Raw genomic sequence first — 71874 nt, 5'->3', positions numbered from 1 at the left:
GGAATCAGATATGGGGAATCATAGGTGGGGAATCAGAGGCAGGGAATCAGATGTGCGGAATCAGAGATGGGGAATCAGAGGCAGGGAATCAGAATCAGAAGCGGGGAATTAGAGGCCGGGAATCAGAGGCCGGGAATCAGATGCTGGGAATAAGAGGCCGGGAATCAGAGGTGGGGAATCAGAGTCCCGGAATCAGAGATGGGGATTCAGAGGCGGGGAATGAGATATGGAGAATCAGAGGCGGGGAATCAGAGGCGGGGAAACAGAGGTGGGGAATCAGATATGGGGAATCAGATATGGGGAATCAGAGGTGGTGAATCAAAGGCGGTGAATCAGAGATGGAGAAACAGAGGCGGGGAATCAGAGGCGTGGAAACAGAGGTGGGGAATCACATATGGGGAGTCAGAGGCGGGGAAACAGAGGCAGGGAATCAGATATGGGGAATCAGAGGCGGGGAATCAGAGGTGGGGAATCACAGGCAGGGAATCGGATGTGCGGAATCAGAGATGGGGAATCAGAGGCCGGGAATCAGAGGTGGTGAATCAGAGATGGGGAATCAGAGGCGGTGAATAAGAGGCAGGGAATCAGATGCGAGGAATCAGAGGTGGGCAATCAGAGGCGGGGATCAGATATGGGGAATCAGAGGCGGGGAATCAGAGGCGGGGAACAGAGGCGGGGAATCAGATATGGGGAATCAGAGGTGGGGCATCAGAGGTTGTGAATCACAGATGGGGAATCAGAGGCGGGGAATCAGAGGCAGGGAATCAGACGTGGGGAATCAGAGGCGGGGATTCAGAGCTGGGGAATCAGAGGCGGGGAATCAGAGTTGGGGAATCAGAGGCGGGGAATCAGATATGGGGAATCAGAGGCAGGGAATCAGAGGCGGGAAAACAGAGGCGGGGAATCAGATATGGGGAATCAGAGGTGGGGAATCAGGGGCAGGGAATCAGTGGCAGGGAATCAGACGCGGGGAATCAGAGGCGGGGAATCAGAGGCAGGGAATCAGACACGGGGAATCAGAGGCGGGGAATCAGAGATGGGGAATCAGAGGCGGGGAATCAGAGGCAGGGAATCGGATGCCGGGAATCAGAGGCGGGAAATCAGAGCTGGGGAATCAGAGGCGGGGAATCATAGTTGGGGAATCAGAGGCGGCGAAGCAGATATGGGGAAATAGAGGCGGGGAATCAGATATGGGGAATCAGAGGCAGGGAATCAGATATGGGGAATCAGAGGCTGGGAATCAGAGGGGGGGAAACAGAGGCGGGGAATAAGATATGGGGAATCAGAGGTGGGGAATCAGGGGCGGGGAATCAGTGGCAGGGAATCAGAGGCGGGGAATCAGAGGCGGGGAATCAGAGGCAGGGAATCAGACACGGGGAATCAGAGGTGGGGAATCAGAGATGGGGAATCAGAGGCGGGGAATCAGAGGCAGGGAATCAGACGCGGGGAATCAGAGGCGGGGAATCAGAGCTGGGGAATCAGAGGTGGGGAATCAGAGTCGGGGAATCAGAGGCAGGGAATCGGATGTGCAGAATCAGAAATTGGGAATCAGAGGTGGGGAATCAGAGGCGGTGAATCAGAGATGGGGAATCAGAGGCGGGGAATCTGAGGCAGGAAATCAGACACAGGGATTCAGAGGCTGGGAATCAGACGGGGGGAATCAAAGGCGGGGAATCAGAGCTGGTGAATCAGAGGCAGGGAATCAGAGTTGGGGATTCAGAGGCGGGGAATCAGATATGGGGAAACAGAGGCGGGGAATCAGAGGCGGGCAAACAGAGGCGGGGAATTAAATATGGGGAATCAGAGGTGGTGAATCAGAGATTGGGAATCACAGGCGGGGAATCAGAGGCAGGGAATAGAACGCGGGGAATCAGAGGCAGGGATTCAGAGCTGGGGAATCAGAAGCGGGGAATCAGAGTTGGGGAATCAGAGGCGGCGAATCAGATATGGGGAATCAGAGGCAGGGAATCAGAGGCGGGGAATCAGAGGCAGGGAATCAGACGCGGGGAATCTGAGGTGGGGAATCAGAGCTGGGGAATCAGAGGTGGGGAATCAGAGTCGGGGAATCAGAGGCAGGGAATCGGATGTGCGGAATCAGAAATGGGGAATCAGAGGTGGGGAATCAGAGGCGGTGAATCAGAGATGGGGAATCAGAGGCGGGGAATCTGAGGCAGGAAATCAGACACGGGGATTCAGAGGATGGGAATCAGACGGGGGGAATCAAAGGCGGGGAATCAGAGCTGGTGAATCAGAGGCAGGGAATCAGAGTTGGGGATTCAGAGGCGGGGAATCAGATATGGGGAAACAGAGGCGGGGAACCAGAGGCGGGCAAACAGAGGCGGGGAATTAAATATGGGGAATCAGAGGTGGGGAATCAGAGGTGGTGAATCAGAGATTGGGAATCACAGGCGGGGAATCAGAGGCAGGGAATAGAACGCGGGGAATCAGAGGCAGGGAATCAGAGCTGGGGAATCAGAAGCGGGGAATCAGAGTTGGGGAATCAGAGGCGGCGAATCAGATATGGGGAATCAGAGGCAGGGAATAAGAGGCGGGGAATCAGAGGCAGGGAATCAGACGCGGGGAATCTGAGGCGGGGAATCAGAGCTGGGGAATCAGAGGTGGGGAATCAGAGTTGGGGAATCAGAGGCTGGGAATTGGATGTGCGGAATCAGAGATGGGGAATCAGAGGTGGGGAATCAGAGGCGGTGAATCAGAAATGGGGAATCAGAGGCGGGGAATCAGAGGCAGGAAATCAGACACGGGGATTCAGAGGCTGGGAATCAGACGGTGGGAATCAAAGGCGGGGAATCAGAGCTGGGGAATTTGAGTCAGGGAATCAGAGTTGGGGATTCAGAGGCGGGGAATCAGATATGGGGAAACAGAGGCGGGGAATCAGAGGCGGGAAAACAGAGGCGTGGTATTAGATATGGGGAATCAGAGGTCGGGAATCAGAGGTGGTGAATCAGTGATGGGGAATCACAGGCGGGGAATCAGAGGCAGGGAATAGAACGCGGGGAATCAGAGGCAGGGAATCAGAGCTGGGGAATCAGAGGCGGGGAATCATTGTTGGGAATCAGAGGCGGGGAATCAGATATGGGGAAACAGAGGCGGGGAATCAGAGGCGGGGAAACAGAGGCGGGGAATCAGATATGGGGAATCGGATGCAGGGAATCAGAGGCGGGGAATCAGAGCTGGGGAATCAGAGGCGGGGAATCAGAGTTGGGGCATCAGAGGTGGGGAATTAGATATGGGGAAACAGAGGCGGGGAATCAGAGGCGGGGAAACAGAGGCGGGGAATCAGATATGGGGAATCATAGGTGGGGAATCAGAGGCAGGGAATCAGATGTGCGGAATCAGAGATGGGGAATCAGAGGCAGGGAATCAGATATGGGGAATCAGTGGCAGGGAATCAGAGGCGGGAAAACAGAGGCGGGGAATCAGATATGGGGAATCAGAGGTGGGGAATCAGGGGCAGGGAATCAGTGGCAGGGAATCAGACGTGGGGAATCAGAGGCGGGGAATCAGAGGCAGGGAATCAGACACGGGGAATCAGAGGCGGGGAATCAGAGATGGGGAATCAGATGCGGGGAATCAGAGGCAGGGAATCGGATGCCGGGAATCAGAGGCGGGAAATCAGAGCTGGGGAATCAGAGGCGGGGAATCATAGTTGGGGAATCAGAGGCGGCGAAGGAGATATGGGGAAATAGAGGCGGGGAATCAGATATGGGGAATCAGAGGCAGGGAATCAGATATGGGGAATCAGAGGCTGGGAATCAGAGGGGGGGAAACAGAGGCTGGGAATAAGATATGGGGAATCAGAGGTGGGGAATCAGGGGCGGGGAATCAGTGGCAGGGAATCAGAGGCGGGGAATCAGAGGCGGGGAATCAGAGGCAGGGAATCAGACACGGGGAATCAGAGGTGGGGAATCAGAGATGGGGAATCAGAGGTGGGGAATTAGAGGCAGGGAATCAGACGCGGGGAATCAGAGGCGGGGAATCAGAGCTGGGGAATCAGAGGTGGGGAATCAGAGTCGGGGAATCGGAGGCAGGGTATCGGATGTGCGGAATCAGAAACGGGGAATCAGAGGTGGGGAATCAGAGGCGGTGAATCAGAGATGGGGAATCAGAGGCGGGGAATCTGAGGCAGGAAATCAGACACGGGGATTCAGAGGCTGGGAATCAGACGGGGGGAATCAAAGGCGGGGAATCAGAGCTGGTGAATCAGAGGCAGGGAATCAGAGTTGGGGATTCAGAGGCGGGGAATCAGATATGGGGAAACAGAGGCGGGGAATCAGAGGCGGGCAAACAGAGGCGGGGAATTAAATATGGGGAATCAGAGGTGGGGAATCAGAAGTGGTGAATCAGAGATTGGGAATCACAGGCGGGGAATCAGAGGCAGGGAATAGAACGCGGGAAATCAGAGGCAGGGAATCAGAGCTGGGGAATCAGAAGCGGGGAATCAGAGTTGGGGAATCAGAGGCGGCGAATCAGATATGGGGAATCAGAGGCAGGGAATCAGAGGCGGGGAATCAGAGGCAGGGAATCAGACACGGGGAATCTGAAGCGGGGAATAAGAGCTGGGGAATCAGAGGTGGGGAATCAGAGTTGGGGAATCAGAGGCAGGGAATTGGATGTGCGGAATCAGAGATGGGGAATCAGAGGTGGGGAATCAAAGGCGGTGAATCAGAAATGGGGAATCAGAGGCGGGGAATCAGAGGCAGGAAATCAGACACGGGGATTCAGAGGCTGGGAATCAGACGGTGGGAATCAAAGGCGGGGAATCAGAGCTGGGGAATCTGAGGCAGGGAATCAGAGTTGGGGATTCAGAGGCGGGGAATCAGATATGGGGAAACAGAGGCGGGGAATCAGAGGCGGGAAAACAGAGGCGTGGAATTAGATATGGGGAATCAGAGGTGGGGAATCAGAGGTGGTGAATCAGTGATGGGGAATCACAGGCGGGGAATCAGAGGCAGGGAATAGAACGCGGGGAATCAGAGGCAGGGAATCAGAGCTGGGGAATCAAAGGCGGGGAATCATTGTTGGGAATCAGAGGCGGGGAATCAGATATGGGGAAACAGAGGCGGGGAATCAGAGGCGGGGAAACAGAGGCGGGGAATCAGATATGGGGAATCGGATGCAGGGAATCAGAGGCGGGGAATCAGAGCTGGGGAATCAGAGGCGGGGAATCAGAGTTGGGGCATCAGAGGTGGGGAATTTGATATGGGGAAACAGAGGCGGGGAATCAGAGGCGGGGAAACAGAGGCGGGGAATCAGATATGGGGAATCATAGGTGGGGAATCAGAGGCAGGGAATCAGATGTGCGGAATCAGAGATGGGGAATCAGAGGCAGGGAATCAGAATCAGAAGCGGGGAATTAGAGGCCGGGAATCAGAGGCCGGGAATCAGATGCTGGGAATAAGAGGCCGGGAATCAGAGGTGGGGAATCAGAGTCCCGGAATCAGAGATGGGGATTCAGAGGCGGGGAATGAGATATGGAGAATCAGAGGCGGGGAATCAGAGGCGGGGAAACAGAGGTGGGGAATCAGATATGGGGAATCAGATATGGGGAATCAGAGGTGGTGAATCAAAGGCGGTGAATCAGAGATGGAGAAACAGAGGCGGGGAATCAGAGGCGTGGAAACAGAGGTGGGGAATCACATATGGGGAATCAGAGGCGGGGAAACAGAGGCAGGGAATCAGATATGGGGAATCAGAGGCGGGGAATCAGAGGTGGGGAATCATAGGCAGGGAATCGGATGTGCGGAATCAGAGATGGGGAATCAGAGGCCGGGAATCAGAGGTGGTGAATCAGAGATGGGGAATCAGAGGCGGTGAATAAGAGGCAGGGAATCAGATGCGAGGAATCAGAGGTGGGCAATCAGAGGCGGGGAATCAGATATGGGGAATCAGAGGCGGGGAATCAGAGGCGGGGAACAGAGGCGGGGAATCAGATATGGGGAATCAGAGGTGGGGCATCAGAGGTTGTGAATCACAGATGGGGAATCAGAGGCGGGGAATCAGAGGCAGGGAATCAGACGTGGGGAATCAGAGGCGGGGATTCAGAGCTGGGGAATCAGAGGCGGGGAATCAGAGTTGGGGAATCAGAGGCAGGGAATCAGATATGGGGAATCAGAGGCAGGGAATCAGAGGCGGGAAAACAGAGGCGGGGAATCAGATATGGGGAATCAGAGGTGGGGAATCAGGGGCAGGGAATCAGTGGCAGGGAATCAGACGCGGAGAATCAGAGGCGGGGAATCAGAGGCAGGGAATCAGACACGGGGAATCAGAGGCGGGGAATCAGAGATGGGGAATCAGAGGCGGGGAATCAGAGGCAGGGAATCGGATGCCGGGAATCAGAGGCGGGAAATCAGAGCTGGGGAATCAGAGGCGGGGAATCATAGTTGGGGAATCAGAGGCGGCGAAGCAGATATGGGGAAATAGAGGCGGGGAATCAGATATGGGGAATCAGAGGCAGGGAATCAGATATGGGGAATCAGAGGCTGGGAATCAGAGGGGGGGAAACAGAGGCGGGGAATAAGATATGGGGAATCAGAGGTGGGGAATCAGGGGCGGGGAATCAGTGGCAGGGAATCAGAGGCGGGGAATCAGAGGCGGGGAATCAGAGGCAGGGAATCAGACACGGGGAATCAGAGGTGGGGAATCAGAGATGGGGAATCAGAGGCGGAGAATCAGAGGCAGGGAATCAGACGCGGGGAATCAGAGGCGGGGAATCAGAGCTGGGGAATCAGAGGTGGGGAATCAGAGTCGGGGAATCAGAGGCAGGGAATCGGATGTGCAGAATCAGAAATTGGGAATCAGAGGTGGGGAATCAGAGGCGGTGAATCAGAGATGGGGAATCAGAGGCGGGGAATCTGAGGCAGGAAATCAGACACGGGGATTCAGAGGCTGGGAATCAGACGGGGGGAATCAAAGGCGGGGAATCAGAGCTGGTGAATCAGAGGCAGGGAATCAGAGTTGGGGATTCATAGGCGGGGAATCAGATATGGGGAAACAGAGGCGGGGAATCAGAGGCGGGCAAACAGAGGCGGGGAATTAAATATGGGGAATCAGAGGTGGTGAATCAGAGATTGGGAATCACAGGCGGGGAATCAGAGGCAGGGAATAGAACGCGGGGAATCAGAGGCAGGGAATCAGAGCTGGGGAATCAGAAGCGGGGAATCAGAGTTGGGGAATCAGAGGCGGCGAATCAGATATGGGGAATCAGAGGCAGGGAATCAGAGGCGGGGAATCAGAGGCAGGGAATCAGACGCGGGGAATCTGAGGCGGGGAATCAGAGCTGGGGAATCAGAGGTGGGGAATCAGAGTTGGGGAATCAGAGGCAGGGAATTGGATGTGCGGAATCAGAGATGGGGAATCAGAGGTGGGGAATCAGAGGCGGTGAATCAGAAATGGGGAATCAGAGGCGGGGAATCAGAGGCAGGAAATCAGACACGGGGATTCACAGGCTGGGAATCAGACGGTGGGAATCAAAGGCGGGTAATCAGAGCTGGGGAATCTGAGGCAGGGAATCAGAGTTGGGGTTTCAGAGGCGGGGAATCAGATATGGGGAAACAGAGGCGGGGAATCAGAGGCAGGAAAACAGAGGCGGGGAATTAGATATGGGGAATCAGAGGTGGGGAATCAGAGGTTGTGAATCAGTGATGGGGAATCACAGGCGGGGAATCAGAGGCAGGGAATAGAACGCGGGGAATCAGAGGCAGGGAATCAGAGCTGGGGAATCAGAGGCGGGGAATCATTGTTGGGAATCAGAGGCGGGGAATCAGATATGGGGAAACAGAGGCGGGGAATCAGAGGCGGGGAAACATAGGCGGGGAATCAGATATGGGGAATCGGATGCAGGGAATCAGAGGCGGGGAATCAGAGCTGGGGAATCAGAGGCGGGGAATCAGAGTTGGGGCATCAGAGGTGGGCAATTAGATATAGGCAAACAGAGGCGGGGAATCAGAGGCGGGTAAACAGAGGCGGGGAATCAGATATGGGGAATCAGAGGTGGGGAATCAGAGGCAGGGAATCAGATGTGCGGAATCAGAGATGGGGAATCAGAGGCAGGGAATCAGAATCAGAAGCGGGGAATCAGAGGCCGGGAATCAGAGGCCGGGAATCAGATGCTGGGAATAAGAGGCCGGGAATCAGAGGTGGGGAATCAGAGTCCGGTAATCAGAAATGGGGATTCAGAGGCGGGGAATGAGATATGGAGAATCAGAGGCGGGGAATCAGAGGCGGGGAAACAGAGGTGGGGAATCAGATATGGGGAATCAGAGGTGGCGAATCAAAGGCGGTGAATCAGAGATGGGGAATCAGAGGCGGGGAATCAGAGGCAGGGAATCAGATGCGGGGAATCAGAGGCGGGGAATCAGAGCTGGCGAATCAGAGGCGGGGAATCAGAGGTGGGCAATCAGAGGCGGGGAATCAGATATGGGGAATCATAGGCGGGGAATCAGAGGCGGGGAAACAGAGGCGGGGAATCAAATATAGGGAATCAGAGGTGGGGAATCAGAGGTTGTGAATTAGAGATGGGGAATCAAGGCGGGGAATCAGAGGCAGGGAATCAGACGCGGGGAATCAGAGGCGGGGATTCAGAGCTGGGGAATCAGAGGCGGGGAATCAGAGTTGGGGAATCAGAGGCAGGGAATCAGATATGGGGAATCAGAGGCGGGGAATCAGAGGTGGGGAAACAGAGGCGGGGAATCAGATATGGGGAATCAGAGGTGGGGAATCAGGGGCAGGGAATCAGTGGCAGGGAATCAGAGGCGGGGAATCAGAGGCGGGGAATCAGAGGCAGGGAATCAGACACGGGGAATCAGAGGCGGGGAATCAGAGATGGGGAATCAGAGGCGGGGAATCAGAGGCAGGGAATCGGATGCCGGGAATCAGAGTCGGGGAATCAGAGCTGGGGAATCAGAGGCGGGGAATCAGATATGGGGAAATAGAGGCGGGGAATCGGATATGGGGAATCAGAGGTGTGGAATCAGAGGTTGGGAATCAGAGGCAGGGAATCAGAGGCGGGGAATCAGAGGCGGGGAATCAGAGGCAGGGAATCAGATTGCTGAATCGGAGATGGGGAATCAGAGGCAGGGAATCAGAGGCGGGGAATCAGAGGCGGGGAATCAGAGGCCGGGAATCAGATATGGGGAAACAGAGGCGGGGAATCCGAGGCGGCGAAACAGAGGCGGGGAATCAGATATGGGGAATCAGAGGTGGGGAATCAGAGGTTGGGAATCAGAGGCAGGGAATCAGAGGCTTGGAATCAGATGCAGGGAATCAGATGCGGGGAATCAGAGGCGGGGAATCAGAGCTGGGGAATCAGAGGTGGGGAATCAGATTTGGGGAATCAGAGGCGGGGACTTAGATATTGGGAAACAGAGGCGGGGAATCAGAGGCAAGGAAACAGAGGCGGGGAATCAGATATGGGGAATCAGAGGTGGGGAATCAGAGGCAGGGAATCAGATGTGCGGAATCAGAGATGGGGAATCAGAGGCAGGGAATCAGAATCAGAAGCATGGAATCAGAGGCCAGGAATCAGAGGCCGGAATCAGATGCTGGGAATCAGAGGCCTGGAATCAGAGGCGGGGAATCAGAGGCATGGAATCAGATGCGGGGAATCAGAGGCGGGGAATCAGAGCTGGGGAATCAGAGGCGGGGTATTAGAGTTGGGGAATCAGAGGCGGGGAATCAGATATGGGGAAACAGAGGTGGGGAATCAGAGGCGGGGAAACAGAGGCAGGGAATCAAATATAGGGAATCAGAGGTTGTGAATCAGAGATGGGGAATCAAGGCGGGGAATCAGAGGCAGGGAATCAGACGCGGGGAATCAGAGGCGGGGATTCAGAGCTGGGGAATCAGAGGCGGGGAATCAGAGTTGGGGAATCAGAGGCAGGGAATCAGATATGGGGAATCAGAGGCGGGGAATCAGAGGCGGGGAAACAGAGGCGGGGAATCAGATATGGGGAATCAGAGGTGGGGAATCAGGGGCAGGGAATCAGTGGCAGGGAATCAGAGGCGGGGAATCAGAGGCGGGGAATCAGAGGCAGGGAATCAGACACGGGGAATCAGAGGCGGGGAATCAGAGATGGGGAATCAGAGGCGGGGAATCAGAGGCAGGGAATCGGATGCCGGGAATCAGAGTCGGGGAATCAGAGCTGGGGAATCAGAGGCGGGGAATCAGATATGGGGAAATAGAGGCGGGGAATCGGATATGGGGAATCAGAGGTGTGGAATCAGAGGTTGGGATTCAGAGGCAGGGAATCAGAGGCGGGGAATCAGAGGCGGGGAATCAGAGGCAGGGAATCAGATTGCTGAATCGGAGATGGGGAATCAGAGGCAGGGAATCAGAGGCGGGGAATCAGAGGCGGGGAATCAGAGGCCGGGAATCAGATATGGGGAAACAGAGAAGGGGAATCCGAGGCGGGGAAACAGAGGCGGGGAATCAGATATGGGTAATCAGAGGTGGGGAATCAGAGGTTGGGAATCAGAGGCAGGGAATCAGAGGCTTGGAATCAGATGCAGGGAATCAGATGCGGGGAATCAGAGGCGGGGAATCAGAGCTGGGGAATCAGAGGTGGGGAATCAGATTTGGGGAATCAGAGGCGGGGACTTAGATATTGGGAAACAGAGGCGGGGAATCAGAGGCGGGGAAACAGAGGCGGGGAATCAGATATTGTGAATCAGAGGTGGGGAATCAGAGGCAGGGAATCAGATGTGCGGAATCAGAGATGGGGAATCAGAGGCAGGGAATCAGAATCAGAAGCATGGAATCAGAGGCCGGGAATCAGAGGCCGGAATCAGATGCTGGGAATCAGAGGCCTGGAATCAGAGGCGGGGAATCAGAGGCATGGAATCAGATGCGGGGAATCAGAGGCGGGGATTCAGAGCTGGGGAATCAGAGGCGGGGTATTAGAGTTGGGGAATCAGAGGCGGGGAATCAGATATGGGGAAACAGAGGTGGGGAATCAGAGGCGGGGAAACAGAGGCAGGGAATCAGATATGGTGAATCAGAGGCGGGGATTCAGAGGTGGGGAATCATAGGCAGGGAATCGGATGTGCGGAATCAGAGATGGGGAATCAGAGGCCGGGAAACAGAGGTGGTGAATCAGAGATGGGGAATCAGAGGCGGGGAATCAGAGGCAGGGAATCAGACGTGTGGAATCAGAGGTGGGCAATCAGAGGCGGGGAATCAGATATGGGGAATCAGAGGCGGGGAATCAGAGGCGGGGAAACAGAGGCCGGGAATCAGATATGGGGAATCAGAGGTGGGGCATCAGAGGTTGTGAATCACAGATGGGGAATCAGAGGCGGGGAATGAGAGGCAGGGAATCAGACGCGGGGAATCAGAGGCGGGGATTCAGAGCTGGGGAATCAGAGGTGGGGAATCAGAGTTGGGGAATCAGAGGCGGGGAATCAGATATGGGGAATCAGAGGCAGGGAATCAGAGGCGGGAAAATAGAGGCGGGGAATCAGATATGGGGAATCAGAGGCAGGGAATCAGATATGGGGAATCAGAGGCTGGGAATCAGAGGGGGGGGAAACAGAGGCGGGGAATAAGATATGGGGAATCAGAGGTGGGGAATCAGGGGCGGGGAATCAGTGGCAGGGAATCAGAGGCGGGGAATCAGAGGCGGGGAATCAGAGGCAGGGAATCAGACACGGGGAATCAGAGGTGGGGAATCAGAGATGGGGAATCAGAGGCGGGGAATCAGAGGCAGGGAATCAGACGCGGGGAATCAGAGGCGGGGAATCAGAGCTGGGGAATCAGAGGTGGGGAATCAGATTCGGGGAATCAGAGGCAGGGAATCGGATGTGCGGAATCAGAAATGGGGAATCAGAGGTGGGGAATCAGAGGCGGTGAATCAGAGATGGGGTATCAGAGGCGGGGAATCTGAGGCAGGAAATCAGACACGGGGATTCAGAGGCTGGGAATCAGACGGGGGGAATCAAAGGCGGGGAATCAGAGCTGGTGAATCAGAGGCAGGGAATCAGAGCTGGGGATTCAGAGGCGGGGAATCAGATATGGGGAAACAGAGGCGGGGAATCAGAGGCGGGCAAACAGAGGCGGGGAATTAAATATGGGGAATCAGAGGTGGGGAATCAGAGGTGGTGAATCAGAGATTGGGAATCACAGGCGGGGAATCAGAGGCAGGGAATAGAACGCGGGGAATCAGAGGCAGGGAATCAGAGCTGGGGAATCAGAGGCGGGGAATCAGATATGGGGAAACAGAGGCGGGGAATCAGAGGCGGGGAAACAGAGGCGGGGAATCAGACATGGGGAATCGGATGCGGGGAATCAGAGGCGGGGAATCAGAGATGGGGAATCAGAGGCGGGGAATCAGAGTTGGGGCATCAGAGGTGGGGAATTAGATATGGGGAAACAGAGGCGGGGAATCAGAGGTGGGGAAACAGAGGCGGGGAATCAGATATGGGGAATCAGAGGTGGGGAATCAGAGGCAGGGAATCAGATGTGCGGAATCAGAGATGGGGAATCAGAGGCAGGGTATCAGAATCAGAAGCGGGGAATCAGAGGCCGGGAATCAGAGGCCGGGAATCAGATGCTGGGAATAAGAGGCCAGGAATCAGAGGTGGGGAATCAGAGTCCGGGAATCAGAGATGGGGATTCGGAGGCGGGGAATGAGATATGGAGAATCAGAGGCGGGGAATCAGAGGCGGGGAAACAGAGGTGGGGAATCAGATATGGGGAATCAGAGGTGGCGAATCAAAGGCGGTGAATCAGAGATGGGGAATCAGAGGCGGGGAATCAGAGGCAGGGAATCAGATGCGGGGATTCAGAGGCGGGGAATCAGAGCTGGCGAATCAGAGGCGGGGAATCAGAGGTGGGCAATTAGAGCTGGGGAATCAGATATGGGGAATCAGAGGCGGGGAATCAGAGGCGGGGAAACAGAGGCGGTGAATCAGATATGGGGAATCAGAGGTGGGGAATCAGAGGTTGTGAATCAGAGATGGGGAATCAAGGCGGGGAATCAGAGGCAGGGAATCAGACGCGGGGAATCAGAGGCGGGGATTCAGAGCTGGGGAATCAGAGTCGGGAAATCAGAGTTGGGGTATCAGAGGCAGGGAATCAGATATGGGGAATCAGAGGCGGGGAAACAGAGGAGGGGAATCAGATATGGGGAATCAGAGGTGGGGAATCAGGGGCAGGGAATCAGTGGCAGGGAATCAGAGGCGGGGAATCACAGGCGGGGAATCAGAGGCAGGGAATCAGACACGGGGAATCAGAGGTGGGGAATCAGAGATGGGGAATCAGAGGCGGGGAATTAGAGGCAGTGAATCGGACGCCGGGAATCAGAGGCGGGGAATCAGAGCTGGGGAATCAGAGGCGGGGAATCAGATATGGGGAAATAGAGGCGGGGAATCAGATATGGGGAATCCGAGGTGTGGAATCAGAGGTTGGGAATCAGAGGACGGGAATCAGAGGCGGGGAAACAGAGGCGGGGAATCAGATATGGGGAATCAGAGGTGGCGAATCAAAGGCGGTGAAACAGAGATGGGGAATCAGGGCAGGGAATCAGAGGCAGGGAATCAGAGCTAAGGGAAACAGAGGTGGGGAATCAGAGGCGGGGAAACAGAGGCGGGGAATCAGATATGGGGAATCAGAGGTGGGGAATCAGGGGCAGGGAATCAGTGGCAGGGAATCAGAGGCGGGGAATCACAGGCGGGGAATCAGAGGCAGGGAATCAGACACGGGGAATCAGAGGTGGGGAATCAGAGATGGGGAATCAGAGGCGGGGAATCAGAGGCAGGGAATCAGACGCGGGGAATCAGAGGCGGGGATTCAGAGCTGGGGAATCAGAGTCGGGGAATCAGAGTTGGGGAATCAGAGGCAGGGAATCAGTTTTGGGGAATCAGAGGCGGGGAATTAGAGGCGGGGAAACAGAGGCGGGGAATCAGATATGGGGAATCCGAGGTGGGGAATCAGGGGCAGGGAATCAGTGGCAGGGAATCAGAGGCGGGGAATCACAGGCGGGGAATCAGAGGCAGGGAATCAGACACGGGGAATCAGAGGCGGGGAATCAGAGATGGGGAATCAGAGGCGGGGAATCAGAGGCAGTGAATCGGACGCCGGGAATCAGAGGCGGGGTATCAGAGCTGGGGAATCAGAGGCGGGGAATCAGAGTTGGGGAATCAGAGGCGGGGAATCAGATATGGGGAAATAGAGGCGGGGAATCAGATATGGGGAATCAGAGGTGTGGAGTCAGAGGTTGGGAATCAGAGGCAGGGAATCAGAGGCGGGGAAACAGAGGCGGGGAATCAGATATGGGGAATCAGAGGTGGCGAATCAAAGGCGGTGAAACAGAGATGGGGAATCAGGGTAGGGAATCAGAGGCAGGGAATCAGAGCTAAGGGAAACAGAGGCGGGGAATCAAATATGGGGAATCAGAGGTGGGGAATCAGGGGTGGGGAATCAGTGGCAGGGAATCAGAGCTGGGGAATCAGAGGTGGGGAATCAGAGCTGGGGAAACAGAGGCGGGGAATCAGATATGGGGAATCAGAGGTGGGGAATCAGGGGCGGGGAATCAGTGGCAGGGAATCAGAGGCCGGGAATAAAAGGCGGGGAATCAGAGCTGGGGAATCAGAGGCGGGGAATCAGAGTTGGGGAATCAGAGGAGGGGAATCAGATATGGGGAAACAGAGGCCGGGAATCAGATGCAGGGAAACTGAGGCGGGGAATCAGATATGGGGAATCAGAGGTGGGGAATTAGAGGTTGCGAATCAGAGGCGGGGAATCAGAGGCGGGGAATCAGAGGCAGGGAATCGGATGTGCGGAATCAGAGATGGGTAATCAGAGGTGGGGATTCAGAGGTGGTGAATCAGAGAAGGGGAATCAGAGGCTGGGAATCAGAGGCAGGGAATCAGACGCAGGGAATAAGAGGCGGGGAATCATAGCTGGCGAATTAGAGGAGGGGAATCAGAGTTGGGGAATCAGAGACGGGGAATCAGATATGGGGAAACAGAGGCGGGGAATCAGAGGTGGGGAAACAGAGGCGGGGAATCAGATATGGGGAATCAGAGGTGGGGAATCAGGGGCAGGGAATCAGTGGCAGGGAATCAGAGTTGGGGATTCAGAGGCGGGGAATCAGATATGGGGAAACAGAGTTGGGGAATCAGAGGCGGGCAAACAGAGGCGGGGAATTAGATATGGGGAATCAGAGGTGGGGAATCAGAGGTGGTGAATCAGAGATGGGGAATCAGAGGCGGTGAATCAGAGATGGGGAATCAGAGGCGGGGAATCTGAGGCAGGAAATCAGACACGGGGATTCAGAGGCTGGGAATCAGACGGGGGGAATCAAAGGCGGGGAATCAGAGCTGGGGAATCAGAGGCGGGGAATCAGATATGGGGAAACAGAGGCGGGGAATCAGAGGCGGGGAAACAGAGGCGGGGAATCAGAACTGGGGAATCGGATGCGGGGAATCAGAGGTGGGGAATCAGAGCTGGGGAATCAGAGGCGGGGAATCAGAGTTGGGGCATCAGAGGTGGGGAATTACATATGGGGAAACAGAGGCGGGGAATCAGAGGCGGGGAAACAGATGCGGGGAATCAGATATGGGGAATCATAGGTGGGGAATCAGAGGCAGGGAATCAGATGTGCGGAATCAGAGATGGGGAATCAGAGGCAGGGAATCAGAATCAGAAGCGGGGAATTAGAGGCCGGGAATCAGAGGCCGGGAATCAGATGCTGGGAATAAGAGGCCGGGAATCAGAGGTGGGGAATCAGAGTCCGGGAATCAGAGATGGGGATTCAGAGGCGGGGAATGAGATATGGAGAATCAGAGGCGGGGAATCAGAGGCGGGGAAACAGAGGTGGGGAATCAGATATGGGGAATCAGATATGGGGAATCAGAGGTGGTGAATCAAAGGCGGTGAATCAGAGATGGAGAAACAGAGGCGGGGAATCAGAGGCGTGGAAACAGAGGTGGGGAATCACATATGGGGAATCAGAGGCGGGGAAACAGAGGCAGGGAATCAGATATGGGGAATCAGAGGCGGGGAATCAGAGGTGGGGAATCATAGGCAGGGAATCGGATGTGCGGAATCAGAGATGGGGAATCAGAGGCCGGGAATCAGAGGTGGTGAATCAGAGATGGGGAATCAGAGGCGGTGAATCAGAGGCAGGGAATCAGATGCGAGGAATCAGAGGTGGGCAATCAGAGGCGGGGAATCAGATATGGGGAATCAGAGGCGGGGAACAGAGGCGGGGAATCAGATCTGGGGAATCAGAGGTGGGGCATCAGAGGTTGTGAATCACAGATGGGGAATCGGAGGCGGGGAATCAGAGGCAGGGAATCAGACTTGGGGAATCAGAGGCGGGGATTCAGAGCTGGGGAATCAGAGGCGGGGAATCAGAGTTGGGGAATCAGAGGCGGGGAATCAGATATGGGGAATCAGAGGTGGGGAATCAGGGGCAGGGAATCAGTGGCAGGGAATCAGACGCGGGGAATCAGAGGCGGGGAATCAGAGGCAGGGAATCAGACACGGGGAATCAGAGGCGGGGAATCAGAGATGGGGAATCAGAGGCGGGGAATCAGAGGCAGGGAATCGGATGCCGGGAATCAGAGGCGGGAAATCAGAGCTGGGGAATCAGAGGCGGGGAATCATAGTTGGGGAATCAGAGGCGGCGAAGCAGATATGGGGAAATAGAGGCGGGGAATCAGATATGGGGAATCAGAGGCAGGGAATCAGATATGGGGAATCAGAGGCTGGGAATCAGAGGGGGGGAAACAGAGGCGGGGAATAAGATATGGGGAATCAGAGGTGGGGAATCAGGGGCGGGGAATCAGTGGCAGGGAATCAGAGGCGGGGAATCAGAGGCGGGGAATCAGAGGCAGGGAATCAGACACGGGGAATCAGAGGTGGGGAATCAGAGATGGGGAATCAGAGGCGGGGAATCAGAGGCAGGGAATCAGACGCGGGGAATCAGAGGCGGGGAATCAGAGCTGGGGAATCAGAGGTGGGGAATCAGAGTCGGGGAATCAGAGGCAGGGAATCGGATGTGCGGAATCAGAAATGGGGAATCAGAGGTGGGGAATCAGAGGCGGTGAATCAGAGATGGGGAATCAGAGGCGGGGAATCTGAGGCAGGAAATCAGACACGGGGATTCAGAGGCTGGGAATCAGACGGGGGGAATCAAAGGCGGGGAATCAGAGCTGGTGAATCAGAGGCAGGGAATCAGAGTTGGGGATTCAGAGGCGGGGAATCAGATATGGGGAAACAGAGGCGGGGAACCAGAGGCGGGCAAACAGAGGCGGGGAATTAAATATGGGGAATCAGAGGTGGGGAATCAGAGGTGGTGAATCAGAGATTGGGAATCACAGGCGGGGAATCAGAGGCAGGGAATAGAACGCGGGGAATCAGAGGCAGGGAATCAGAGCTGGGGAATCAGAAGCGGGGAATCAGAGTTGGGGAATCAGAGGCGGCGAATCAGATATGGGGAATCAGAGGCAGGGAATCAGAGGCGGGGAATCAGAGGCAGGGAATCAGACGCGGGGAATCTGAGGCGGGGAATCAGAGCTGGGGAATCAGAGGTGGGGAATCAGAGTTGGGGAATCAGAGGCTGGGAATTGGATGTGTGGAATCAGAGATGGGGAATCAGAGGTGGGGAATCAGAGGCGGTGAATCAGAAATGGGGAATCAGAGGCGGGGAATCAGAGGCAGGAAATCAGACACGGGGATTCAGAGGCTGGGAATCAGACGGTGGGAATCAAAGGCGGGGAATCAGAGCTGGGGAATCTGAGTCAGGGAATCAGAGTTGGGGAATCAGAGGCGGGGAAACAGAGGCGGGGAATCAAATATAGGGAATCAGAGGTGGGGAATCAGAGGTTGTGAATTAGAGATGGGGAATCAAGGCGGGGAATCAGAGGCAGGGAATCAGACGCGGGGAATCAGAGGCGGGGATTCAGAGCTGGGGAATCAGAGGCGGGGAATCAGAGTTGGGGAATCAGAGGCAGGGAATCAGATATGGGGAATCAGAGGCGGGGAATCAGAGGTGGGGAAACAGAGGCGGGGAATCAGATATGGGGAATCAGAGGTGGGGAATCAGGGGCAGGGAATCAGTGGCAGGGAATCAGAGGCGGGGAATCAGAGGCGGGGAATCAGAGGCAGGGAATCAGACACGGGGAATCAGAGGCGGGGAATCAGAGATGGGGAATCAGAGGCGGGGAATCAGAGGCAGGGAATCGGATGCCGGGAATCAGAGTCGGGGAATCAGAGCTGGGGAATCAGAGGCGGGGAATCAGATATGGGGAAATAGAGGCGGGGAATCGGATATGGGGAATCAGAGGTGTGGAATCAGAGGTTGGGAATCAGAGGCAGGGAATCAGAGGCGGGGAATCAGAGGCGGGGAATCAGAGGCAGGGAATCAGATTGCTGAATCGGAGATGGGGAATCAGAGGCAGGGAATCAGAGGCGGGGAATCAGAGGCGGGGAATCAGAGGCCGGGAATCAGATATGGGGAAACAGAGGCGGGGAATCCGAGGCGGCGAAACAGAGGCGGGGAATCAGATATGGGGAATCAGAGGTGGGGAATCAGAGGTTGGGAATCAGAGGCAGGGAATCAGAGGCTTGGAATCAGATGCAGGGAATCAGATGCGGGGAATCAGAGGCGGGGAATCAGAGCTGGGGAATCAGAGGTGGGGAATCAGATTTGGGGAATCAGAGGCGGGGACTTAGATATTGGGAAACAGAGGCGGGGAATCAGAGGCAAGGAAACAGAGGCGGGGAATCAGATATGGGGAATCAGAGGTGGGGAATCAGAGGCAGGGAATCAGATGTGCGGAATCAGAGATGGGGAATCAGAGGCAGGGAATCAGAATCAGAAGCATGGAATCAGAGGCCAGGAATCAGAGGCCGGAATCAGATGCTGGGAATCAGAGGCCTGGAATCAGAGGCGGGGAATCAGAGGCATGGAATCAGATGCGGGGAATCAGAGGCGGGGAATCAGAGCTGGGGAATCAGAGGCGGGGTATTAGAGTTGGGGAATCAGAGGCGGGGAATCAGATATGGGGAAACAGAGGTGGGGAATCAGAGGCGGGGAAACAGAGGCAGGGAATCAAATATAGGGAATCAGAGGTTGTGAATCAGAGATGGGGAATCAAGGCGGGGAATCAGAGGCAGGGAATCAGACGCGGGGAATCAGAGGCGGGGATTCAGAGCTGGGGAATCAGAGGCGGGGAATCAGAGTTGGGGAATCAGAGGCAGGGAATCAGATATGGGGAATCAGAGGCGGGGAATCAGAGGCGGGGAAACAGAGGCGGGGAATCAGATATGGGGAATCAGAGGTGGGGAATCAGGGGCAGGGAATCAGTGGCAGGGAATCAGAGGCGGGGAATCAGAGGCGGGGAATCAGAGGCAGGGAATCAGACACGGGGAATCAGAGGCGGGGAATCAGAGATGGGGAATCAGAGGCGGGGAATCAGAGGCAGGGAATCGGATGCCGGGAATCAGAGTCGGGGAATCAGAGCTGGGGAATCAGAGGCGGGGAATCAGATATGGGGAAATAGAGGCGGGGAATCGGATATGGGGAATCAGAGGTGTGGAATCAGAGGTTGGGATTCAGAGGCAGGGAATCAGAGGCGGGGAATCAGAGGCGGGGAATCAGAGGCAGGGAATCAGATTGCTGAATCGGAGATGGGGAATCAGAGGCAGGGAATCAGAGGCGGGGAATCAGAGGCGGGGAATCAGAGGCCGGGAATCAGATATGGGGAAACAGAGGCGGGGAATCCGAGGCGGGGAAACAGAGGCGGGGAATCAGATATGGGTAATCAGAGGTGGGGAATCAGAGGTTGGGAATCAGAGGCAGGGAATCAGAGGCTTGGAATCAGATGCAGGGAATCAGATGCGGGGAATCAGAGGCGGGGAATCAGAGCTGGGGAATCAGAGGTGGGGAATCAGATTTGGGGAATCAGAGGCGGGGACTTAGATATTGGGAAACAGAGGCGGGGAATCAGAGGCGGGGAAACAGAGGCGGGGAATCAGATATTGTGAATCAGAGGTGGGGAATCAGAGGCAGGGAATCAGATGTGCGGAATCAGAGATGGGGAATCAGAGGCAGGGAATCAGAATCAGAAGCATGGAATCAGAGGCCGGGAATCAGAGGCCGGAATCAGATGCTGGGAATCAGAGGCCTGGAATCAGAGGCGGGGAATCAGAGGCATGGAATCAGATGCGGGGAATCAGAGGCGGGGATTCAGAGCTGGGGAATCAGAGGCGGGGTATTAGAGTTGGGGAATCAGAGGCGGGGAATCAGATATGGGGAAACAGAGGTGGGGAATCAGAGGCGGGGAAACAGAGGCAGGGAATCAGATATGGTGAATCAGAGGCGGGGATTCAGAGGTGGGGAATCATAGGCAGGGAATCGGATGTGCGGAATCAGAGATGGGGAATCAGAGGCCGGGAAACAGAGGTGGTGAATCAGAGATGGGGAATCAGAGGCGGGGAATCAGAGGCAGGGAATCAGACGTGTGGAATCAGAGGTGGGCAATCAGAGGCGGGGAATCAGATATGGGGAATCAGAGGCGGGGAATCAGAGGCGGGGAAACAGAGGCCGGGAATCAGATATGGGGAATCAGAGGTGGGGCATCAGAGGTTGTGAATCACAGATGGGGAATCAGAGGCGGGGAATGAGAGGCAGGGAATCAGACGCGTGGAATCAGAGGCGGGGATTCAGAGCTGGGGAATCAGAGGTGGGGAATCAGAGTTGGGGAATCAGAGGCGGGGAATCAGATATGGGGAATCAGAGGCAGGGAATCAGAGGCGGGAAAATAGAGGCGGGGAATCAGATATGGGGAATCAGAGGCAGGGAATCAGATATGGGGAATCAGAGGCTGGGAATCAGAGGGGGGGGAAACAGAGGCGGGGAATAAGATATGGGGAATCAGAGGTGGGGAATCAGGGGCGGGGAATCAGTGGCAGGGAATCAGAGGCGGGGAATCAGAGGCGGGGAATCAGAGGCAGGGAATCAGACACGGGGAATCAGAGGTGGGGAATCAGAGATGGGGAATCAGAGGCGGGGAATCAGAGGCAGGGAATCAGACGCGGGGAATCAGAGGCGGGGAATCAGAGCTGGGGAATCAGAGGTGGGGAATCAGATTCGGGGAATCAGAGGCAGGGAATCGGATGTGCGGAATCAGAAATGGGGAATCAGAGGTGGGGAATCAGAGGCGGTGAATCAGAGATGGGGTATCAGAGGCGTGGAATCTGAGGCAGGAAATCAGACACGGGGATTCAGAGGCTGGGAATCAGACGGGGGGAATCAAAGGCGGGGAATCAGAGCTGGTGAATCAGAGGCAGGGAATCAGAGCTGGGGATTCAGAGGCGGGGAATCAGATATGGGGAAACAGAGGCGGGGAATCAGAGGCGGGCAAACAGAGGCGGGGAATTAAATATGGGGAATCAGAGGTGGGGAATCAGAGGTGGTGAATCAGAGATTGGGAATCACAGGCGGGGAATCAGAGGCAGGGAATAGAACGCGGGGAATCAGAGGCAGGGAATCAGAGCTGGGGAATCAGAGGCGGGGAATCAGATATGGGGAAACAGAGGCGGGGAATCAGAGGCGGGGAAACAGAGGCGGGGAATCAGACATGGGGAATCGGATGCGGGGAATCAGAGGCGGGGAATCAGAGATGGGGAATCAGAGGCGGGGAATCAGAGTTGGGGCATCAGAGGTGGGGAATTAGATATGGGGAAACAGAGGCGGGGAATCAGAGGTGGGGAAACAGAGGCGGGGAATCAGATATGGGGAATCAGAGGTGGGGAATCAGAGGCAGGGAATCAGATGTGCGGAATCAGAGATGGGGAATCAGAGGCAGGGTATCAGAATCAGAAGCGGGGAATCAGAGGCCGGGAATCAGAGGCCGGGAATCAGATGCTGGGAATAAGAGGCCAGGAATCAGAGGTGGGGAATCAGAGTCCGGGAATCAGAGATGGGGATTCGGAGGCGGGGAATGAGATATGGAGAATCAGAGGCGGGGAATCAGAGGCGGGGAAACAGAGGTGGGGAATCAGATATGGGGAATCAGAGGTGGCGAATCAAAGGCGGTGAATCAGAGATGGGGAATCAGAGGCGGGGAATCAGAGGCAGGGAATCAGATGCGGGGATTCAGAGGCGGGGAATCAGAGCTGGCGAATCAGAGGTGGGGAATCAGAGGTGGGCAATTAGAGCTGGGGAATCAGATATGGGGAATCAGAGGCGGGGAATCAGAGGCGGGGAAACAGAGGCGGTGAATCAGATATGGGGAATCAGAGGTGGGGAATCAGAGGTTGTGAATCAGAGATGGGGAATCAAGGCGGGGAATCAGAGGCAGGGAATCAGACGCGGGGAATCAGAGGCGGGGATTCAGAGCTGGGGAATCAGAGTCGGGAAATCAGAGTTGGGGAATCAGAGGCAGGGAATCAGATATGGGGAATCAGAGGCGGGGAAACAGAGGAGGGGAATCAGATATGGGGAATCAGAGGTGGGGAATCAGGGGCAGGGAATCAGTGGCAGGGAATCAGAGGCGGGGAATCACAGGCGGGGAATCAGAGGCAGGGAATCAGACACGGGGAATCAGAGGTGGGGAATCAGAGATGGGGAATCAGAGGCGGGGAATTAGAGGCAGTGAATCGGACGCCGGGAATCAGAGGCGGGGAATCAGAGCTGGGGAATCAGAGGCGGGGAATCAGAGTTGGGGAATCAGAGGCGGGGAATCAGATATGGGGAAATAGAGGCGGGGAATCAGATATGGGGAATCCGAGGTGTGGAATCAGAGGTTGGGAATCAGAGGACGGGAATCAGAGGCGGGGAAACAGAGGCGGGGAATCAGATATGGGGAATCAGAGGTGGCGAATCAAAGGCGGTGAAACAGAGATGGGGAATCAGGGCAGGGAATCAGAGGCAGGGAATCAGAGCTAAGGGAAACAGAGGTGGGGAATCAGAGGCGGGGAAACAGAGGCGGGGAATCAGATATGGGGAATCAGAGGTGGGGAATCAGGGGCAGGGAATCAGTGGCAGGGAATCAGAGGCGGGGAATCACAGGCGGGGAATCAGAGGCAGGGAATCAGACACGGGGAATCAGAGGCGGGGAATCAGAGATGGGGAATCAGAGGCGGGGAATCAGAGGCAGGGAATCAGACGCGGGGAATCAGAGGCGGGGATTCAGAGCTGGGGAATCAGAGTCGGGGAATCAGAGTTGGGGAATCAGAGGCAGGGAATCAGTTTTGGGGAATCAGAGGCGGGGAATTAGAGGCGGGGAAACAGAGGCGGGGAATCAGATATGGGGAATCTGAGGTGGGGAATCAGGGGCAGGGAATCAGTGGCAGGGAATCAGAGGCGGGGAATCACAGGCGGGGAATCAGAGGCAGGGAATCAGACACGGGGAATCAGAGGCGGGGAATCAGAGATGGGGAATCAGAGGCGGGGAATCAGAGGCAGTGAATCGGACGCCGGGAATCAGAGGCGGGGTATCAGAGCTGGGGAATCAGAGGCGGGGAATCAGAGTTGGGGAATCAGAGGCGGGGAATCAGATATGGGGAAATAGAGGCGGGGAATCAGATATGGGGAATCAGAGGTGTGGAGTCAGAGGTTGGGAATCAGAGGCAGGGAATCAGAGGCGGGGAAACAGAGGCGGGGAATCAGATATGGGGAATCAGAGGTGGCGAATCAAAGGCGGTGAAACAGAGATGGGGAATCAGGGTAGGGAATCAGAGGCAGGGAATCAGAGCTAAGGGAAACAGAGGCGGGGAATCAGATATGGGGAATCAGAGGTGGGGAATCAGGGGTGGGGAATCAGTGGCAGGGAATCAGAGCTGGGGAATCAGAGGTGGGGAATCAGAGCTGGGGAAACAGAGGCGGGGAATCAGATATGGGGAATCAGAGGTGGGGAATCAGGGGCGGGGAATCAGTGGCAGGGAATCAGAGGCCGGGAATAAAAGGCGGGGAATCAGAGCTGGGGAATCAGAGGCGGGGAATCAGAGTTGGGGAATCAGAGGAGGGGAATCAGATATGGGGAAACAGAGGCCGGGAATCAGATGCAGGGAAACTGAGGCGGGGAATCAGATATGGGGAATCAGAGGTGGGGAATTAGAGGTTGCGAATCAGAGGCGGGGAATCAGAGGCGGGGAATCAGAGGCAGGGAATCGGATGTGCGGAATCAGAGATGGGTAATCAGAGGTGGGGATTCAGAGGTGGTGAATCAGAGAAGGGGAATCAGAGGCTGGGAATCAGAGGCAGGGAATCAGACGCAGGGAATAAGAGGCGGGGAATCATAGCTGGCGAATTAGAGGAGGGGAATCAGAGTTGGGGAATCAGAGACGGGGAATCAGATATGGGGAAACAGAGGCGGGGAATCAGAGGTGGGGAAACAGAGGCGGGGAATCAGATATGGGGAATCAGAGGTGGGGAATCAGGGGCAGGGAATCAGTGGCAGGGAATCAGAGTTGGGGATTCAGAGGCGGGGAATCAGATATGGGGAAACAGAGTTGGGGAATCAGAGGCGGGCAAACAGAGGCGGGGAATTAGATATGGGGAATCAGAGGTGGGGAATCAGAGGTGGTGAATCAGAGATGGGGAATCAGAGGCGGTGAATCAGAGATGGGGAATCAGAGGCGGGGAATCTGAGGCAGGAAATCAGACACGGGGATTCAGAGGCTGGGAATCAGACGGGGGGAATCAAAGGCGGGGAATCAGAGCTGGGGAATCAGAGGCGGGGAATCAGATATGGGGAAACAGAGGCGGGGAATCAGAGGCGGGGAAACAGAGGCGGGGAATCAGAACTGGGGAATCGGATGCGGGGAATCAGAGGTGGGGAATCAGAGCTGGGGAATCAGAGGCGGGGAATCAGAGTTGGGGCATCAGAGGTGGGGAATTACATATGGGGAAACAGAGGCGGGGAATCAGAGGCGGGGAAACAGATGCGGGGAATCAGATATGGGGAATCATAGGTGGGGAATCAGAGGCAGGGAATCAGATGTGCGGAATCAGAGATGGGGAATCAGAGGCAGGGAATCAGAATCAGAAGCGGGGAATTAGAGGCCGGGAATCAGAGGCCGGGAATCAGATGCTGGGAATAAGAGGCCGGGAATCAGAGGTGGGGAATCAGAGTCCGGGAATCAGAGATGGGGATTCAGAGGCGGGGAATGAGATATGGAGAATCAGAGGCGGGGAATCAGAGGCGGGGAAACAGAGGTGGGGAATCAGATATGGGGAATCAGATATGGGGAATCAGAGGTGGTGAATCAAAGGCGGTGAATCAGAGATGGAGAAACAGAGGCGGGGAATCAGAGGCGTGGAAACAGAGGTGGGGAATCACATATGGGGAATCAGAGGCGGGGAAACAGAGGCAGGGAATCAGATATGGGGAATCAGAGGCGGGGAATCAGAGGTGGGGAATCATAGGCAGGGAATCGGATGTGCGGAATCAGAGATGGGGAATCAGAGGCCGGGAATCAGAGGTGGTGAATCAGAGATGGGGAATCAGAGGCGGTGAATCAGAGGCAGGGAATCAGATGCGAGGAATCAGAGGTGGGCAATCAGAGGCGGGGAATCAGATATGGGGAATCAGAGGCGGGGAACAGAGGCGGGGAATCAGATCTGGGGAATCAGAGGTGGGGCATCAGAGGTTGTGAATCACAGATGGGGAATCGGAGGCGGGGAATCAGAGGCAGGGAATCAGACTTGGGGAATCAGAGGCGGGGATTCAGAGCTGGGGAATCAGAGGCGGGGAATCAGAGTTGGGGAATCAGAGGCGGGGAATCAGATATGGGGAATCAGAGGTGGGGAATCAGGGGCAGGGAATCAGTGGCAGGGAATCAGACGCGGGGAATCAGAGGCGGGGAATCAGAGGCAGGGAATCAGACACGGGGAATCAGAGGCGGGGAATCAGAGATGGGGAATCAGAGGCGGGGAATCAGAGGCAGGGAATCGGATGCCGGGAATCAGAGGCGGGAAATCAGAGCTGGGGAATCAGAGGCGGGGAATCATAGTTGGGGAATCAGAGGCGGCGAAGCAGATATGGGGAAATAGAGGCGGGGAATCAGATATGGGGAATCAGAGGCAGGGAATCAGATATGGGGAATCAGAGGCTGGGAATCAGAGGGGGGGAAACAGAGGCGGGGAATAAGATATGGGGAATCAGAGGTGGGGAATCAGGGGCGGGGAATCAGTGGCAGGGAATCAGAGGCGGGGAATCAGAGGCGGGGAATCAGAGGCAGGGAATCAGACACGGGGAATCAGAGGTGGGGAATCAGAGATGGGGAATCAGAGGCGGGGAATCAGAGGCAGGGAATCAGACGCGGGGAATCAGAGGCGGGGAATCAGAGCTGGGGAATCAGAGGTGGGGAATCAGAGTCGGGGAATCAGAGGCAGGGAATCGGATGTGCGGAATCAGAAATGGGGAATCAGAGGTGGGGAATCAGAGGCGGTGAATCAGAGATGGGGAATCAGAGGCGGGGAATCTGAGGCAGGAAATCAGACACGGGGATTCAGAGGCTGGGAATCAGACGGGGGGAATCAAAGGCGGGGAATCAGAGCTGGTGAATCAGAGGCAGGGAATCAGAGTTGGGGATTCAGAGGCGGGGAATCAGATATGGGGAAACAGAGGCGGGGAACCAGAGGCGGGCAAACAGAGGCGGGGAATTAAATATGGGGAATCAGAGGTGGGGAATCAGAGGTGGTGAATCAGAGATTGGGAATCACAGGCGGGGAATCAGAGGCAGGGAATAGAACGCGGGGAATCAGAGGCAGGGAATCAGAGCTGGGGAATCAGAAGCGGGGAATCAGAGTTGGGGAATCAGAGGCGGCGAATCAGATATGGGGAATCAGAGGCAGGGAATCAGAGGCGGGGAATCAGAGGCAGGGAATCAGACGCGGGGAATCTGAGGCGGGGAATCAGAGCTGGGGAATCAGAGGTGGGGAATCAGAGTTGGGGAATCAGAGGCTGGGAATTGGATGTGTGGAATCAGAGATGGGGAATCAGAGGTGGGGAATCAGAGGCGGTGAATCAGAAATGGGGAATCAGAGGCGGGGAATCAGAGGCAGGAAATCAGACACGGGGATTCAGAGGCTGGGAATCAGACGGTGGGAATCAAAGGCGGGGAATCAGAGCTGGGGAATCTGAGTCAGGGAATCAGAGTTGGGGATTCAGAGGCGGGGAATCAGATATGGGGAAACAGAGGCGGGGAATCAGAGGCGGGAAAACAGAGGCGTGGTATTAGATATGGGGAATCAGAGGTCGGGAATCAGAGGTGGTGAATCAGTGATGGGGAATCACAGGCGGGGAATCAGAGGCAGGGAATAGAACGCGGGGAATCAGAGGCAGGGAATCAGAGCTGGGGAATCAGAGGCGGGGAATCATTGTTGGGAATCAGAGGCGGGGAATCAGATATGGGGAAACAGAGGCGGGGAATCAGAGGCGGGGAAACAGAGGCGGGGAATCAGATATGGGGAATCAGATGCAGGGAATCAGAGGCGGGGAATCAGAGCTGGGGAATCAGAGGCGGGGAATCAGAGTTGGGGCATCAGAGGTGGGGAATTAGATATGGGGAAACAGAGGCGGGGAATCAGAGGCGGGGAAACAGAGGCGGGGAATCAGATATGGGGAATCATAGGTGGGGAATCAGAGGCAGGGAATCAGATGTGCGGAATCAGAGATGGGGAATCAGAGGCAGGGAATCAGATATGGGGAATCAGAGGCAGGGAATCAGAGGCGGGAAAACAGAGGCGGGGAATCAGATATGGGGAATCAGAGGTGGGGAATCAGGGGCAGGGAATCAGTGGCAGGGAATCAGACGTGGGGAATCAGAGGCGGGGAATCAGAGGCAGGGAATCAGACACGGGGAATCAGAGGCGGGGAATCAGAGATGGGGAATCAGATGCGGGGAATCAGAGGCAGGGAATCGGATGCCGGGAATCAGAGGCGGGAAATCAGAGCTGGGGAATCAGAGGCGGGGAATCATAGTTGGGGAATCAGAGGCGGCGAAGGAGATATGGGGAAATAGAGGCGGGGAATCAGATATGGGGAATCAGAGGCAGGGAATCAGATATGGGGAATCAGAGGCTGGGAATCAGAGGGGGGGAAACAGAGGCTGGGAATAAGATATGGGGAATCAGAGGTGGGGAATCAGGGGCGGGGAATCAGTGGAAGGGAATCAGAGGCGGGGAATCAGAGGCAAGGAATCAGAGGCAGGGAATCAGACACGGGGAATCAGAGGTGGGGAATCAGAGATGGGGAATCAGAGGTGGGGAATTAGAGGCAGGGAATCAGACGCGGGGAATCAGAGGCGGGGAATCAGAGCTGGGGAATCAGAGGTGGGGAATCAGAGTCGGGGAATCGGAGGCAGGGTATCGGATGTGCGGAATCAGAAACGGGGAATCAGAGGTGGGGAATCAGAGGCGGTGAATCAGAGATGGGGAATCAGAGGCGGGGAATCTGAGGCAGGAAATCAGACACGGGGATTCAGAGGCTGGGAATCAGACGGGGGGAATCAAAGCCGGGGAATCAGAGCTGGTGAATCAGAGGCAGGGAATCAGAGTTGGGGATTCAGAGGCGGGGAATCAGATATGGGGAAACAGAGGCGGGGAATCAGAGGCGGGCAAACAGAGGCGGGGAATTAAATATGGGGAATCAGAGGTGGGGAATCAGAGGTGGTGAATCAGAGATTGGGAATCACAGGCGGGGAATCAGAGGCAGGGAATAGAACGAGGGAAATCAGAGGCAGGGAATCAGAGCTGGGGAATCAGAAGCGGGGAATCAGAGTTGGGGAATCAGAGGCGGCGAATCAGATATGGGGAATCAGAGGCAGGGAATCAGAGGCGGGGAATCAGAGGCAGGGAATCAGACGCGGGGAATCTGAGGCGGGGAATCAGAGCTGGGGAATCAGAGGTGGGGAATCAGAGTTGGGGAATCAGAGGCAGGGAATTGGATGTGCGGAATCAGAGATGGGGAATCAGAGGTGGGGTATCAGAGGCGGTGAATCAGAAATGGGGAATCAGAGGCGGGGAATCAGAGGCAGGAAATCAGACACGGGGATTCAGAGGCTGGGAATCAGACGGTGGGAATCAAAGGCGGGGAATCAGAGCTGGGGAATCTGAGGCAGGGAATCAGAGTTGGGGATTCAGAGGCGGGGAATCAGATATGGGGAAACAGAGGCGGGGAATCAGAGGCGGGAAAACAGAGGCGGGGAATTAGATATGGGGAATCAGAGGTGGGGAATCAGAGGTGGTGAATCAGTGATGGGGAATCACAGGCGGGGAATCAGAGGCAGGGAATAGAACGCGGGGAATCAGAGGCAGGGAATCAGAGCTGGGGAATCAGAGGCGGGGAATCATTGTTGGGAATCAGAGGCGGGGAATCAGATATGGGGAAACAGAGGCGGGGAATCAGAGGCGGGGAAACAGAGGCGGGGAATCAGATATGGGGAATCGGATGCAGGGAATCAGAGGCGGGGAATCAGAGGCGGGGAAACAGAGGCGGGGAATCAGATATGGGGAATCAGAGGTGGGGAATCAGAGGCAGGGAATCAGATGTGCGGAATCAGAGATGGGGAATCAGAGGCAGGGAATCAGAATCAGAAGCGGGGAATCAGAGGCCGGGAATCAGAGGCCGGGAATCAGATGCTGGGAATAAGAGGCCGGGAATCAGAGGTGGGGAATCAGAGTCCGGGAATCAGAGATGGAAATTCAGAGGCGGGGAATGAGATATGGAGAATCAGAGGCGGGGAATCAGAGGCGGGGAAACAGAGGTGGGGAATCAGATATGGGGAATCAGAGGTGGCGAATCAAAGGCGGTGAATCAGAGATGGGGAATCAGAGGCGGGGAATCAGAGGCAGGGAATCAGATGCGGGGAATCAGAGGCGGGGAATCAGAGCTGGCGAATCAGAGGCGGGGAATCAGAGGTGGGCAATCAGAGGCGGGGAATCAGATATGGGGAATCAGAGGCGGGGAATCAGAGGCGGGGAAACAGAGGCGGGGAATCAAATATAGGGAATCAGAGGTGGGGAATCAGAGGTTGTGAATCAGAGATGGGGAATCAAGGCGGGGAATCAGAGGCAGGGAATCAGACGCGGGGAATCAGAGGCGGGGATTCAGAGCTGGGGAATCAGAGGCGGGGAATCAGAGTTGGGGAATCAGAGGCAGGGAATCAGATATGGGGAATCAGAGGCGGGGAATCAGAGGCGGGGAAACAGAGGCGGGGAATCAGATATGGGGAATCAGAGGTGGGGAATCAGGGGCAGGGAATCAGTGGCAGGGAATCAGAGGCGGGGAATCAGAGGCGGGGAATCAGAGGCAGGGAATCAGACACGGGGAATCAGAGGCGGGGAATCAGAGATGGGGAATCAGAGGCGGGGAATCAGAGGCAGGGAATAGGATGCCGGGAATCAGAGTCGGGGAATCAGAGCTGGGGAATCAGAGGCGGGGAATCAGAGTTGGGGAATCAGAGGCGGGGAATCAGATATGGGGAAATAGAGGCGGGGAATCGGATATGGGGAATCAGAGGTGTGGAATCAGAGGTTGGGAATCAGAGGCAGGGAATCAGAGGCGGGGAATCAGAGGCGGAGAATCAGAGGAAGGGAATCAGATTGCTGAATCGGAGATGGGGAATCAGAGGCAGGGAATCAGAGGCGGGGAATCAGAGGCCGGGAATCAGAGGCCGGGAATCAGAGTTGGGGCATCAGAGGTGGGGAATTACATATGGGGAAACAGAGGCGGGGAATCAGAGGCGGGGAAACAGATGCGGGGAATCAGATATGGGGAATCATAGGTGGGGAATCAGAGGCAGGGAATCAGATGTGCGGAATCAGAGATGGGGAATCAGAGGCAGGGAATCAGAATCAGAAGCGGGGAATTAGAGGCCGGGAATCAGAGGCCGGGAATCAGATGCTGGGAATAAGAGGCCGGGAATCAGAGGTGGGGAATCAGAGTCCGGGAATCAGAGATGGGGATTCAGAGGCGGGGAATGAGATATGGAGAATCAGAGGCGGGGAATCAGAGGCGGGGAAACAGAGGTGGGGAATCAGATATGGGGAATCAGATATGGGGAATCAGAGGTGGTGAATCAAAGGCGGTGAATCAGAGATGGAGAAACAGAGGCGGGGAATCAGAGGCGTGGAAACAGAGGTGGGGAATCACATATGGGGAATCAGAGGCGGGGAAACAGAGGCAGGGAATCAGATATGGGGAATCAGAGGCGGGGTATCAGAGGTGGGGAATCATAGGCAGGGAATCGGATGTGCGGAATCAGAGATGGGGAATCAGAGGCCGGGAATCAGAGGTGGTGAATCAGAGATGGGGAATCAGAGGCGGTGAATCAGAGGCAGGGAATCAGATGCGAGGAATCAGAGGTGGGCAATCAGAGGCGGGGAATCAGATATGGGGAATCAGAGGCGGGGAACAGAGGCGGGGAATCAGATCTGGGGAATCAGAGGTGGGGCATCAGAGGTTGTGAATCACAGATGGGGAATCGGAGGCGGGGAATCAGAGGCAGGGAATCAGACTTGGGGAATCAGAGGCGGGGATTCAGAGCTGGGGAATCAGAGGCGGGGAATCAGAGTTGGGGAATCAGAGGCGGGGAATCAGATATGGGGAATCAGAGGTGGGGAATCAGGGGCAGGGAATCAGTGGCAGGGAATCAGACGCGGGGAATCAGAGGCGGGGAATCAGAGGCAGGGAATCAGACACGGGGAATCAGAGGCGGGGAATCAGAGATGGGGAATCAGAGGCGGGGAATCAGAGGCAGGGAATCGGATGCCGGGAATCAGAGGCGGGAAATCAGAGCTGGGGAATCAGAGGCGGGGAATCATAGTTGGGGAATCAGAGGCGGCGAAGCAGATATGGGGAAATAGAGGCGGGGAATCAGATATGGGGAATCAGAGGCAGGGAATCAGATATGGGGAATCAGAGGCTGGGAATCAGAGGGGGGGAAACAGAGGCGGGGAATAAGATATGGGGAATCAGAGGTGGGGAATCAGGGGCGGGGAATCAGTGGCAGGGAATCAGAGGCGGGGAATCAGAGGCGGGGAATCAGAGGCAGGGAATCAGACACGGGGAATCAGAGGTGGGGAATCAGAGATGGGGAATCAGAGGCGGGGAATCAGAGGCAGGGAATCAGACGCGGGGAATCAGAGGCGGGGAATCAGAGCTGGGGAATCAGAGGTGGGGAATCAGAGTCGGGGAATCAGAGGCAGGGAATCGGATGTGCGGAATCAGAAATGGGGAATCAGAGGTGGGGAATCAGAGGCGGTGAATCAGAGATGGGGAATCAGAGGCGGGGAATCTGAGGCAGGAAATCAGACACGGGGATTCAGAGGCTGGGAATCAGACGGGGGGAATCAAAGGCGGGGAATCAGAGCTGGTGAATCAGAGGCAGGGAATCAGAGTTGGGGATTCAGAGGCGGGGAATCAGATATGGGGAAACAGAGGCGGGGAACCAGAGGCGGGCAAACAGAGGCGGGGAATTAAATATGGGGAATCAGAGGTGGGGAATCAGAGGTGGTGAATCAGAGATTGGGAATCACAGGCGGGGAATCAGAGGCAGGGAATAGAACGCGGGGAATCAGAGGCAGGGAATCAGAGCTGGGGAATCAGAAGCGGGGAATCAGAGTTGGGGAATCAGAGGCGGCGAATCAGATATGGGGAATCAGAGGCAGGGAATCAGAGGCGGGGAATCAGAGGCAGGGAATCAGACGCGGGGAATCTGAGGCGGGGAATCAGAGCTGGGGAATCAGAGGTGGGGAATCAGAGTTGGGGAATCAGAGGCTGGGAATTGGATGTGTGGAATCAGAGATGGGGAATCAGAGGTGGGGAATCAGAGGCGGTGAATCAGAAATGGGGAATCAGAGGCGGGGAATCAGAGGCAGGAAATCAGACACGGGGATTCAGAGGCTGGGAATCAGACGGTGGGAATCAAAGGCGGGGAATCAGAGCTGGGGAATCTGAGTCAGGGAATCAGAGTTGGGGATTCAGAGGCGGGGAATCAGATATGGGGAAACAGAGGCGGGGAATCAGAGGCGGGAAAACAGAGGCGTGGTATTAGATATGGGGAATCAGAGGTCGGGAATCAGAGGTGGTGAATCAGTGATGGGGAATCACAGGCGGGGAATCAGAGGCAGGGAATAGAACGCGGGGAATCAGAGGCAGGGAATCAGAGCTGGGGAATCAGAGGCGGGGAATCATTGTTGGGAATCAGAGGCGGGGAATCAGATATGGGGAAACAGAGGCGGGGAATCAGAGGCGGGGAAACAGAGGCGGGGAATCAGATATGGGGAATCAGATGCAGGGAATCAGAGGCGGGGAATCAGAGCTGGGGAATCAGAGGCGGGGAATCAGAGTTGGGGCATCAGAGGTGGGGAATTAGATATGGGGAAACAGAGGCGGGGAATCAGAGGCGGGGAAACAGAGGCGGGGAATCAGATATGGGGAATCATAGGTGGGGAATCAGAGGCAGGGAATCAGATGTGCGGAATCAGAGATGGGGAATCAGAGGCAGGGAATCAGATATGGGGAATCAGAGGCAGGGAATCAGAGGCGGGAAAACAGAGGCGGGGAATCAGATATGGGGAATCAGAGGTGGGGAATCAGGGGCAGGGAATCAGTGGCAGGGAATCAGACGTGGGGAATCAGAGGCGGGGAATCAGAGGCAGGGAATCAGACACGGGGAATCAGAGGCGGGGAATCAGAGATGGGGAATCAGATGCGGGGAATCAGAGGCAGGGAATCGGATGCCGGGAATCAGAGGCGGGAAATCAGAGCTGGGGAATCAGATGCGGGGAATCATAGTTGGGGAATCAGAGGCGGCGAAGGAGATATGGGGAAATAGAGGCGGGGAATCAGATATGGGGAATCAGAGGCAGGGAATCAGATATGGGGAATCAGAGGCTGGGAATCAGAGGGGGGGAAACAGAGGCTGGGAATAAGATATGGGGAATCAGAGGTGGGGAATCAGGGGCGGGGAATCAGTGGAAGGGAATCAGAGGCGGGGAATCAGAGGCAAGGAATCAGAGGCAGGGAATCAGACACGGGGAATCAGAGGTGGGGAATCAGAGATGGGGAATCAGAGGTGGGGAATTAGAGGCAGGGAATCAGACGCGGGGAATCAGAGGCGGGGAATCAGAGCTGGGGAATCAGAGGTGGGGAATCAGAGTCGGGGAATCGGAGGCAGGGTATCGGATGTGCGGAATCAGAAACGGGGAATCAGAGGTGGGGAATCAGAGGCGGTGAATCAGAGATGGGGAATCAGAGGCGGGGAATCTGAGGCAGGAAATCAGACACGGGGATTCAGAGGCTGGGAATCAGACGGGGGGAATCAAAGGCGGGGAATCAGAGCTGGTGAATCAGAGGCAGGGAATCAGAGTTGGGGATTCAGAGGCGGGGAATCAGATATGGGGAAACAGAGGCGGGGAATCAGAGGCGGGCAAACAGAGGCGGGGAATTAAATATGGGGAATCAGAGGTGGGGAATCAGAGGTGGTGAATCAGAGATTGGGAATCACAGGCGGGGAATCAGAGGCAGGGAATAGAACGAGGGAAATCAGAGGCAGGGAATCAGAGCTGGGGAATCAGAAGCGGGGAATCAGAGTTGGGGAATCAGAGGCGGCGAATCAGATATGGGGAATCAGAGGCAGGGAATCAGAGGCGGGGAATCAGAGGCAGGGAATCAGACGCGGGGAATCTGAGGCGGGGAATCAGAGCTGGGGAATCAGAGGTGGGGAATCAGAGTTGGGGAATCAGAGGCAGGGAATTGGATGTGCGGAATCAGAGATGGGGAATCAGAGGTGGGGTATCAGAGGCGGTGAATCAGAAATGGGGAATCAGAGGCGGGGAATCAGAGGCAGGAAATCAGACACGGGGATTCAGAGGCTGGGAATCAGACGGTGGGAATCAAAGGCGGGGAATCAGAGCTGGGGAATCTGAGGCAGGGAATCAGAGTTGGGGATTCAGAGGCGGGGAATCAGATATGGGGAAACAGAGGCGGGGAATCAGAGGCGGGAAAACAGAGGCGGGGAATTAGATATGGGGAATCAGAGGTGGGGAATCAGAGGTGGTGAATCAGTGATGGGGAATCACAGGCGGGGAATCAGAGGCAGGGAATAGAACGCGGGGAATCAGAGGCAGGGAATCAGAGCTGGGGAATCAGAGGCGGGGAATCATTGTTGGGAATCAGAGGCGGGGAATCAGATATGGGGAAACAGAGGCGGGGAATCAGAGGCGGGGAAACAGAGGCGGGGAATCAGATATGGGGAATCGGATGCAGGGAATCAGAGGCGGGGAATCAGAGGCGGGGAAACAGAGGCGGGGAATCAGATATGGGGAATCAGAGGTGGGGAATCAGAGGCAGGGAATCAGATGTGCGGAATCAGAGATGGGGAATCAGAGGCAGGGAATCAGAATCAGAAGCGGGGAATCAGAGGCCGGGAATCAGAGGCCGGGAATCAGATGCTGGGAATAAGAGGCCGGGAATCAGAGGTGGGGAATCAGAGTCCGGGAATCAGAGATGGAAATTCAGAGGCGGGGAATGAGATATGGAGAATCAGAGGCGGGGAATCAGAGGCGGGGAAACAGAGGTGGGGAATCAGATATGGGGAATCAGAGGTGGCGAATCAAAGGCGGTGAATCAGAGATGGGGAATCAGAGGCGGGGAATCAGAGGCAGGGAATCAGATGCGGGGAATCAGAGGCGGGGAATCAGAGCTGGCGAATCAGAGGCGGGGAATCAGAGGTGGGCAATCAGAGGCGGGGAATCAGATATGGGGAATCAGAGGCGGGGAATCAGAGGCGGGGAAACAGAGGCGGGGAATCAAATATAGGGAATCAGAGGTGGGGAATCAGAGGTTGTGAATCAGAGATGGGGAATCAAGGCGGGGAATCAGAGGCAGGGAATCAGACGCGGGGAATCAGAGGCGGGGATTCAGAGCTGGGGAATCAGAGGCGGGGAATCAGAGTTGGGGAATCAGAGGCAGGGAATCAGATATGGGGAATCAGAGGCGGGGAATCAGAGGCGGGGAAACAGAGGCGGGGAATCAGATATGGGGAATCAGAGGTGGGGAATCAGGGGCAGGGAATCAGTGGCAGGGAATCAGAGGCGGGGAATCAGAGGCGGGGAATCAGAGGCAGGGAATCAGACACGGGGAATCAGAGGCGGGGAATCAGAGATGGGGAATCAGAGGCGGGGAATCAGAGGCAGGGAATAGGATGCCGGGAATCAGAGTCGGGGAATCAGAGCTGGGGAATCAGAGGCGGGGAATCAGAGTTGGGGAATCAGAGGCGGGGAATCAGATATGGGGAAATAGAGGCGGGGAATCGGATATGGGGAATCAGAGGTGTGGAATCAGAGGTTGGGAATCAGAGGCAGGGAATCAGAGGCGGGGAATCAGAGGCGGAGAATCAGAGGAAGGGAATCAGATTGCTGAATCGGAGATGGGGAATCAGAGGCAGGGAATCAGAGGCGGGGAATCAGAGGCCGGGAATCAGAGGCCGGGAATCAGATATGGGGAAACAGAGGCGGGGAATCCGAGGCGGGGAAACAGAGGCGGGGAATCAGATATGGGGAATCAGAGGTGGGGAATCAGAGGTTGGGAATCTGAGGCAGGGAATCAGAGGCTTGGAATCAGATGCAGGGAATCAGATGCGGGGAATCAGAGGCGGGGAATCAGATTTGGGGAATCAGAGGCGGGGACTTAGATATTGGGAAACAGAGGCGGGGAATCAGAGGCGGGGAAACAGAGGCGGGGAATCAGATATGGGGAATCAGAGGTGGGGAATCAGAGGCAGGGAATCAGATGTGCGGAATCAGAGATGGGGAATCAGAGGCAGGGAATCAGAATCAGAAGCAGGGAATCAGAGGCCGGGAATCAGAGGCCGGAATCAGATGCTGGGAATCAGAGGCCTGGAATCAGAGGCGGGGAATTTGAGGCATGGAATCATATGCGGGGAATCAGAGGCGGGGAATCAGAGCTGGGGAATAAGAGGCGGGGTATTAGAGTTGGGGAATCAGAGGCGGGGAATCAGATATGGGGAAACAGAGGTGGGGAATCAGAGGCGGGGAAACAGAGGCAGGGAATCAGATATGGGGAATCAGAGGCGGGGATTCAGAGGTGGGGAATCATAGGCAGGGAATCGGATGTGCGGAATCAGAGATGGGGAATCAGAGGCCGGGAATCAGAGGTGGTGAATCAGAGATGGGGAATCAGAGGCGGGGAATCAGAGGCAGGGAATCAGACGTGGGGAATCAGAGGTGGGCAATCAGAGGCGGGGAATCAGATATGGGGAATCAGAGGCGGGGAATCAGAGGCGGAGAAACAGAGGCCGGGAATCAGATATGGGGAATCAGAGGTTGGGCATCAGAGGTTGTGAATCACAGATGGGGAATCAGAGGCGGGGAATGAGAGGCAGGGAATCAGACGCGGGGAATCAGAGGCGGGGATTCAGAGCTGGGGAATCAGAGGTGGGGAATCAGAGTTGGGGAAGCAGAGGCGGGGAATCAGATATGGGGAATCAGAGGCAGGGAATCAGAGGCGGGAAAACAGAGGCGGGGAATCAGATATGGGGAATCAGAGGCGGGGAATCAGAGGCAGGGAATCAGACACGGGGAATCAGAGGCGGGGAATCAGAGATGGGGAATCAGAGGCGGGGAATCAGAGTTGGGGAATCAGAGGCGGCGAAGCAGATATGGGGAAATAGAGGCGGGGAATCAGATATGGGGAATCAGAGGCGTGGAATCAGATATGGGGAATCAGAGGCTGGGAATCAGAGGGGGGGAAACAGAGGTGGGGAATAAGATATGGGGAATCAGAGGTGGGGAATCAGGGGCGGGGAATCAGTGGCAGGGAATCAGAGGCGGGGAATCAGATGCGGGGAATCAGAGGCAGGGAATTAGACACGGGGAATCAGAGGTGGGGAATAAGAGATGGGGAATCAGAGGCGGGGAATCACAGGCAGGGAATCAGACGCGGGTAATCAGAGGCGGGGTATCAGAGCTGGGGAATCAGAGGTGGGGAATCAGAGTCGGGGAATCAGAGGCAGGGAATCGGATGTGCGGAATCAGAGATGGGGAATCAGAGGTGGGGAATCAGAGGCAGTGAATCAGAGATGGGGAATCAGAGGCGGGGAATCAGAGGCAGGGAATAGAATGCGGGGAATCAGAGGCAGGGAATCAGAGCTGGGGAATCAGAGGCGGGGAATCAGATATGGGGAAACAGAGGCGGGGAATCAGAGGCTGGGAAACAGAGGCGGGTAATCAGACATGGGGAATCGGATGCGGGGAATCAGAGGCGGGGAATCAGAGCTGGGGAATCAGAGGCGGGGAATCAGAGTTGGGGCATCAGAGGTGGGGAATTAGATATGGGGAAACAGAGGCGGGGAATCAGAGGCGGGGAATCAGATGCGGGGAATCAGAGGCAGGAAATTAGACACGGGGAATCAGAGGTGGGGTATCAGAGATGGGGAATCAGAGGCGGGGAATCACAGGCAGGGAATCAGACGCGGGGAATCAGAGGCGGGGTATCAGAGCTGGGGAATCAGAGGTGGGGAAACAGAGGCGGGGAATCAGAGGCGGGCAAACAGAGGCGGGGAATTAGATATGGGGAATCAGAGGTGGGGAATCAGAGGTGGTGAATCAGAGATGGGGAATCACAGGCGGGGAATCAGAGGCAGGGAATAGAACGTGGGGAAACAGAGGCAGGGTATCAGAGCTGGGGAATCAGAGGCGGGGAATCAGATATGGGGAAACAGAGGCGGGGAATCAGAGGTGGGGAAACAGAGGCGGGTAATCAGACATGGGGAATCGGATGCGGGGAATCAGAGGCGGGGAATCAGAGCTGGGGAATCAGAGGCGGGGAATCAGAGTTGGGGCATCAGAGGTGGGGAATTAGATATGGGGAAACAGAGGCGGGGATTCAGAGGCGGGAAAACAGAGGCGGGGAATCAGATATGGGGAATCAGAGATGGGGAATCAGAGGCAGGGAATCAGAATCAGAAGCGGGGAATCAGAGGCCGGGAATCAGAGGCCGGGAATCAGATGCTTGGAATAAGAGGCCGGGAATCAGAGGTGGGGCATCAGAGTCCGGGAATCAGAGATGGGGATTCAGAGGCGGGGAATGAGATATGGAGAAACAGAGGCGGGGAATCAGAGGCGTGGAAACAGAGGTGGGGAATCAGATATTGTGAATCAGAGGTGGCGAATCAAAGGCGGTGAATCAGAGATGTGGAATCAGAGGCGGGGAATCAGAGGCAGGGAATCAGATGCGGGGATTCAGAGACGGGTAATCAGAGCTGGCGAATAAGAGGCGGGGAATCAGAGGTGGGCAATCAGTGCCGGGGAATCAGATATGGGGAATCAGAGGCGGGGAATCAGAGGCGGGGAAACAGAGGCGGGGAATCAGATATGGGGAATCAGAGGTGGGGAATCAGAGGTTGTGAATCAGAGATGGGGAATCAAGGCGGGGAATCAGAGGCAGGGAATCAGACGCGGGGAATCAGAGGCGGGGATTCAGAGCTGGGGAATCAGAGGCGGGGAATCAGAGTTGGGGAATCAGAGGCAGGGAATCAGATATGGGGAATCAGAGGCGGGGAATCAGAGGCGGGGAAACAGAGGCGGGGAATCAGATATGGGGAATCAGAGGTGGGGAATCAGGGGCAGGGAATCAGTGGCAGGGAATCAGAGGCGGGGAATCAGAGGCGGGGAATCAGAGGCAGGGAATCAGACACGGGGAATCAGAGGCGGGGAATCAGAGATGGGGAATCAGAGGCGGGGAATCAGAGGCAGGGAATCAGACGCCGGGAATCAGAGGCGGGGAATCAGAGCTGGGGAATCAGAGGCGGGGAATCAGAGTTGGGGAATCACAGGCGGGGAATCAGATATGGGGTAATAGAGGCGGGGAATCAGATATGGGGAATCAGAGGTGTGGAATCAGAGGTTGGGAATCAGAGGCAGGGAATCAGAGGCGGGGAAACAGAGGCGGGGAATCAGATATGGGGAATCAGAGGTGGCGAATCAAAGGCGGTGAAACAGAGATGGGGAATCAGGGCAGGGAATCAGAGGCAGGGAATCACAGCTGGGGAAACAGAGGCGGGGAATCAGATATGGGGAATCAGAGGTGGGGAATCAGGCGCGGGGAATCAGTGGCAGGGAATCAGAGCTGGGGAATCAGAGGTGGGGAATCAGAGCTGGGGAAACAGAGGCGGGGAATCAGATATGGGGAATCAGAGGTGGGGAATCAGGGGCGGGGAATCAGTGGCAGGGAATCAGAGGCCGGGAATAAAAGGCGGGGAATCAGAGCTGGGGAATCAGAGGCGGGGAATCAGAGTTGGGGAATCAGAGGAGGGGAATCAGATATGGGGAAACAGAGACCGGGAATCAGAGGCAGGGAAACAGAGGCGGGGAATCAGATATGGGGAATCAGAGGTGGGGAATTAGAGGATGCGAATCAGAGGCGGGGAATCAGAGGCGGGGAATCAGAGGCAGGGAATCGGATGTGCGGAATCAGTGATGGGGAATCAGAGGTGGGGATTCAGAGGTGGTGAATCAGAGAAGGGGAATCAGAGGCTGGGAATCAGAGGCAGGGAATCAGATGCAGGGAATCAGAGGCGGGGAATCATAGCTGGCGAATTAGAGGAGGGGAATCAGAGTTGGGGAATCAGAGGCGGGGAATCAGATATGGGGAAACAGAGGCGGGGAATCAGAGGTGTTGAAACAGAGGCGGGGAATCAGATATGGGGAATCAGAGGTGGGGAATCAGGGGCAGGGAATCAGTGGCAGGGAATCAGACGCGGGGAATCAGAGGCGGGGAATCAGAGGCGGGGAATCAGAGGCGGGGAATCAGAGGCAGGGAATCGGATGTGCGGAATCAGAGATGGGGAATCAGAGGTGGGGATTCAGAGGTGGTGAATCAGAGAAGGGGAATCAGAGGCTGGGAATCAGAGGCAGGGAATCAGACGCAGGGAATCAGAGTTGGGGAATCAGAGGCGGGGAATCATATATGGGGAATCAGAGGTGGGGAATCAGAGTTGGGGAAGCAGAGGCGGGGAATCAGATATGGGGAATCAGAGGCAGGGAATCAGAGGCGGGAAAACAGAGGCGGGGAATCAGATATGGGGAATCAGAGGCGGGGAATCAGAGGCAGGGAATCAGACACAGGGAATCAGAGGCGGGGAATCAGAGATGGGGAATCAGAGGCGGGGAATCAGAGTTGGGGAATCAGAGGCGGCGAAGCAGATATGGGGAAATAGAGGCGGGGAATCAGATATGGGGAATCAGAGGCGTGGAATCAGATATGGGGAATCAGAGGCTGGGAATCAGAGGGGGGGAAACAGAGGCGGGGAATAAGATATGGGGAATCAGAGGTGGGGAATCAGGGGCGGGGAATCAGTGGCAGGGAATCAGAGGCGGGGAATCAGATGCGGGGAATCAGAGGCAGGGAATTAGACACGGGGAATCAGAGGTGGGGAATAAGAGATGGGGAATCAGAGGCGGGGAATCACAGGCAGGGAATCAGACGCGGGTAATCAGAGGCGGGGTATCAGAGCTGGGGAATCAGAGGTGGGGAATCAGAGTCGGGGAATCAGAGGCAGGGAATCGGATGTGCGGAATCAGAGATGGGGAATCAGAGGTGGGGAATCAGAGGCAGTGAATCAGAGATGGGGAATCAGAGGCGGGGAATCAGAGGCAGAGAATAGAATGCGGGGAATCAGAGGCAGGGAATCAGAGCTGGGGAATCAGAGGCGGGGAATCAGATATGGGGAAACAGAGGCGGGGAATCAGAGGCTGGGAAACAGAGGCGGGTAATCAGACATGGGGAATCGGATGCGGGGAATCAGAGGCGGGGAATCAGAGCTGGGGAATCAGAGGCGGGGAATCAGAGTTGGGGCATCAGAGGTGGGGAATTAGATATGGGGAAACAGAGGCGGGGAATCAGAGGCGGGGAATCAGATGCGGGGAATCAGAGGCAGGAAATTAGACACGGGGAATCAGAGGTGGGGTATCAGAGATGGGGAATCAGAGGCGGGGAATCACAGGCAGGGAATCAGACGCGGGGAATCAGAGGCGGGGTATCAGAGCTGGGGAATCAGAGGTGGGGAAACAGAGGCGGGGAATCAGAGGCGGGCAAACAGAGGCGGGGAATTAGATATGGGGAATCAGAGGTGGGGAATCAGAGGTGGTGAATCAGAGATGGGGAATCACAGGCGGGGAATCAGAGGCAGGGAATAGAACGTGGGGAAACAGAGGCAGGGTATCAGAGCTGGGGAATCAGAGGCGGGGAATCAGATATGGGGAAACAGAGGCGGGGAATCAGAGGCGGGGAAACAGAGGCGGGTAATCAGACATGGGGAATCGGATGCGGGGAATCAGAGGCGGGGAATCAGAGCTGGGGAATCAGAGGCGGGGAATCAGAGTTGGGGCATCAGAGGTGGGGAATTAGATATGGGGAAACAGAGGCGGGGATTCAGAGGCGGGAAAACAGAGGCGGGGAATCAGATATGGGGAATCAGAGATGGGGAATCAGAGGCAGGGAATCAGAATCAGAAGCGGGGAATCAGAGGCCGGGAATCAGAGGCCGGGAATCAGATGCTTGGAATAAGAGGCCGGGAATCAGAGTTGGGGCATCAGAGTCCGGGAATCAGAGATGGGGATTCAGAGGCGGGGAATGAGATATGGAGAAACAGAGGCGGGGAATCAGAGGCGTGGAAACAGAGGTGGGGAATCAGATATTGTGAATCGGAGGTGGCGAATCAAAGGCGGTGAATCAGAGATGTGGAATCAGAGGCGGGGAATCAGAGGCAGGGAATCAGATGCGGGGATTCAGAGACGGGGAATCAGAGCTGGCGAATAAGAGGCGGGGAATCAGAGGTGGGCAATCAGAGCCGGGGAATCAGATATGGGGAATCAGAGGCGGGGAATCAGAGGCGGGGAAACAGAGGCGGGGAATCAGATATGGGGAATCAGAGGTGGGGAATCAGAGGTTGTGAATCAGAGATGGGGAATCAAGGCGGGGAATCAGAGGCAGGGAATCAGACGCGGGGAATCAGTGGCGGGGATTCAGAGCTGGGGAATCAGAGGCGGGGAATCAGAGTTGGGGAATCAGAGGCAGGGAATCAGATATGGGGAATCAGAGGCGGGGAATCAGAGGCGGGGAAACAGAGGCGGGGAATCAGATATGGGGAATCAGAGGTGGGGAATCAGGGGCAGGGAATCAGTGGCAGGGAATCAGAGGCGGGGAATCAGAGGCGGGGAATCAGAGGCAGGGAATCAGACACGGGGAATCAGAGGCGGGGAATCAGAGATGGGGAATCAGAGGCGGGGAATCAGAGGCAGGGAATCAGACGCCGGGAATCAGAGGCGGGGAATCAGAGCTGGGGAATCAGAGGCGGGGAATCAGAGTTGGGGAATCAGAGGCGGGGAATCAGAGGTTGGGAATCAGAGGCAGGGAATCAGAGGCGGGGAAACAGAGGCGGGGAATCAGATATGGGGAATCAGAGGTGGCGAATCAAAGGCGGTGAAACAGAGATGGGGAATCAGGGCAGGGAATCAGAGGCAGGGAATCACAGCTGGGGAATCAGAGGCGGGGAATCAGATATGGGGAATCAGAGGTGGGGAATCAGGCGCGGGGAATCAGTGGCAGGGAATCAGAGCTGGGGAATCAGAGGTGGGGAATCAGAGCTGGGGAAACAGAGGCGGGGAATCAGATATGGGGAATCAGAGGTGGGGAATCAGGGGCGGGGAATCAGTGGCAGGGAATCAGAGGCCGGGAATAAAAGGCGGGGAATCAGAGCTGGGGAATCAGAGGCGGGGAATCAGAGTTGGGGAATCAGAGGAGGGGAATCAGATATGGGGAAACAGAGACCGGGAATCAGAGGCAGGGAAACAGAGGCGGGGAATCAGATATGGGGAATCAGAGGTGGGGAATTAGAGGTTGCGAATCAGAGGCGGGGAATCAGAGGCGGGGAATCAGAGGCAGGGAATCGGATGTGCGGAATCAGTGATGGGGAATCAGAGGTGGGGATTCAGAGGTGGTGAATCAGAGAAGGGGAATCAGAGGCTGGGAATCAGAGGCAGGGAATCAGATGCAGGGAATCAGAGGCGGGGAATCATAGCTGGCGAATTAGAGGAGGGGAATCAGAGTTGGGGAATCAGAGGCGGGGAATCAGATATGGGGAAACAGAGGCGGGGAATCAGAGGTGTTGAAACAGAGGCGGGGAATCAGATATGGGGAATCAGAGGTGGGGAATCAGGGGCAGGGAATCAGTGGCAGGGAATCAGACGCGGGGAATCAGAGGCGGGGAATCAGAGGCGGGGAATCAGAGGCGGGGAATCAGAGGCAGGGAATCGGATGTGCGGAATCAGAGATGGGGAATCAGAGGTGGGGATTCAGAGGTGGTGAATCAGAGAAGGGGAATCAGAGGCTGGGAATCAGAGGCAGGGAATCAGACGCAGGGAATCAGAGTTGGGGAATCAGAGGCGGGGAATCATATATGGGGAATCAGAGGCGGGTAATCAGAGCTGGGGAATCAGAGTCGGGGAATCGGAGTTGGGGCATCAGAGGTGGGGAATTAGATATGGGGAAACAGAGGCGGGGAATCAGAGGCGGGGAATCAGATGCGGGGAATCAGAGGCAGGAAATTAGACGCGGGGAATCAGAGGTGGGGAATCAGAGATGGGGAATCAGAGGCGGGGAATCACAGGCAGGGAATCAGACGCGGGGAATCAGAGGCGGGGTATCAGAGCTGGGGAATCAGAGGTGGGGAAACAGAGGCGGGGAATCAGAGGCGGGCAAACAGAGGCGGGGAATTAGATATGGGGAATCAGAGGTGGGGAATCAGAGGTGGTGAATCAGAGATGGGGAATCACAGGCGGGGAATAAGAGGCAGGGAATCAGATGCGGGGATTCAGAGACGGGGAATCAGAGCTGGCGAATCAGAGGCGGGGAATCAGAGCTGGCGAATCAGAGGCGGGGAATCAGATATGGGGAAACAGAGGCGGGGAATCAGAGGCGGGGAAACAGAGGCGGGTAATCAGACATGGGGAATCGGATGCGGGGAATCAGAGGCGGGGAATCAGAGCTGGGGAATCAGAGGCGGGGAATCAGAGTTGGGGCATCAGAGGTGGGGAATTAGATATGGGGAAACAGAGGCGGGGAATCAGAGGCGGGGAAACAGAGGCGGGGAATCAGATATGGGGAATCAGAGATGGGGAATCGGAGGCAGGGAATCAGAATCAGAAGCGGGGAATCAGAGGCCGGGAATCAGAGGCCGGGAATCAGATGCTTGGAATAAGAGGCCGGGAATCAGAGGTGGGGCATCAGAGTCCGGGAATCTGAGATGGGGATTCAGAGGCGGGGAATGAGATATGGAGAATCAGAGGCGGGGAATCAGAGGCGGGGAAACAGAGGTGGGGAATCAGATATGGGGAATCAGAGGTGGGGAATCAGAGGTGGGGAATCAGAGGTTGTGATTCAGAGATGGGGAATCAAGGCGGGGAATCAGAGGCAGGGAATCAGACGCGGGGAATCAGAGGCGGGGATTCAGAGCTGGGGAATCAGAGGAGGGGAATCAGAGTTGGGGAATCAGAGGCAGGGAATCAGATATGGGGAATCAGAGGTGGGGAATCAGGGGCAGGGAATCAGTGGCAGGGAATCAGAGGCGGGGAATCAGAGGCGGGGAATCAGAGGCAGGGAATCAGACACGGGGAATCAGAGGCGGGGAATCAGAGATGGGGAATCAGAGGCGGGGAATCAGAGGCAGGGAATCAGACGCCGGGAATCAGAGGCGGGGAATCAGAGCTGGGGAATCAGAGGCGGGGAATCAGAGTTGGGGAATCAGAGGCGGGGAATCAGATATGGGGTAATAGAGGCGGGGAATCAGATATGGGGAATCAGAGGTGTGGAATCAGAGGTTGGGAATCAGAGGCAGGGAATCAGAGGCGGGGAAACAGAGGCGGGGAATCAAATATGGGGAATCAGAGGTGGCGAATCAAAGGCGGTGAAACAGAGATGGGGAATCAGGGCAGGGAATCAGAGGCAGGGAATCACAGCTGGGGAAACAGAGGCGGGGATTCAGATATGGGGAATCAGAGGTGGGGAATCAGTGGCGGGGAATCAGTGGCAGGGAATCAGAGCTGGGGAATCAGAGGTGGGGAATCAGAGCTGGGGAAACAGAGGCGGGGAATCAGATATGGGGAATCAGAGGTGGGGAATCAGGGGCGGGGAATCAGTGGCAGGGAATCAGAGGCCGGGAATAAAAGGCGGGGAATCAGAGCTGGGGAATCAGAGGCGGGGAATCAGAGTTGGGGAATCAGAGGAGGGGAATCAGATATGGGGAAACAGAGACCGGGAATCAGAGGCAGGGAAACAGAGGCGGGGAATCAGATATGGGGAATCAGAGGTGGGGAATTAGAGGTTGCGAATCAGAGGCGGGGAATCAGAGGCGGGGAATCAGAGGCAGGGAATCGGATGTGCGGAATCAGAGATGGTGAATCAGAGAAGGGGAATCAGAGGCTGGGAATCAGAGGCAGGGAATCAGATGCAGGGAGTCAGAGGCGGGGAATCATAGCTGGCGAATTAGAGGAGGGGAATCAGAGTTGGGGATTCAGAGGCGGGGAATCAGATATGGGGAAACAGAGGCGGGGAATCAGAGGTGTTGAAACAGAGGCGGGGAATCAGATATGGGGAATCAGAGGTGGGGAATCAGTGGCAGGGAATCAGTGGCAGGGAATCAGACGCGGGGAATCAGAGGCGGGGAATCAGAGGCGGGGAATCAGAGGCGGGGAATCAGAGGCAGGGAATCGGATGTGCGGAATCAGAGATGGGGAATCAGAGGTGGGGATTCAGAGGTGGTGAATCAGAGAAGGGGAATCAGAGGCTGGGAATCAGAGGCAGGGAATCAGACGCAGGGAATCAGAGTTGGGGAATCAGAGGCGGGGAATCATATATGGGGAATCAGAGGTGGGGAATCAGGGGCAGGGAATCAGTGGCAGGGATTCAGAGGCGGGGAATCATAGCTGGCGAATTAGAGGAGGGGAATCAGAGTTGGGAAAACAAAGGCGGGGAATCAGATATGGGGAATCAGAGGTGGGGAATCAGGGGCAGGGAATCAGTGGCAGGGAATCAGACGCGGGGAATCCGAGGCGGTGAATCAGAGGCAGGGAATCAGACACGGGGAATCAGAGGCGGGGAATCAGAGATGGGGAATCAGAGGCGGGGAATCAGAGCCAGGGAATCGGATGCCGGAAATCAGAGGCGGGAAATCAGAGCTGGGGAATCAGAGGCGGGGAATCAGAGTTGGGGAATCAGAGGCGGCGAAGCAGATATGGGGAATCAGAGGCTGGGAATTAGAGGGGGGGAAACAGAGGCGGGGAATAAGATATGGGGAATCAGAGGTGGGGAATCAGTGGCGGGTAATCAGTGGCAGGGAATCAGAGGCGGGGAATCAGAGGCGGGGATTCAGAGGCAGGGAATCAGACACGGGGAATCAGAGGTGGGGAATCAGAGATGGGGAATCAGAGGCGGGGAATCAGAGGCAGGGAATCAGACGCGGGGAATCAGAGGTGGGGAATCAGAGTCGGGGAATCAGAGGCAGGGAATCGGATGTGCGGAATCAGAGATGGGGAATCAGAGGTGGGGAAACAGAGGCGGTGAATCAGAGATGGGGAATCAGAGGCGGGGAATCAGAGGCAGGAAATCAGACACGGGGATTCAGAGGCTGGGAATCAGACGGGGGGAATCAAAGGCAGGGAATCAGAGCTGGTGAATCAGAGGCAGGGAATCAGAGTTGGGGATTCAGAGGCGGGGAATCAGAGGCGGGGAAACAGAGGCGGGGAATCAGATATGGGGAATCAGAGGTGGGGAATCAGAGGTTGTGAATCAGAGATGGGGAATCAAGGCGGGGAATCAGAGGCAGGGAATCAGACGCGGGGAATAAGAGGCGGGGATTCAGAGCTGGGGAATCAGAGGCGGGGAATCAGAGTTGGGGAATCAGAGGCAGGGAATCAGATATGGGGAATCAGAGGCGGGGAATCTGAGGCGGGGTAACTGAGGCGGGGAATCAGATATGGGGAATCAGAGGTGGGGAATCAGGGGCAGGGAATCAGTGGCAGGGAATCAGAGGCGGGGAATCAGAGGCGGGGAATCAGAGGCAGGGAATCAGACGCGGGGAATCAGAGGCGGGGAATCAGAGATGGGGAATCAGAGGCGGGGAATCAGAGGCAGGGAATCAGACGCCGGGAATCAGAGGCGGGGAATCAGAGCTGGGGAATCAGAGGCGGGGAATCAGAGTTGGGGAATCAGAGGCGGGGAATCAGATATGGGGTAATAGAGGCGGGGAATCAGATATGGGGAATCAGAGGTGTGGAATCAGAGGTTGGGAATCAGAGGCAGGGAATCAGAGGCTGGGAAACAGAGGCGGGGAATCAGATATGGGGAATCAGAGGTGGCGAATCAAAGGCGGTGAAACAGAGATGGGGAATCAGGGCAGGGAATCAGAGGCAGGGAATCACAGCTGGGGAAACAGAGGCGGGGAATCAGATATGGGGAATCAGCGGTGGGGAATCAGGGGCGGGGAATCAGTGGCAGGGAATCAGAGCTGGGGAATCAGAGGTGGGGAATCAGAGCTGGGGAAACAGAGGCGGGGAATCAGATATGAGGAATCAGAGGTGGGGAATCAGGGTCGGGGAATCAGTGGCAGGGAATCAGAGGCCGGGAATAAAAGGCGGGGAATCAGAGCTGGGGAATCAGAGGCGGGGAATCAGAGTTGGGGAATCAGAGGAGGGGAATCAGATATGGGGAAACAGAGACCGGGAATCAGAGGCAGGGAAACAGAGGCGGGGAATCAGATATGGGGAATCAGAGGTGGGGAATTAGAGGTTGCGAATCAGAGGCGGGGAATCAGAGGCGGGGAATCAGAGGCAGGGAATCGGATGTGCGGAATCAGAGATGGGGAATCAGAGGTGGGGATTCAGAGGTGATGAATCAGAGAAGGGGAATCAGAGGCTGGGAATCAGATGCAGGGAATCAGAGGCGGGGAATCATAGCTGGCGAATTAGAGGAGGGGAATCAGAGTTGGGGAATCAGAGGCGGGGAATCAGATATGGGGAAACAGAGGCGGGGAATCAGAGGTGTTGAAACAGAGGCGGGGAATCAGATATGGGGAATCAGAGGTGGGGAATCAGGGGCAGGGAATCAGTGGCAGGGAATCAGACGCGGGAATCAGAGGCGGGGAATCAGAGACGGGGAATCAGAGGCGGGGAATCAGAGGCAGGGAATCGGATGTGCGGAATCAGAGATGGTGAATCAGAGGTGGGGATTCAGAGGTGGTGAATCAGAGAAGGGGAATCAGAGGCTGGGAATCAGAGGCAGGGAATCAGACGCAGGGAATCAGAGTTGGGGAATCAGAGGCGGGGAATCATATATGGGGAATCAGAGGTGGGGAATCAGGGGCAGGGAATCAGTGGCAGGGATTCAGAGGCGGGGAATCATAGCTGGCGAATTAGAGGAGGGGAATCAGAGTTGGGGAAACAGAGGCGGGGAATCAGATATGGGGAATCAGAGGTGGGGAATCAGGGGCAGGGAATCAGTGGCAGGGAATCAGACGCGGGGAATCAGAGGCGGGGTATCAGAGGCAGGGAATCAGACACGGGGAATCAGAGGCGGGGAATCAGAGATGGGGAATCAGAGGCGGGGAATCAGAGGCAGGAAATCGGATGCCGGAAATCAGAGGCGGGAAATCAGAGCTGGGGAATCAGAGGCGGGGAATCAGAGTTGGGGAATCAGAGGCGGCGAATCAGATATGGGGAAATAGAGGCGGGGAATCAGATATGGGGAATCAGGGACGGGGAATCAGATATGGGGAATCAGAGGCTGGGAATTAGAGGGGGGGAAACAGAGGCGGGGAATAAGATATGGGGAATCAGAGGTGGGGAATCAGTGGCGGGTAATCAGTGGCAGGGAATCAGATGCGGGGAATCAGAGGCGGGGATTCAGAGGCAGGGAATCAGACACGGGGAATCAGAGGTGGGGAATCAGAGATGGGGAATCAGAGGCGGGGAATCAGAGGCAGGGAATCAGACGCGGGGAATCAGAGGCGGGGAATCAGAGCTGGGGAATCAGAGGTGGGGAATCAGAGTCGGGGAATCAGAGGCAGGGAATCGGATGTGCGGAATCAGAGATGGGGAATCAGAGGCGGGGAATCAGAGGCAGGAAATCAGACACGGGGATTCAGAGGCTGGGAATCAGACGGGGGGAATCAAAGGCAGGGAATCAGAGCTGGTGAATCAGAGGCAGGGAATCAGAGTTGGGGATTCAGAGGCGGGGAATCAGATATGGGGAAACAGAGGCGGGGAATCAGAGGCGGGCAAACAGAGGCGGGGAATTAGATATGGGGAATCAGAGGTGGGGAATCAGAGGTGGTGAATCAGAGATGGGGAATCACAGGCGGGGAATCAGAGGCAGTGAATCAGAGCTGGGGAATCAGAGGCGGGGAATCAGATATGGGGAAACAGAGGCGGGGAATCAGAGGCGGGGAAACAGAGGCGGGGAATCAGAAATGGGGAATTGGATGCGGGGAATCAGAGCTGGGGAATCAGAGCTGGGGAATCAGAGGCGGGGAATCAGAGTTGGGGCATCAGAGGTGGGGAATTAGATATGGGGAAACAGAGGCGGGGAATCAGAGGCGGGGAAACAGAGGCGGGGAATCAGATATGGGGAATCATAGGTGGGGAATCAGAGGCAGGGAATCAGATGTGCGGAATCAGAGATGGGGAATCAGAGGCAGGGAATCAGAATCAGAAGCGGGGAATTAGAGGCCGGGAATCAGAGGCCGGGAATCAGATGCTGGGAATAAGAGGCCGGAAATCAGAGGTGGGGAATCAGAGTCCGGGAATCAGAGATGGGGATTCAGAGGCGGGGAATGAGATATGGAGAATCAGAGGCGGGGTATCAGAGGCGGGGAAACAGAGGTGGGGAATCAGATATGGGGAATCAGATATGGGGAATCAGAGGTGGTGAATCAAAGGCGGTGAATCAGAGATGGAGAAACAGAGGCGGGGAATCAGGGGCGTGGAAACAGAGGTGGGGAATCACATATGGGGAATCAGAGGCGGGGAAACAGAGGCAGGGAATCAGATATGGGGAATCAGAGGCGGGGAATCAGAGGTGGGGAATCATAGGCAGGGAATCGGATGTGCGGAATCAGAGATGGGGAATCAGAGGCCGGGAATCAGAGGTGGTGAATCAGAGATGGGGAATAAGAGGCGGTGAATCAGAGGCAGGGAATCAGATGCGAGGAATCAGAGGTGGGCAATCAGAGGCGGGGAATCAGATATGGGGAATCAGAGGCGGGGAATCAGAGGCGGGGAAACAGAGGCGGGGAATCAGATATGGGGAATCAGAGGTGGGGCATCAGAGGTTGTGAATCACAGATGGGGAATCAGAGGCGGGGAATCAGAGGCAGGGAATCAGACGTGGGGAATCAGAGGCGGGGATTCAGAGCTGGGGAATCAGAGGCGGGGAATCAGAGTTGGGGAATCAGAGGCGGGGAATCAGATATGGGGAATCAGAGGCAGGGAATCAGAGGCGGGAAAACAGAGGCGGGGAATCAGATATGGGGAATCAGAGGTGGGGAATCAGGGGCAGGGAATCAGTGGCAGGGAATCAGACGCGGGGAATCAGAGGCGGGGAATCAGAGGCAGGGAATCAGACACGGGGAATCAGAGGCGGGGAATCAGAGATGGGGAATCGGAGGCGGGGAATCAGAGGCAGGGAATCGGATGCCGGGAATCAGAGGCGGGAAATCAGAGCTGGGGAATCAGAGGCGGGGAATCAGAGTTGGGGAATCAGAGGCGGCGAAGCAGATATGGGGAAATAGAGGCGGGGAATCAGATATGGGGAATCAGAGGCAGGGAATCAGATATGGGGAATCAGAGGCTGGGAATCAGAGGGGGGGAAACAGAGGCGGGGAATAAGATATGGGGAATCAGAGGTGGGGAATCAGGGGCGGGGAATCAGTGGCAGGGATTCAGAGGCGGGGAATCAGAGGCGGGGAATCAGAGGCAGGGAATCAGACACCGGGAATCAGAGGTGGGGAATCAGAGATGGGGAATCAGAGGCGGGGAATCAGAGGCAGGGAATCAGACGCGGGGAATCAGAGGCGGGGAATCAGAGCTGGGGAATCAGAGGTGGGGAATCAGAGTCGGGGAATCAGAGGCAGGGAATCGGATGTGCGGAATCAGAAATGGGGAATCAGAGGTGGGGAATCAGAGGCGGTGAATCAGAGATGGGGAATCAGAGGCGGGGAATCTGAGGCAGGAAATCAGACACGGGGATTCAGAGGCTGGGAATCAGACGGGGGGAATCAAAGGCGGGGAATCAGAGCTGGTGAATCAGAGGCAGGGAATCAGAGTTGGGGATTCAGAGGCGGGGAATCAGAAATGGGGAATCGGATGCGGGGAATCAGAGGTGGGGAATCAGAGCTGGGGAATCAGAGGCGGGGATTCAGAGTTGGGGCATCAGAGGTGGGGAATTAGATATGGGGAAACAGAGGCGGGGAATCAGAGGCGGGGAAACAGAGGCGGGGAATCAGATATGGGGAATCATAGGTGGGGAATCAGAGGCAGGGAATCAGATGTGCGGAATCAGAGATGGGGAATCAGAGGCAGGGAATCAGAATCAGAAGCGGGGAATTAGAGGCTGGGAATCAGAGGCCGGGAATCAGATGCTGGGAATAAGAGGCCGGGAATCAGAGGTGGGGAATCAGAGTCCGGGAATCAGAGATGGGGATTCAGAGGCGGGGAATGAGATATGGAGAATCAGAGGCGGGGAATCAGAGGCGGGGAAACAGAGGTGGGGAATCAGATATGGGGAATCAGATATGGGGAATAAGAGGTGGTGAATCAAAGGCGGTGAATCAGAGATGGAGAAACAGAGGCGGGGAATCAGAGGCGTGGAAACAGAGGTGGGGAATCACATATGGGGAATCAGAGGCGGGGAAACAGAGGCAGGGAATCAGATATGGGGAATCAGAGGCGGGGAATCAGAGGTGGGGAATCATAGGCAGGGAATCGGATGTGCGGAATCAGAGATGGGGAATCAGAGGCCGGGAATCAGAGGTGGTGAATCAGAGATGGGGAATCAGAGGCGGTGAATCAGAGGCAGGGAATCAGATGCGAGGAATCAGAGGTGGGCAATCAGAGGCGGGGAATCAGATATGGGGAATTAGAGGCGGGGAATCAGAGGCGGGGAAACAGAGGCGGGGAATCAGATATGGGGAATCAGAGGTGGGGCATCAGAGGTTGTTAATCACAGATGGGGAATCAGAGGCGGGGAATCAGAGGCAGGGAATCAGACGTGGGGAATCAGAGGCGGGGATTCAGAGCTGGGGAATCAGAGGGGGGGAATCAGATATGGGGAATCAGAGGCAGGGAATCAGAGGCGGGAAAACAGAGGCGGGGAATCAGATATGGGGAATCAGAGGTGGGGAATCAGGGGCAGGGAATCAGTGGCAGGGAATCAGACGCGGGGAATCAGAGGCGGGGAATCAGAGGCAGGGAATCAGACACGGGGAATCAGAGGCGGGGAATCAGAGATGGGGAATCAGAGGCGGGGAATCAGAGGCAGGGAATCGGATGCGGGGAATCAGAGGCGGGAAATCAGAGCTGGGGAATCAGAGACGGGGAATCAGAGTTGGGGAATCAGAGGCGGCGAAGCAGATATGGGGAAATAGAGGCGGGGAATCAGATATGGGGAATCAGAGGCAGGGAATCAGATATGGGGAATCAGAGGCTTGGAATCAGAGGGGGGGAAACAGAGGCGGGGAATAAGATATGGGGAATCAGAGGTGGGGAATCAAGGGCGGGGAATCAGTGGCAGGGAATCAGAGGCGGGGAATCAGAGGCGGGGAATCAGAGGCAGGGAATCAGACACGTGGAATCAGAGGTGGGGAATCAGAGATGGGGAATCAGAGGCGGGGAATCAGAAGCAGGGAATCAGATGCGGGGAATCAGAGGCGGGGAATCAGAGCTGGGGAATCAGAGGTGGGGAATCAGAGTCGGGGAATCAGAGGCAGGGAATCGGATGTGCGGAATCAGAAATGGGGAATCAGAGGTGGGGAATCAGAGGCAGGGAATCAGAGTTGGGGATTCAGAGGCGGGGAATCAGAGGCGGGGAAACAGAGGCGGGGAATCAGATATGGGGAATCAGAGGTGGGGAATCAGAGGTTGTGAATCAGAGATGGGGAATCAAGGCGGGGAATCAGAGGCAGGGAATCAGACGCGGGGAATAAGAGGCGGGGATTCAGAGCTGGGGAATCAGAGGCGGGGAATCAGAGTTGGGGAATCAGAGGCAGGGAATCAGATATGGGGAATCAGAGGCGGGGAATCTGAGGCGGGGTAACTGAGGCGGGGAATCAGATATGGGGAATCAGAGGTGGGGAATCAGGGGCAGGGAATCAGTGGCAGGGAATCAGAGGCGGGGAATCAGAGGCGGGGAATCAGAGGCAGGGAATCAGACGCGGGGAATCAGAGGCGGGGAATCAGAGATGGGGAATCAGAGGCGGGGAATCAGAGGCAGGGAATCAGACGCCGGGAATCAGAGGCGGGGAATCAGAGCTGGGGAATCAGAGGCGGGGAATCAGAGTTGGGGAATCAGAGGCGGGGAATCAGATATGGGGTAATAGAGGCGGGGAATCAGATATGGGGAATCAGAGGTGTGGAATCAGAGGTTGGGAATCAGAGGCAGGGAATCAGAGGCTGGGAAACAGAGGCGGGGAATCAGATATGGGGAATCAGAGGTGGCGAATCAAAGGCGGTGAAACAGAGATGGGGAATCAGGGCAGGGAATCAGAGGCAGGGAATCACAGCTGGGGAAACAGAGGCGGGGAATCAGATATGGGGAATCAGCGGTGGGGAATCAGGGGCGGGGAATCAGTGGCAGGGAATCAGAGCTGGGGAATCAGAGGTGGGGAATCAGAGCTGGGGAAACAGAGGCGGGGAATCAGATATGGGGAATCAGAGGTGGGGAATCAGGGTCGGGGAATCAGTGGCAGGGAATCAGAGGCCGGGAATAAAAGGCGGGGAATCAGAGCTGGGGAATCAGAGGCGGGGAATCAGAGTTGGGGAATCAGAGGAGGGGAATCAGATATGGGGAAACAGAGACCGGGAATCAGAGGCAGGGAAACAGAGGCGGGGAATCAGATATGGGGAATCAGAGGTGGGGAATTAGAGGTTGCGAATCAGAGGCGGGGAATCAGAGGCGGGGAATCAGAGGCAGGGAATCGGATGTGCGGAATCAGAGATGGGGAATCAGAGGTGGGGATTCAGAGGTGATGAATCAGAGAAGGGGAATCAGAGGCTGGGAATCAGATGCAGGGAATCAGAGGCGGGGAATCATAGCTGGCGAATTAGAGGAGGGGAATCAGAGTTGGGGAATCAGAGGCGGGGAATCAGATATGGGGAAACAGAGGCGGGGAATCAGAGGTGTTGAAACAGAGGCGGGGAATCAGATATGGGGAATCAGAGGTGGGGAATCAGGGGCAGGGAATCAGTGGCAGGGAATCAGACGCGGGAATCAGAGGCGGGGAATCAGAGACGGGGAATCAGAGGCGGGGAATCAGAGGCAGGGAATCGGATGTGCGGAATCAGAGATGGTGAATCAGAGGTGGGGATTCAGAGGTGGTGAATCAGAGAAGGGGAATCAGAGGCTGGGAATCAGAGGCAGGGAATCAGACGCAGGGAATCAGAGTTGGGGAATCAGAGGCGGGGAATCATATATGGGGAATCAGAGGTGGGGAATCAGGGGCAGGGAATCAGTGGCAGGGATTCAGAGGCGGGGAATCATAGCTGGCGAATTAGAGGAGGGGAATCAGAGTTGGGAAAACAGAGGCGGGGAATCAGATATGGGGAATCAGAGGTGGGGAATCAGGGGCAGGGAATCAGTGGCAGGGAATCAGACGCGGGGAATCAGAGGCGGGGTATCAGAGGCAGGGAATCAGACACGGGGAATCAGAGGCGGGGAATCAGAGATGGGGAATCAGAGGCGGGGAATCAGAGGCAGGAAATCGGATGCCGGAAATCAGAGGCGGGAAATCAGAGCTGGGGAATCAGAGGCGGGGAATCAGAGTTGGGGAATCAGAGGCGGCGAATCAGATATGGGGAAGTAGAGGCGGGGAATCAGATATGGGGAATCAGGGACGGGGAATCAGATATGGGGAATCAGAGGCTGGGAATTAGAGGGGGGGAAACAGAGGCGGGGAATAAGATATGGGGAATCAGAGGTGGGGAATCAGTGGCGGGTAATCAGTGGCAGGGAATCAGATGCGGGGAATCAGAGGCGGGGATTCAGAGGCAGGGAATCAGACACGGGGAATCAGAGGTGGGGAATCAGAGATGGGGAATCAGAGGCGGGGAATCAGAGGCAGGGAATCAGACGCGGGGAATCAGAGGCGGGGAATCAGAGCTGGGGAATCAGAGGTGGGGAATCAGAGGCAGGGAATCGGATGTGCGGAATCAGAGATGGGGAATCAGAGGCGGGGAATCAGAGGCAGGAAATCAGACACGGGGATTCAGAGGCTGGGAATCAGACGGGGGGAATCAAAGGCAGGGAATCAGAGCTGGTGAATCAGAGGCAGGGAATCAGAGTTGGGGATTCAGAGGCGGGGAATCAGATATGGGGAAACAGAGGCGGGGAATCAGAGGCGGGCAAACAGAGGCGGGGAATTAGATATGGGGAATCAGAGGTGGGGAATCAGAGGTGGTGAATCAGAGATGGGGAATCACAGGCGGGGAATCAGAGGCAGGGAATAGAACGCGGGGAATCAGAGGCAGTGAATCAGAGCTGGGGAATCAGAGGCGGGGAATCAGATATGGGGAAACAGAGGCGGGGAATCAGAGGCGGGGAAACAGAGGCGGGGAATCAGAAATGGGGAATTGGATGCGGGGAATCAGAGCTGGGGAATCAGAGCTGGGGAATCAGAGGCGGGGAATCAGAGTTGGGGCATCAGAGGTGGGGAATTAGATATGGGGAAACAGAGGCGGGGAATCAGAGGCGGGGAAACAGAGGCGGGGAATCAGATATGGGGAATCATAGGTGGGGAATCAGAGGCAGGGAATCAGATGTGCGGAATCAGAGATGGGGAATCAGAGGCAGGGAATCAGAATCAGAAGCGGGGAATTAGAGGCCGGGAATCAGAGGCCGGGAATCAGATGCTGGGAATAAGAGGCCGGAAATCAGAGGTGGGGAATCAGAGTCCGGGAATCAGAGATGGGGATTCAGAGGCGGGGAATGAGATATGGAGAATCAGAGGCGGGGTATCAGAGGCGGGGAAACAGAGGTGGGGAATCAGATATGGGGAATCAGATATGGGGAATCAGAGGTGGTGAATCAAAGGCGGTGAATCAGAGATGGAGAAACAGAGGCGGGGAATCAGAGGCGTGGAAACAGAGGTGGGGAATCACATATGGGGAATCAGAGGCGGGGAAACAGAGGCAGGGAATCAGATATGGGGAATCAGAGGCGGGGAATCAGAGGTGGGGAATCATAGGCAGGGAATCGGATGTGCGGAATCAGAGATGGGGAATCAGAGGCCGGGAATCAGAGGTGGTGAATCAGAGATGGGGAATAAGAGGCGGTGAATCAGAGGCAGGGAATCAGATGCGAGGAATCAGAGGTGGGCAATCAGAGGCGGGGAATCAGATATGGGGAATCAGAGGCGGGGAATCAGAGGCGGGGAAACAGAGGCGGGGAATCAGATATGGGGAATCAGAGGTGGGGCATCAGAGGTTGTGAATCACAGATGGGGAATCAGAGGCGGGGAATCAGAGGCAGGGAATCAGACGTGGGGAATCAGAGGCGGGGATTCAGAGCTGGGGAATCAGAGGCGGGGAATCAGAGTTGGGGAATCAGAGGCGGGGAATCAGATATGGGGAATCAGAGGCAGGGAATCAGAGGCGGGAAAACAGAGGCGGGGAATCAGATATGGGGAATCAGAGGTGGGGAATCAGGGGCAGGGAATCAGTGGCAGGGAATCAGACGCGGGGAATCAGAGGCGGGGAATCAGAGGCAGGGAATCAGACACGGGGAATCAGAGGCGGGGAATCAGAGATGGGGAATCGGAGGCGGGGAATCAGAGGCAGGGAATCGGATGCCGGGAATCAGAGGCGGGAAATCAGAGCTGGGGAATCAGAGGCGGGGAATCAGAGTTGGGGAATCAGAGGCGGCGAAGCAGATATGGGGAAATAGAGGCGGGGAATCAGATATGGGGAATCAGAGGCAGGGAATCAGATATGGGGAATCAGAGGCTGGGAATCAGAGGGGGGGAAACAGAGGCGGGGAATAAGATATGGGGAATCAGAGGTGGGGAATCAGGGGCGGGGAATCAGTGGCAGGGATTCAGAGGCGGGGAATCAGAGGCGGGGAATCAGAGGCAGGGAATCAGACACGGGGAATCAGAGGTGGGGAATCAGAGATGGGGAATCAGAGGCGGGGAATCAGAGGCAGGGAATCAGACGCGGGGAATCAGAGGCGGGGAATCAGAGCTGGGGAATCAGAGGTGGGGAATCAGAGTCGGGGAATCAGAGGCAGGGAATCGGATGTGCGGAATCAGAAATGGGGAATCAGAGGTGGGGAATCAGAGGCGGTGAATCAGAGATGGGGAATCAGAGGCGGGGAATCTGAGGCAGGAAATCAGACACGGGGATTCAGAGGCTGGGAATCAGACGGGGGGAATCAAAGGCGGGGAATCAGAGCTGGTGAATCAGAGGCAGGGAATCAGAGTTGGGGATTCAGAGGCGGGGAATCAGAAATGGGGAATCGGATGCGGGGAATCAGAGGTGGGGAATCAGAGCTGGGGAATCAGAGGCGGGGATTCAGAGTTGGGGCATCAGAGGTGGGGAATTAGATATGGGGAAACAGAGGCGGGGAATCAGAGGCGGGGAAACAGAGGCGGGGAATCAGATATGGGGAATCATAGGTGGGGAATCAGAGGCAGGGAATCAGATGTGCGGAATCAGAGATGGGGAATCAGAGGCAGGGAATCAGAATCAGAAGCGGGGAATTAGAGGCTGGGAATCAGAGGCCGGGAATCAGATGCTGGGAATAAGAGGCCGGGAATCAGAGGTGGGGAATCAGAGTCCGGGAATCAGAGATGGGGATTCAGAGGCGGGGAATGAGATATGGAGAATCAGAGGCGGGGAATCAGAGGCGGGGAAACAGAGGTGGGGAATCAGATATGGGGAATCAGATATGGGGAATCAGAGGTGGTGAATCAAAGGCGGTGAATCAGAGATGGAGAAACAGAGGCGGGGAATCAGAGGCGTGGAAACAGAGGTGGGGAATCACATATGGGGAATCAGAGGCGGGGAAACAGAGGCAGGGAATCAGATATGGGGAATCAGAGGCGGGGAATCAGAGGTGGGGAATCATAGGCAGGGAATCGGATGTGCGGAATCAGAGATGGGGAATCAGAGGCCGGGAATCAGAGGTGGTGAATCAGAGATGGGGAATCAGAGGCGGTGAATCAGAGGCAGGGAATCAGATGCGAGGAATCAGAGGTGGGCAATCAGAGGCGGGGAATCAGATATGGGGAATTAGAGGCGGGGAATCAGAGGCGGGGAAACAGAGGCGGGGAATCAGATATGGGGAATCAGAGGTGGGGCATCAGAGGTTGTTAATCACAGATGGGGAATCAGAGGCGGGGAATCAGAGGCAGGGAATCAGACGTGGGGAATCAGAGGCGGGGATTCAGAGCTGGGGAATCAGAGGGGGGGAATCAGATATGGGGAATCAGAGGCAGGGAATCAGAGGCGGGAAAACAGAGGCGGGGAATCAGATATGGGGAATCAGAGGTGGGGAATCAGGGGCAGGGAATCAGTGGCAGGGAATCAGACGCGGGGAATCAGAGGCGGGGAATCAGAGGCAGGGAATCAGACACGGGGAATCAGAGGCGGGGAATCAGAGATGGGGAATCAGAGGCGGGGAATCAGAGGCAGGGAATCGGATGCGGGGAATCAGAGGCGGGAAATCAGAGCTGGGGAATCAGAGACGGGGAATCAGAGTTGGGGAATCAGAGGCGGCGAAGCAGATATGGGGAAATAGAGGCGGGGAATCAGATATGGGGAATCAGAGGCAGGGAATCAGATATGGGGAATCAGAGGCTTGGAATCAGAGGGGGGGAAACAGAGGCGGGGAATAAGATATGGGGAATCAGAGGTGGGGAATCAAGGGCGGGGAATCAGTGGCAGGGAATCAGAGGCGGGGAATCAGAGGCGGGGAATCAGAGGCAGGGAATCAGACACGTGGAATCAGAGGTGGGGAATCAGAGATGGGGAATCAGAGGCAGGGAATCAGAAGCAGGGAATCAGATGCGGGGAATCAGAGGCGGGGAATCAGAGCTGGGGAATCAGAGGTGGGGAATCAGAGTCGGGGAATCAGAGGCAGGGAATCGGATGTGCGGAATCAGAAATGGGGAATCAGAGGTGGGGAATCAGAGGCGGTGAATCAGAGATGGGGAATCAGAGGCGGGGAATCTGAGGCAGGAAATCAGACACGGGGATTCAGAGGCTGGGAATCAGACGGGGGGAATCAAAGGCGGGGAATCAGAGCTGGTGAATCAGAGGCAGGGAATCAGAGTTGGGGATTCAGAGGCGGGGAATCAGATATGGGGAAACAGAGGCGGGGAATCAGAGGCGGGCAAACAGAGGCGGGGAATTAAATATGGGGAATCAGAGGTGGGGAATCAGAGGTGGTGAATCAGAGATTGGGAATCACAGGCGGGGAATCAGAGGCAGGGAATAGAACGCGGGGAATCAGAGGCAGGGAATCAGAGCTGGGGAATCAGAGGCGGGGAATCAGATATGGGGAAACAGAGGCGGGGAATCAGAGGCGGGGAAACAGAGGCGGGGAATCAGACATTGGGAATCGGATGCGGGGAATCAGAGGAGGGGAATCAGAGCTGGGGAATCAGAGGCGGGGAATCAGAGTTGGGGCATCAGAGGTGGGGAATTAGATATGGGGAAACAGAGGCGGGGAATCAGAGGTGGGGAAACAGAGGCGGGGAATCAGATATGGGGAATCAGAGGTGGGGAATCAGAGGCAGGGAATCAGATGTGCGGAATCAGAGATGGGGAATCAGAGGCAGGGTATCAGAATCAGAAGCGGGGAATCAGAGGCCGGGAATCAGAGGCCGGGAATCAGATGCTGGGAATAAGAGGCCGGGAATCAGAGGTGGGGAATCAGAGTCCGGGAATCAGAGATGGGGATTCAGAGGCGGGGAATGAGATATGGAGAATCAGAGGCGGGGAATCAGAGGCGGGGAAACAGAGGTGGGGAATCAGATATGGGGAATCAGAGGTGGCGAATCAAAGGCGGTGAATCAGAGATGGGGAATCAGAGGCGGGGAATCAGAGGCAGGGAATCAGATGCGGGGATTCACAGGCGGGGAATCAGAGCTGGCGAATCAGAGGCGGGGAATCAGAGGTGGGCAATCAGAGCTGGGGAATCAGATATGGGGAATCAGAGGCGGGGAATCAGAGGCGGGGAAACAGAGGCGGTGAATCAGATATGGGGAATCAGAGGTGGGGAATCAGAGGTTGTGAATCAGAGATGGGGAATCAAGGCGGGGAATCAGAGGCAGGGAATCAGACGCGGGGAATCAGAGGCGGGGATTCAGAGCAGGGGAATCAGAGTCGGGGAATCAGAGTTGGGGAATCAGAGGCAGGGAATCAGATATGGGGAATCAGAGGCGGGGAATCAGAGGCGGGGAAACAGAGGCGGGGAATCAGATATGGGGAATCAGAGGTGGGGAATCAGGGGCAGGGAATCAGTGGCAGGGAATCAGAGGCGGGGAATCACAGGCGGGGAATCAGAGGCAGGGAATCAGACACGGGGAATCAGAGGCGGGGAATCAGAGATGGGGAATCAGAGGTGGGGAATCAGAGGCAGTGAATCGGACGCCGGGAATCAGAGGCGGGGAATCAGAGCTGGGGAATCAGAGGCGGGGAATCAGAGTTGGGGAATCAGAGGCGGGGAATCAGATATGGGGAAATAGAGGCGGGGAATCAGATATGGGGAATCAGAGGTGTGGAATTAGAGGTTGGGAATCAGAGGCAGGGAATCAGAGGCGGGGAAACAGAGGCGGGGAATCAGATATGGGGAATCAGAGGTGGCGAATCAAAGGCGGTGAAACAGAGATGGGGAATCAGGGCAGGGAATCAGAGGCAGGGAATCAGAGCTAAGGGAAACAGAGGCGGGGAATCAGAGGCGGGGAAACAGAAGCGGGGAATCAGATATGGGGAATCAGAGGTGGGGAATCAGGGGCAGGGAATCAGTGGCAGGGAATCAGAGGCGGGGAATCACAGGCGGGGAATCAGAGGCAGGGAATCAGACACGGGGAATCAGAGGCGGGGAATCAGAGATGGGGAATCAGAGGCGGGGAATCAGAGGCAGGGAATCAGACGCGGGGAATCAGAGGCGGGGATTCAGAGCAGGGGAATCAGAGTCGGGGAATCAGAGTTGGGGAATCAGAGGCAGGGAATCAGATATGGGGAATCAGAGGCGGGGAATCAGAGGCGGGGAAACAGAGGCGGGGAATCAGATATGGGGAATCAGAGGTGGGGAATCAGGGGCAGGGAATCAGTGGCAGGGAATCAGAGGCTGGGAATCACAGGCGGGGAATCAGAGGCAGGGAATCAGACACGGGGAATCAGAGGCGGGGAATCAGAGATGGGGAATCAGAGGTGGGGAATCAGAGACAGTGAATCGGACGCCGGGAATCAGAGGCGGGGTATCAGAGCTGGGGAATCAGAGGCGGGGAATCAGAGTTGGGGAATCAGAGGCGGGGAATCAGATATGGGGAAATAGAGGCGGGGAATCAAATATGGGGAATCAGAGGTGTGGAATCAGAGGTTGGGAATCAGAGGCAGGGAATCAGAGGCGGGGAAACAGAGGCGGGGAATCAGATATGGGGAATCAGAGGTGGCGAATCAAAGGCGGTGAAACAGAGATGGGGAATCAGGGCAGGGAATCAGAGGCAGGGAATCAGAGCTAAGGGAAACAGAGGCGGGGAATCAGATATGGGGAATCAGAGGTGGGGAATCAGGGGCGGGGAATCAGAGGCAGGGAATCAGACGCAGGTAATCAGAGGCGGGGAATCATAGCTGACGAATTAGAGGAGGGGAATCAGAGTTGGGGAATCAGAGGCGGGGAATCAGATATGGGGAAACAGAGGCGGGGAATCAGAGGCGGGGAAACAGAGGCAGGGAATCAGATATGGGGTATCAGAGGTGGGGAATCAGGGGCAGGGAATCAGTGGCAGGGAATCAGACGCGGGGAATCAGAGGCGGGGTATCAGAGGCAGGTAATCAGACACGGGGAATCAGAGGCGGGGAATCAGAGATGGGGAATTAGAGGCGGGGAATCAGAGGCAGGGAATCGGATGCCGGAAATCAGAGGCGGGAAATCAGAGCTGGGGAATCAGAGGCGGGGAATCAGAGTTTGGGAATCAGAGGCGGCGAATAAGATATGGGGAAATAGAGGCGGGGAATCAGATATGGGGAATCAGAGGCGGGGAATCAGATATGGGGAATCAGAGGCTGGGAATCAGAGGGGGGGAAACAGAGGCGGGGAATAAGATATGGGGAATCAGAGGTGGGGAATCAGGGGCGGGTAATCAGTGGCAGGGAATCAGAGGCGGGGAATCAGGGGCGGGGATTCAGAGGCAGGGAATCAGACACGGGGAATCAGAGGTGGGGAATCAGAGATGGGGAATCAGAGGCGGGGAATCAGAGGCAGGGAATCAGACGCGGGGAATCAGAGGCGGGGAATCAGACATGGGGAATCGGATGCGGAGAATCAGAGGTGGGGAATCAGAGCTGGGGAATCAGAGGCGGGGAATCAGAGTTGGGGCATCAGAGGTGGGGAATTAGATATGGGGAAACAGAGGCGGGGAATTAGAGGCCGGAAATCAGAGGCCGGGAATCAGATGCTGGGAATATGAGGCCGGGAATCAGAGGTGGGGAATCAGAGTCTGGGAATCAGAGATGGGGATTCAGAGGCGGGGAATGAGATATGGAGAATCAGAGGCGGGGAATCAGAGGCGGGGAAACTGAGGTGGGGAATCAGATATGGGGAATCAGAGGTGGCGAATCAAAGGCGGTGAATCAGGGATGGGGAAACAGAGGCGGGGAATCAGAGGCGGGTAAACAGAGGTGGGGAATCACATTTGGGGAATCAGAGGCGGGGAAACAGAGGCAGGGAATCCGATATGGGGAATCAGAGGCGGGGAATCAGAGGTGGGGAATCATAGGCAGGGAATCGGATGTGCGGAATCAGAGATGGGGAATCAGAGGCCGGGAATCAGAGGTGGTGAATCAGAGATGGGGAATCAGAGGCGGTGAATCAGAGGTGCTCAATCAGAGGCGGGGAATCAGATATGGGGAATCAGAGGCGGGGAATCAGAGGTGGGGAAACAGAGGCGGGGAATCAGATATGGGGAATCAGAGGTGGGGCATCAGAGGATGTGAATCACAGATGGGGAATCAGAGGCGGGGAATCAGAGGCAGGGAATCAGACACGGGGAATCAGAGGCTGGGAATCAGAGATGGGGAATCAGAGGCGGGGAATCAGAGGCAGGGAATCGGATGCCGGGAATCAGAGGCGGGAAATCAGAGCTGGGGAATCAGTGGCGGGGAATCAGAGTTGGGGAATCAGAGGCGGCAAAGCAGATATGGGGAAATAGAGGCGGGGAATCAGATATGGGGAATCAGAGGCGTGGAATCAGATATGGGGAATCAGAGGCTGGGAATCAGAGGGGGGGAAACAGAGGCGGGGAATAAGATATGGGGAATCAGAGGTGGGGAATCAGGGGCGGGGAATCAGTGGCAGGGAATCAGAGGCGGGGAATCAGATGCGGGGAATCAGAGGCAGGGAATTAGACACGGGGAATCAGAGGTGGGGAATCAGAGATGGGGAATCAGAGGCGGGGAATCACAGGCGGGGAATCAGAGGCGGGGTATCAGAGCTGGGGAATCAGAGGTGGGGAATCAGAGTCGGGGAATCAGAGGCAGGGAATCGGATGTGCGGAATCAGAGATGGGGAATCAGAGGTGGGGAATCAGAGGCAGTGAATCAGAGATGGGGAATCAGAGGCGGGGAATCAGAGGCAGGGTATAGAATGCGGGGAATCAGAGGCAGGGAATCAGAGCTGGGGAATCAGAGTCGGGGAATCAGATATGGGGAAACAGAGGCGGGGAATCAGAGGCGGGGAACAGAGGCGGGTAATCAGACATGGGGAATCGGATGCGGGGAATCAGAGGCGGGGAATCAGAGCTGGGGAATCAGAGGCGGGGAATCAGAGTTGGGGCATCAGAGGTGGGGAATTAGATATGGGGAAACAGAGGCGGGGAATCAGAGGCGGGGAATCAGATGCGGGGAATCAGAGGCAGGGAATTAGACACGGGGAATCAGAGGTGGGGAATCAGAGATGGGGAATCAGAGGCGGGGAATCACAGGCAGGGAATCAGACGCGGGGAATCAGAGGCGGGGTATCAGAGCTGGGGAATCAGAGGTGGGGAAACAGAGGCGGGGAATCAGAGGCGGGCAGACAGAGGCGGGGAATTAGATATGGGGAATCAGAGGTGGGGAATCAGAGGTGGTGAATCAGATATGGGGAATCACAGGCGGGGAATCAGAGGCAGGGAATAGAACGCGGGGAATCAGAGGCAGGGTATCAGAGCTGGGGAATCAGAGGCGGGGAATCAGATATGGGGAAACAGAGGCGGGGAATCAGAGGCGGGGAAACAGAGGCGGGTAATCAGACATGGGGAATCGGATGCGGGGAATCAGAGGCGGGGAATCAGAGCTGGGGAATCAGAGGCGGGGAATCAGAGTTGGGGCATCAGAGGTGGGGAATTAGATATGGGGAAACAGAGGCGGGGAATCAGAGGCGGGGAAACAGAGGCGGGGAATCAGATATGGGGAATCAGAGATGGGGAATCAGAGGCAGGGAATCAGAATCAGAAGCGGGGAATCAGAGGCCGGGAATCAGAGGCCGGGAATCAGATGCTTGGAATAAGAGGCCGGGAATCAGAGGTGGGGCATCAGAGTCCGGGAATCAGAGATGAGGATTCAGAGGCGGGGAATGAGATATGGAGAATCAGAGGCGGGGAATCAGAGGCGGGGAAACAGAGGTGGGGAATCAGATATGGGGAATCAGAGGTGGCGAATCAAAGGCGGTGAATCAGAGATGTGGAATCAGAGGCGGGGAATCAGAGGCAGGGAATCAGATGCGGGGATTCAGAGACGGGGAATCAGAGCTGGCGAATCAGAGGCGGGGAATCAGAGGTGGGCAATCAGAGCCGGGGAATCAGATATGGGGAATCAGAGGCGGGGAATCTGAGGCGGGGAAACAGAGGCGGGGAATCAGATATGGGGAATCAGAGGTGGGGAATCAGAGGTTGTGAATCAGAGATGGGGAATCAAGGCGGGGAATCAGAGGCAGGGAATCAGACGCGGGGAATCAGAGGCGGGGATTCAGAGCTGGGGAATCAGAGGCGGGGAATCAGAGTTGGGGAATCAGAGGCAGGGAATCAGATATGGGGAATCAGAGGCGGGGAATCAGAGGCGGGGAAACAGAGGCGGGGAATCAGATATGGCGAATCAGAGGTGGGGAATCAGGGGCAGGGAATCAGTGGCAGGGAATCAGAGGTGGGGAATCAGAGGCGGGGAATCAGAGGCAGGGAATCAGACACGGGGAATCAGAGGCGGGGAATCAGAGATGGGGAATCAGAGGCGGGGAATCAGAGGCAGGGAATCAGACGCCGGGAATCAGAGGCGGGGAATCAGAGCTGGGGAATCAGAGGCGGGGAATCAGAGTTGTGGAATCAGAGGCGGGGAATCAGATATGGGGTAATAGAGGCGGGGAATCAGATATGGGGAATCAGAGGTGTGGAATCAGAGGTTGGGAATCAGAGGCAGGGAATCAGAGGCGGGGAAACAGAGGCGGGGAATCAGATATGGGGAATCAGAGGTGGCGAATCAAAGGCGGTGAAACAGAGATGGGGAATCAGGGCAGGGAATCAGAGGCAGGGAATCACAGCTGGGGAAACAGAGGCGGGGAATCAGATCTGGGGAATCAGAGGTGGGGAATCAGGGGCGGGGAATCAGTGGCAGGGAATCAGAGCTGGGGAATCAGAGGTGGGGAATCAGAGCTGGGGAAACAGAGGCGGGGAATCAGATATGGGGAATCAGAGGTGGGGAATCAGGGGCGGGGAATCAGTGGCAGGGAATCAGAGGCCGGGAATAAAAGGCGGGGAATCAGAGCTGGGGAATCAGAGGGGGGGAATCAGAGTTGGGGAATCAGAGGAGGGGAATCAGATATGGGGAAACAGAGACCGGGAATCAGAGGCAGGGAAACAGAGGCGGGGAATCAGATATGGGGAATCAGAGGTGGGGAATTAGAGGTTGCGAATCAGAGTCGGGGAATCAGAGGCGGGGAATCAGAGGCAGGGAATCGGATGTGCGGAATCAGAGATGGGGAATCAGAGGTGGGGATTCAGAGGTGGTGAATCAGAGAAGGGGAATCAGAGGCTGGGAATCAGAGGCAGGGAATCAGATGAAGGGAATCAGAGGCGGGGAATCATAGCTGGCGAATTAGAGGAGGGGAATCAGAGTTGGGGAATCAGAGGCGGGGAATCAGATATGGGGAAACAGAGGCGGGGAATCAGAGGTGTTGAAACAGAGGCGGGGAATCAGATATGGGGAATCAGAGGTGGGGAATCAGGGGCAGGGAATCAGTGGCAGGGAATCAGACGCGGGGAATCAGAGGCGGGGAATCAGAGGCGGGGAATCAGAGGCGGGGAATCAGAGGCAGGGAATCGGATGTGCGGAATCAGAGATGGGGAATCAGAGGTGGGGATTCAGAGGTGGTGAATCAGAGAAGGGGAATCAGAGGCTGGGAATCAGAGGCAGGGAATCAGACGCAGGGAATCAGAGTTGGGGAATCAGAGGTGGGGAATCATATATGGGGAATCAGAGGTGGGGAATCAGTGGCAGGGAATCAGTGGCAGGGATTCAGAGGCGGGGATTCATAGCTGGCGAATTAGAGGAGGGGAATCAGAGTTGGGGAAACAGAGGCGGGGAATCAGATATGGGGAATCAGAGGTGGGGAATCAGGGGCAGGGAATCAGTGGCAGGGAATCAGACGCGGGGAATCAGAGGCGGGGAATCAGAGGCAGGGAATCAGACACGGGGAATCAGAGGCGGGGAATCAGAGATGGGGAATCAGAGGCGGGGTATCAGAGGCAGGGAATCGGATGCCGGAAATCAGAGGCGGGAAATCAGAGCTGGGGAATCAGAGGTGGGGAATCAGAGTTGGGGAATCAGAGGCGGCGAAGCAGATATGGGGAAATAGAGGCGTGGAATCAGATATGGGGAATCAGGGGCGGGGAATCAGATATGGGGAATCAGAGGCTGGGAATCAGAGGGGGGGAAACAGAGGCGGGGAATAAGATATGGGGAATCAGAGGTGGGGAATCAGTGGCGGGTAATCAGTGGCAGGGAATCAGAGGCGGGGAATCAGAGGCGGGGATTCAGAGGCAGGGAATCAGACACAGGGAATCAGAGGTGGGGAATCAGAGATGGGGAATCAGAGGCGGGGAATCAGAGGCAGGGAATCAGACGCGGGGAATCAGAGGCGGGGTATTAGAGATGGGTAATCAGAGGTGGGGAATCAGAGTCGGGGAATCAGAGGCAGGGAATCGGATGTGCGGAATCAGAGATGGGGAATCAGAGGTGGGGAAACAGAGGCGGTGAATCAGAGATGGGGAATCAGAGGCGGGGAATCAGAGGCAGGAAATCAGACACGGGGATTCAGAGGCTGGGAATCAGATGGGGGGAATCAAAGGCGGGGAATCAGAGCTGGTGAATCAGAGGCAGGGAATCAGAGTTGGGGATTCAGAGGCGGGGAATCAGATATGGGGAAACAGAGGCGGGGAATCAGAGGCGGGCAAACAGAGGCGGGGAATTAGATATGGGGAATCAGAGGTGGGGAATCAGAGGTGGTGAATCAGAGATGGGGAATCACAGGCGGGGAATCAGAGGCAGGGAATAGAACGCGGGGAATCAGAGGCAGTGAATCAGAGCTGGGGAATCAGAGGCGGGGAATCAGATATGGGGAAACAGAGGCGGGGAATCAGAGGCGGGGAAACAGAGGCGGGGAATCAGAAATGGGGAATCGGATGCGGGGAATCAGAGGTGGGGAATCAGAGCTGGGGAATCAGAGGCGGGGAATCAGAGTTGGGGCATCAGAGGTGGGGAATTAGATATGGGGAAACAGAGGCGGGGAATCAGAGGCGGGGAAACAGAGGCGGGGAATCAGATATGGGGAATAATAGGTGGGGAATCAGAGGCAGGGAATCAGATGTGCGGAATCAGAGATGGGGAATCAGAGGCAGGGAATCAGAATCAGAAGCGGGGAATTAGAGGCCGGGAATCAGAGGCCGGGAATCAGATGCTGGGAATAAGAGGACGGGAATCAGAGGTGGGGAATCAGAGTCCGGGAATCAGAGATGGGGATTCAGAGGCGGGGAATGAGATATGGAGAATCAGAGGCGGGGAATCAGAGGTGGGGAAACAGAGGTGGGGAATCAGATATGGGGAATCAGATATGGTGAATCAGAGGTGGTGAATCAAAGGCGGTGAATCAGAGATGGAGAAACAGAGGCGGGGAATCAGAGGCGTGGAAACAGAGGTGGGGAATCACATATGGGGAATCAGAGGCGGGGAAACAGAGGCAGGGAATCAGATATGGGGAATCAGAGGCGGGGAATCAGAGGTGGGGAATCATAGGCAGGGAATCGGATGTGCGGAATCAGAGATGGGGAATCAGAGGCCGGGAATCAGAGGTGGTGAATCAGAGATGGGGAATCAGAGGCGGTGAATCAGAGGCAGGGAATCAGATGCGAGGAATCAGAGGTGGGCAATCAGAGGCGGGGAATCAGATATGGGGAATCAGAGGCGGGGAATCAGAGGCGGGGAAACAGAGGCGGGGAATCAGACGTGGGGAATCAGAGGCGGGGATTCAGAGCTGGGGAATCAGAGGCGGGGAATCAGAGTTGGGCAATCAGAGGTGGGGAATCAGATATGGGGAATCAGAGGCAGGGAATCAGAGGTGGGAAAACAGAGGCGGGGAATCAGATATGGGGAATCAGAGGTGGGGAATCAGGGGCAGGGAATCAGTGGCAGGGAATCAGACGCGGGGAATCAGAGGCGGGGAATCAGAGGCAGGGAATCAGACACGGGGAATCAGAGGCGGGGATCAGAGATGGGGAATCAGAGGCGGGGAATCAGAGGCAGGGAATCGGATGCCGGGAATCAGAGGCGGGAAATCAGAGCTGGGGAATCAGAGGCGGGGAATCAGAGTTGGGGAATCAGAGGCGGCGAAGCAGATATGGGGAAATAGAGGCGGGGAATCAGATATGGGGAATCAGAGGCAGGGAATCAGATATGGGGAATCAGAGGCTGGGAATCAGAGGGGGGGAAACAGAGGTGGGGAATAAGATATGGGGAATCAGAGGTGGGGAATCAGGGGCGGGGAATCAGTGGCAGGGAATCAGAGGCGGGGAATCAGAGGCGGGGAATCAGAGGCAGGGAATCAGACACGGGGAATCAGAGGTGGGGAATCAGAGATGGGGAATCAGAGGCGGGGAATCAGAGGCAGGGATTCAGACGCGGGGAATCAGAGGCGGGGAATCAGAGCTGGGGAATCAGAGGTGGGGAATCAGAGTCGGGGAATCAGAGGCAGGGAATCGGATGTGCGGAATCAGAAATGGGGAATCAGAGGTGGGGAATCAGAGGCGGTGAATCAGAGATTGGGAATCAGAGGCGGGGAATCTGAGGCAGGAAATCAGACACGGGGATTCAGAGGCTGGGAATCAGACGGGGGGAATCAAAGGCGGGGAATCAGAGCTGGTGAATCAGAGGCAGGGAATCAGAGTTGGGGATTCAGAGGCGGGGAATCAGATATGGGGAAACAGAGGCGGGGAATCAGAGGCGGGCAAACAGAGGCGGGGAATTAAATATGGGGAATCAGAGGTGGGGAATCAGAGGTGGTGAATCAGAGATTGGGAATCAGAGGCGGGGAATCAGATATGGGGAAACAGAGGCGGGGAATCAGAGGCGGGGAAACAGAGGCGGGGAATCAGACATGGGGAATCGGATGCGGGGAATCAGAGGCGGGGAATCAGAGCTGGGGAATCAGAGGCGGGGAATCAGACACGGGGAATCAGAGGCGGGGAATCAGAGATGGGGAATCAGAGGCGGGGAATCAGAGGCAGGGAATCAGACGCCGGGAATCAGAGGCGGGGAATCAGAGCTGGGGAATCAGAGGCGGGGAATCAGAGTTGGGGAATCAGAGGCGGGGAATCAGATATGGGGTAATAGAGGCGGGGAATCAGATATGGGGAATCAGAGGTGTGGAATCAGAGGTTGGGAATCAGAGGCAGGGAATCAGAGGCGGGGAAACAGAGGCGGGGAATCAGATATGGGGAATCAGAGGTGTGGAATCAGAGGTTGGGAAGCAGAGGCAGGGAATCAGAGGCGGGGAAACAGAGGCGGGGAATCAGATATGGGGAATCAGAGGTGGCGAATCAAAGGCGGTGAAACAGAGATGGGGAATCAGGGCAGGGAATCAGAGGCAGGGAATCACAGCTGGGGAAACAGAGGCGGGGAATCAGATATGGGGAATCAGAGGTGGGGAATCAGGGGCGGGGAATCAGTGGCAGGGAATCAGAGCTGGGGAATCAGAGGTGGGGAATCAGAGCTGGGGAAACAGAGGCGGGGAATCAGATATGGGGAATCAGAGGTGGGGAATCAGGGGCGGGGAATCAGTGGCAGGGAATCAGAGGCCGGGAATAAA

Source organism: Narcine bancroftii, chromosome 4 (genome assembly GCF_036971445.1).
Source record: "Narcine bancroftii isolate sNarBan1 chromosome 4, sNarBan1.hap1, whole genome shotgun sequence".
NCBI classification, from domain to species: domain Eukaryota; kingdom Metazoa; phylum Chordata; class Chondrichthyes; order Torpediniformes; family Narcinidae; genus Narcine; species Narcine bancroftii.
Note: the sequence above shows the minus strand (reverse complement) of the source record.